This window comes from Oryza sativa, chromosome 3 (genome assembly GCF_034140825.1).
Source record: "Oryza sativa Japonica Group chromosome 3, ASM3414082v1".
Lineage (NCBI taxonomy): Eukaryota > Viridiplantae > Streptophyta > Magnoliopsida > Poales > Poaceae > Oryza > Oryza sativa.
Window position 1 is genome coordinate 6,203,233 of NC_089037.1, and position 69,417 is coordinate 6,272,649.

Genomic DNA, 69,417 nt, shown 5'->3' on the forward strand with positions numbered 1-69,417 from the left:
GCATTTCTTGCTTATAAAGGGCTGCTCCTAGTATTAAGATTTCAGTTTTCTAGTAGATACAAGTACCGATAGGTGCTAGTTGAACACATGCATTTCTTGCTTATAAAGTACGCCTACATCTTCCAACACTAGGGCTTACGGTGCGCGACCACTTGCTAAGTTAGGATATGATCCCCCTTATCCCAACGCAATCCGCTCTTGGTTTGTCGTACGTGGCACCCGTCGTCGCGTCCCAAAACGACTCTCGATCGAGCGTCGTAGCACTAGCAGCACTTCAAATTCGGTTGGTCTGGAGTAGTGTGTCGCTGTGCGTGCGTATACGTGCTGCGCCTGTGTGTCGCAGGACGTACAATTAGCCGGGACCCCAGCTCGCCGCTGTCATATCCTCGTCCTCCCACTGCCGATTCAAAACCAAACCTGCGCTTCCTGCCCGCAGTGCAGTGCAGCCTGCGTCGTGCTGCTGCTGCTGCTTCTGCTGCTCCACATGCGTCCAACTCCAAGAGGCCAACCGACCCCGTTACACCGCTCGCTCGGGTGCGCCCCCACATGTCACAGACCGCGCGGACGCACGCACGCAGCGACCGTTTTGAACTTGGCCTTGGGGTTGCCGCGGCCCGAGCCCGCGCACCGAGATGGCACGGACCTGTGTCGAAGCGGTATACTCCCTCCGTCCTAAAAAAAAGGCAAACCCTGAATTTTCGTGTCCAACTTTAACTGTCCGTCTTATATGAAATTTTTTTATAATTTATATTTTTATTATGGTTAGATGATCAAACATGATTAATATTTTATGCGTGACTTGTCTTTTTAATTTTTACCATAATTTTTTAAAATAAGACGGACGGTCAAACGTTAGACACGGAAACCAGGTTTCTCTTTTTTTGACTTAGGGAGTAGCGGGCACAGCGACCCGCTGACGCGCGCGGGCCCCGTGTGGCAGCCGCGGTGAATGAACGGGCGGCGGAGCCCGAGGCAGTATACGAGACACGGGACGAGGCGGGCGTGGAACGAGGCCAAGCAAAACGGCCGCGTCAACTACGGCCCGGACTCGAACCGATTTAAAATCGGCGCAGGGGGTCCCACGCCCGAGATAACGGCAGCCAGCCAGCCACCCACCCACCTCTGTTCTGCTTCTGCGTACCAGGCGCGCGGGTCGCGGCTGCCGCGCGCCCGCGCCTAACGACTCACGCGGCTCCAAGCGTCGCCGCCGGGAAGTTACTCTGCTGCGAGCGGCCTCGCTTGCTGCCCCCCTGCGTGCGGTGCGTGGCCGCGTGACACGCGGGCAGTTAGTGCTATGCCCGGGCGTCGCGCCGCGATGGCGCGGTCGCGTCGCGCACGGCCGGTAGCTCCTCTCCTAGTAGTAGACCACAATGCCTGACTTTGAGCTAGCTCTGTAGTACCGGCCTTGGTGTCGGAGGTTGGTCGCGCCGGCGCGTATTCTTGTTCCATTGCGCGCAGCTGTGGCTCGCACTGACCGCACGGGCTAACGTGTGGGTTTAAGTTCCAAGGTGTTGGCTGCTTATCAGCTTATGTGGTTGTTGGGGACTTCCTCTGTCCCATAAAAAACCAGCTTAAACAAATCTAGATATATCTCTATCTAGGTTTATTGTACTAGAATATGTCACGTTAGTACTAGGTTCGTTTTTTCGGGACGGAGAGAGTAGGTGTTTAGATTCAAAAAATTTTCGTCAAACTTCCAACTTTTCCGTCACATCAAATGTTTAGACACATGTATGAAGCATTAAATGTGGACGAAAAAAACCAATTGCACAGTTTGTATGTAAATTGTGAGACGAATCTTTTAAGCCTAATTACGCCATGATTTAACAATGTGATGCTATAGTAAATATTTGCTAATGACGGATTAATTAGGCTTAATAAATTCGTCTAGCAGTTTACATGCGGAATCTATAATTTATTTTATTATTAGTCTATATTTAATACTTTAAACGTGTGTACGTATGCTTTAAAATTTTTTTGGGCATACTATAAACTAAACACAGCCGGTTGCATGACATGAGTCCGGCGAATTAGTGTCGGCCTTCGTTGTCGTTGCTCTGAACTTCGTTCCTAGTACCAGTAAATGGCACCGTACTATTTGGGCAGATGAATTGTTATGCCAACGTACAATGACTTCATTGCTATGACTGTCGAGTGCCAAACAAACATTGGTAGTACTAAGTTGCATGAAAAAGGTGATCTAAGGGAGCGTTCGGCAGGAGGAGTTTATGAGTTAGTTTGTTTCATTTTTCGCGCGCACGCTTCCCGAACTACTAACGATGTGTTTTTTTTAAAAATTTTCTATATTAAAGTTGCTTTAAAAAATCATATTAATCTATTTTTGAAGTTTAAAATAGTTTATACTCAATTAATCATGTACTAATAGCTCACCTCGTTTTGTGTATCTTCCCAATCTTCTCTTTTCCCCTCCTCTCAAACTCACCCTTAGTCCTTAAACACATGTAAGTTAATTACAGTACTCTTGTGTTTACTAGCATCTGTATCAGATCACATGCATATCCAGATGCACTGCACGGCTATAGCATCTGTAATGTGCGACATCACGCCAAAAGAGCAGTAGTAATAGTTGTCTAAAAGCAAACTTAGCAAAGTGCTGTTTTTGAATCAAATGATTGCATTTGGCGCTACTACAGAAAAAAAAATCGCGCTTTGAACAGTACGGCAGATTACAGATTTACAGGTGCTGAATGAGCGCAGAGCACAGTAACTAATGGAGGAAAGAACGCATGGTCATGACATTTTTTAGGTGCCTGACTTCACCTTTATTTGCACACTATTTCTTGTGAACTGCGACACAGCCTGCTCTTTTTTTTAGTGTGTCTGTGCGGACTGTGCATATGTTGCAGATAAATACTACTCCTACAGTACTGTACACAGTCATCGACTGGAGTAGGAGTGCTCCGTGCTCGTGTATTGGACAGGCTCGTTTCAAATTGCAAGATGTTAGTACACGTACGGCTGGCTGCTTTCTATTGGCCACTTGGCAGTTTCCCATCCCTATAGTAGGAGTAGCCCGGAAACGCCGAAACTAGCAGCAGTTTTTGCACACGTCCATCAGTCGATCGATCATCCATCACCGGGGTAGTGATTGCGCAATCGTTGGTGGCATCGGCGGCCGTCAGTCCGGAGTCCGGACGGGGGAGGGGGGGCAGTCCGGTCATTTCGGCGCAAAGATCCTTTCAAACCGTGGCCTTTCCACGGAAAACGAGAAACACCGCCTCCCTTTCTTTCTTTCCCTTGTCGCGGCCCGAGCATTTTTGCCCGCATCGCCATCCACCCACCCTCTCCGACCAACACCTTCCTCACATCAAAAGCACCCGACCGTTGCCACCTAAGCCCGAGGAGAAAAGAGTGCGAGCGCCCACCTCGCCACGCCCACCTCCGCGGCCGCACGGTTTCTCTTCTCTTCTCCGGCGTCGCCGATGTCCGCGCGGCGGGCGGCGGCCAAGTGCCAGCACGAGCCGGCCACGCCGCCGGCGCCGCGGATCCTCAACATGCCGAGGAGGCCGGCGGGTGGCGGGAGGCCGACCCGGAGCGCCGGGCGCGCGCAGCAGCAGCAGCGGATGGCGGCGCCGGGGGCGGTCAACCTCGGCGCGCTGTTCGAGATGGAGCGGCGGGTGCGTGGGCTGGAGTCCGCGCCGGCGTCGCCGCCGCCCTACTCACGGGCCGCGCGGTCGCAGGAGGACGCCGGGGAGCAGGAGGAGAAGTGGCGGTTCCAGGCCGAGATCCTCCGCGCCGAGTGCAACTTCCTCCGGATGGAGCGCGAGGTCGCGCTGCGCAAGCTCGACCGCCACCGGGGACAGATGGAGGCCGCGCTCAAATCCGCCGTCGAAACGCTCGTCTCGGTATGACACGGACTGCTCCTCCTCCTCGTCCTCTTAAACCTATTGAGATCGCTCCTCTTCGTCTCGGTGTTTCTCGTTCGTGGCAAACTGTTTGCAGCTTGGTAATACTCGATCGTCCGGATGAAACAGGGGAGGAAGAAGATCGATGGGAGGGGCGACGTCGGCGTGGCGGCGGCGTTGGACGAGGGGATCGAGGACCTGGAGGAGATGATGGAGGATCTACGCGTGGAGAAGGAGAGCGGCAGGAGGGCAGTGAGCAGCAGGCGGGAGCTGCAGAGGAGCAACGGCAGGAACTTCGACCGCCAGGCGTCGTCGCTCCGCCGGCGCCTCGAGAAGATGCCACCGGCCGACGCCGAGCCCTGCGTCAAGGACATCCGCGAGATCGCGCTGCCCGTCGCACCGCAGTCGCCGCCGCCACCCGCCGAGCACAGCGACGTCGACGACGACCATTCCAACAGCCCCAACCTCTCTGACGTAAGCCCGATGCTCCCGATGAACACCTACACCGCGCGCGGCGATGCTGCTTCAAATGGCGTTTCTGTGTTGATCAATCAATAGACGTGTAACGTTGCGCCATGTACACGTTTTTCCAGGTGGAGATGCTGAGGATGAAGATGGAGGGCATGTCGAAGGGGATGCGGGAGAGGATGGCGGAGTACAGCCGCCGGCTGGAAGCCGTCGCCGGCGGCGACAACAACAACGCCGCCGACGATTGCCAGTCCAGGAAATGCGGCAGCCGTCACAGCCGAAAGCCGAGCGCGAGCAGCCAGAGGAGCTGGAGCGGCGGCAGCACCAATGCCGGCGCGTCCCGCGACACCGCCGCCTCGCACGGTCGCAGCCGCCACACCGTGGCGCCGGAGAAGCATCATCACCATCACCAGCAGCACAAGGTAAACATGAAAAAAAATAAATTCAAATTCGCTTTGCTTACTGTTCCATAACAGTGTTACGTTTAGTACGCTTACTTCTCAAGCTTTCTTAATTGCACAGCAATGCAAAAAAACTGTTGTTAATTTTGTCCTTGCTTTAGTACCAAGTGATGCCGATGCATGCATGGTTTAGCATTGGGCTCACCCGAATGTCGTTGACTTGAGGTGAGCACAACTGGTCAGCGGCTCAATCTTAACAACATTATTAATCCACGATTAGGTCGGTTTTGTCTCATACGGGAGAGATACTACTCCTAGGCAAGTTTTGAAATCGCCTAACAACGCAGTTGTGCTGTGGTGTGGGGATCACTTGCAGTTGCAGATGAGTAAATTGATCTGATCAACCAGGGGGTCCACAGATCTTTAGATTGGCTCGGTGCACTCGACACCTACGTTAATTCGGCTATGTTATTATACCTGCCTTTTTGGATTGATACCACTATGCTAGCGCTGTTAAACACTGTTGCTTTGGTGTGTGGATGGGACCAGCTCGTAAGAAGCATGGCCTTTGAGCCTTTCTAGTTTTTGCCTTCACCTCACTACTAGTCCTAGCTGTTTCAAAAAATGGCTTTACCATATGTTCCCCTGATTTGAAACCCCGTCAATGATTGCGAGTGGGCCCGGGGTGTCAGTGCCGGCGGCCGGCTGCGTCCATTGGCCGTGCTGGCAGGTGGTCCTGCCTGCGGGAGGACTAGCTCCTGGGGTGAGAGTTTATAGTTCTTTTTGTATTGCTCGTGCGACTTGTGACACGTGGGCCAATGAGAAGCTTTTAAATCCTTTGTTTTCAAACGGTCTGGGCCTGCAAATTGCGTATTTAAAGATCGTTGCTGTACTACTTATCTGCATTTTTATTCAAGAAGTGGATACCAGTCACTTGGGGCTGAAGCATGCATGACAAATTCCATGCTTGATTGTTCTGAATGACGCGAACGATACGGCCATGTTTGAATGCATGCAAGGCATCTTCTATTGGAAGTGCAAGTTTGAAAAGTGGTAAGGAGCTGAACTTAAATTGAAGGCAGCAAAGCACATGCTGGTGCAGGAATAGAAGTTAGTAAGCACTTTAGGCAAAGGGATACTCGTATGAAAAAAGCCTAGCCACAAGCAGGCACATGTGATGCATCTGGGCCAAAGTACGACCATTGAATAAGGAGACGATGCCCCCACAACAAGAAAGCTAAGCCTTTTCCTGGCTAACGTGAAAAGTCTGGGCCAGGCCCAGGGACCAGGGCATGTGCTCATGGCGAGTAGCTTTCGCAATGAGTTATATGGCATCAGCAGCGTTTGCCTTCTGAATGTTTACAGCTGAAGTAGCCTTTGCCTTTGTAGAGTGGAAGTTGGTTGAGGTAGCTGTGAGCCTGTGAATAGTTATACCGTATAGTACATTGGTATGAAATCCTTGTTGTTGAGGAATGAAGAGGAACTACTGCATTCACATATTGAGCCGTTTGTAATTATGAGAAAGCTATGATACTCAGTATCTAGGCTTCAGTGTGGACAAGGAACAATGCCGTCGAATTGGGTCGACCCATACTGGGCAAATGTTAATGGCGTTCTCTCACCAATCCATTCTGCCTTGCATAAATGCTTGGTGTTTCTTGCATAGATTTTGTACTCTGGATAGTTTGTCCTGTTAGGCTAAAATGATGTCACATATGCTGAATTCTATTCAATGCAGCTCAACTTTTTTTTTTATGTTTTGTAACTGCTCTTTGTTTCCCTACAGATTATGTCTGAAGAGTGCAAAATGGTGGGTTCAGGAAGCTGCTGTGACTGCAGGGAAATCGTGGGGAAGATAATGGAGCAAGTAAGAACAGAATCAGAGCAATGGACTGAGATGCAAGACATGTTGGAGCAGGTCAGGTTAGAGATGCAAGAGCTGCAGTCTTCCAGAGATACATGGCAGCGTCGTGCTATTGCCTCTGACATCAGTCTACGCTCCCTAAATTCTCAAGTAAGTATAGCTTAAAAATGATATTGTTGCACTTATCGCATTTTAAGTGCATATTCTTGTATGTGATGGCTTCAGTGCACCAGACTGCTGCACTGAAATTATTTCACTTGCATGAACACAAATTTTGGTATGTTCAGACTGCAACCTTGTTCAGAGATTGTCAAGGCTGTTGTGCTGGCAGCCCTTTCATACTGCCTTTTTTTTTGAAAGATCACTTCAGTAGAATTGTGGGAGTATTTATCATGCCTCTATCTCTGGAACTAGGGTTAAGAAATGTTGGTTTAAACAGAGTATCCTTTCAAGTGAAGTATTTCTCTGTACTAGAAAATTTACTATTGACAATGGTCTCTTACCCTAGATTCAGAAGTAAATCAGTGCAGATATAGAATTCAATGCTGAACTTGTCTTTAAGCTCTAAACTGTACGTGCACTGCTTTGAGAATTTATGAGAAGCTGGCCCTACTCTGGTTCTTTAACTGTCTAGTTTGAACTGATGAATAAATGTTAACCTGGATTCAAGATCTAATTTACTCACTAGTTCCAGATCGAGTTAAACAAACCAGCATTTCTCAAGATGCATCACTAAGCATTGCACATATTCAGGATTCAGCTTTTCAGTCACCATATCCATTTTAGTCCTACTTCTCTGCCCAGTGAGAAGAGTCCAGCCTCTAAACTGTAAGCTTAACATTTGATAGGTGCTGGAGTGGAAACATCGCGCGCAGGTTTCCGAACAGCACGTGGAAGATCTGCAGAAGAAGATCTCGGAGCTGGAGAGCAAGCTGCACACATTCAAGGCCCATTTCCCCAGCCCAGGTCAGCCTAACCAAGAGTGGTCCGAAGCATGCAAGATGGAGAAGCCGATCAGAAGCAACAAGGCTCAGCACCCGCCCCGGCCGTCGCACGAGCCCGGCGGCGGCAGGGAGAAAGAGAAGCACGTCCTCATCTGCCGCGTGAAGCACTCGCCCAGCGTGGCCGCGAAGCGCCAGCCGTTCCAGGAGATCGGCAACATCAGCTTGCCACGGCACGCGCCGATGAAGCGCTGAGAGGAGGAGGAGGAGAGAGCTCGTTCGCTGGCCGCAGCCAAGGTTCCAGGCAGGAGTCTGAAGAGAGAATTCTGTCAGCTAATCTCGCATCTTCCAAGCTGCTTCGATCAATCAATATCTATATATCTACTAAATAAATAAATTATAACCCACTGATGTGCAATGACGGCTGACTTCTCGTCAGATCTGTAGTGAGTAGCAAGTAGAAGTAGCTGAGGTTTGAGACGGAGTTAAGATCCAGGTACAGTGTTGAGGAATAGGTATGATACGTATGTAGGCGGATGCTTCTTTTTTGCTGATATATGCAGTTTTGTTCCTGCTTCTTCCAATACCTGATCTGATGATGCTGCGTTAACTGCTCTCTTACATGACAAATCAACCACAACAAAATTGCAATACTCGAATTCTGAATCATGTTTAACACCAAACAAGCGTCAGTTTTATTGCCACTACAGAAACTTACAGTATATATGTTCATATATAGGAGTATATGCAACTACTGGAAAGATATACTGTGTCTAGCTAGTGATTGATCATGGAGATCCAGGCGCAATATGTGCACACGATCTTCTGAGAGATGTAGACGTAGACGGCGAAGGAGAAGCTCATGAGCGTGACGTCCTTCCAGTCCCCCTTCTGCTTGGGGCTCAGGCTCTCCCGCACCGCCCTCCCGGCCTTCGCCGCGTCGCCGAACACCCTCTCGGCCATGGCGGCGGCCCACCACGCGCTCTTCTTCCCTCCTCCTCCTCCTCCTCCTCCGCCGCCGCCGCCGCCGCCGCCACCGGCCGGCGATCCCGGCGGCTCGCTCGGCGAACTGCTTTGGCAGAGGAAGGACGATGATCTCGGCGGCCTAGACACGGCGTCGGCTCGTCGTCCTCGCGGGTGGCGGCTACCACGCATGAAAGGTACAGCAGCGGCGCCGATGGCGAGGAGGCGCAGGGGAGAAGCAGCCATGCATGGATGATCGGATCTCCAGAGGTGGGTGAGGCGTGTGGGGAAGCTGTGGATATTTTTTTCCAACAAGATGGAGAATTGGAGGGGATAAGTAGCTCCTGACTATGAGAGGAGGAGAAGGGCAAGACACTGAGACAGTGAGATGTATAATATAAGACGTACACAAATTTCAAGATTTAATTTTAAAAATATTTGACCACCAATTATTATAATATAAGTTAAACTTTATCTGCTAAAATTAATATTATTGGATTGATATTTAAATTTATTTTAAGATGGTTATAATTTTGTTGTAATAAACTTTATAGTACATGAGAAATTATAAGTCAAAGATTAGTTTCGAAGATTGTGCTAAGTTTGACCATGCCTTATATTATAGGAGGGAGGGTGTATGTCACTAAGTAGCTCCTAGCTAGAAGAAAATTACCTAGAACGAGAAAAAGGACAATATGCCACTCTATACATATGGTTTCAACAAAATGCTACTCATCAGGATGTATAGGATAAAATATCACTCTATATGTTGCCAACAGGATAGATTGCTACTTTTGAGAGTTTTGCTATTTTATTTTCTTTTCTCCTCATTTTCTTTCATGAAGTGACCAAAATACCCCCTGGGCTCACAATATAGAAAACATATCAAATCGAGCCGCTTCTCACATCGCCGCCTTGCGGTCGCCATCCTCCAGTGCAGCCCTCGCTGCGCGCGGCTAGTTCTGCTCCTCTTCCCAACACCGCTCGCCGCTCCTCCAGCTCAACTCCCCTCGCGCGCGAGTCTCCCTCCCCCACTCTAGTACAACAGAATATGCATATGGATCTGATATATTTTAGGGATGCACTTTTGTACAGAGAAAGTACAGAATATGCATGTGTGTACAGAATATGCATGTTTGTACAGAGAAAATAAAATAGCTAAAACTCTCAAAAGTGGCAATATATCCTGAAAGCAACATATAAAGTGGCATTTTATCCTATACATCCTAATGAGTGGCGTTTTTGTTGAAACCACATGTATAGGGTGGCATATTATCCTTTTTCTTAGAATGAGTTTCCACCATTGCAGACCCACAGTCACTGTTTTGGGTGGTTGTTAGGGCGTTCACAACGCGGCGTGTTGGCGTTCGGCTCAATCGTTCCCCAAGGAATATTCGCTACCACGTTCGCAACTCAATGGGGAAGGGACCCTTTGAATCGCAGGAATGAGAAAACGTAGGAATAGGAAAAATATAGGATTTTGATAGGAATGTAAATGTAAAATAGAGGATTGCAAAACACAGGAAAAACATAAGAATAGTTGTTTGATTGGAACGTAGGAATTAGATGAGAGATAAATAATCAAAAGAAAGTTTCCATGAGGTTCTACCTCATGTTAGAAATCCTCCAAAACTTACATGGCATTAGGCATTTCATAGGAATTTCATAGGATTCCATAGAATTCCTGTGAATTTTCTTTGTATCAAAAGGGGCCTAAGTGGGGGAGACTACAATAGTAGAGCTTGAGGGAGGTGAGCTCGAGGAAGGAGAAGAGGCAGGAGTTGAGCTTGTGGTGCATAAACTCGTACCGAAGGGTTAGCTGCAGGTACTGCAGGCCGCCGTGGAAGGCGGTATCGGACCAAGAGCGGTCATGCGTGGCGAGGCGAAAGGAGCGGATGACCGCGGTGTGGCGGAGGAGCAGCGTGTCCACGTCCAAGGCGCTGATGCCGGGGTTGTTGAGGAGATCGACGGTAGGGAGCGACTCCCGGCGGCGGTGCGATGCTCGGGACAACGCCGAGGTGTGGATCACCTCGTAGATATGGAGGCGGGATATGATGTTGTCAAGGACATCGAGGGGGAGCGACCCTAGCGTGTCTGGCGCCGATCTGCCACTACCTGCTCGGTGGCGGCGGTGACTGCACGTCGGCCATTTCCTTGCCCAAAATCCGTTCCCCGCCCGCGCACTTGGAAACCTAACCGTCCTCGGTGTAGTTGGTGTCGTGCTTTTGTTGCTTCCGACTTGTGGTGGCTCATAGGCGGTAGGTTTCCAAGCCGCTGACCACCGCCACCAATTCCGCTTCGTCCCAGTGCGAGCTCGGCAACTCGCTGCTAGCCACGCTGTTGCTGCCACTATTGCGGAGAAGGGGAACGAAAGGGGAGAGAGAAAAGGGAAGAGAAGAGGAGAGAGAGAGGATGATATATGGTCTCACACGCCGACTCAACGGTTACACTAGGTTAACAGATCACATGAGCAAAAGTCGCTCTTAAAACTATTAAAGGTGTTATTTTGTATCGGTTTTAATAGTTGAGAGTTCAAATATATCAGGTATTGTAATTGAGGGTTACAAATTAGATTGGACATATATTTGAGGTGGCCAAAGTAGACTTGTTCCAAAAATTTATAGGCTCATAATTTACGCCTGTTTTGGGCCAAATCCAGGCCTTACAAAGCAGGCCCGTAGTCCTACGTTTAGGGTTCGGTCCTGCTAACCGGTGTGTTAGGTTTCCTCCTTGTCTACCTCCAGCTCCTTCCTATCCGTCTCCTTTGGTTAGTGCCATTGGTAGCCCCGCTCGGCGACGCCGACGCGATTTCCTCTCCTCGCGCCTTACTGAATTCGAAACGAAATTGTAGATCATATAGCAGAGAGAGAGAGAGAGAGAGAGAGAGAGAGGAAGCAGACGCGGACCCCTTGATTTCTCGGCTAGATCTGAGATATCATCGCATCATGGGACTGCTGGGGTTGAATCGGCTCATGTCCATACAGCGGGAGCAGCGCTGTCGCCAAATCGAAGCCAGTAAGCCGCATGTTGGATCTGTGCTACTGCTATCTGCATCTTGTGTTTCCCCCCCTTTTTTTTTTTATGTGTTATATAACTTCTCCAATACAATTAAAGCTGGTTGCTACGCTTTATATCTTACAGAAAGACAGGACTCAGCCGCCACCAGTCTGTTCTTCCTTACAAAAATCCTCTTCTTGATGTGCTTGCTGTTTTTTCATGGTTTTTGTGAGCTTCAAAGCTAACCTTGTTACAAGCTTGTTCCTTTTTTTCACGATAGATGTTGTCATAGTTAGAGGAGCTGGGATTATCCACCCAAACACAAAATTTGGCATACTGTATTTTAATAGTGTGCGACTATATGAGGAGGTTGGACACTTGGACATGGAACTCACGGGGGGAGGAGAGCAGTGGTGGCTGAGAAAATAGGAATTCCACTTGCTGTCGGCTGATGAGCTCCACGGTATTAGAGAAAAAGTCACACCGTTTTGCAAAAGAATACCTCTGCTCAATTGGCGGAGTTTTTTTCCCATTAATATACTGTAGTAACAAGTTGCAGCTTAAAACAGTTACTAAGTAGGATAATGGATCATTGAATCTGTGTGTATTTCAGTGCTTTGATGCCTTCATCTGTTTGTTTTCTTCCAATTATATACACAATGTCATAACCATTGTGTGTTGCAGATCGTCTTCTTGCATCCACTGATAAAAGAAAGGGGTCTCCCTGCAAACAAGATAATTCCCGATGCAGCAAAAGAGAGAGATATTCTCAGCCAGACCTTCCGGAGGTACACCATAAAAACCAAACTGTCACAAAACGTGTCGTTTTGGACATACCTTTTCTCAAGCATTCAAAACTTTGAAAATAAATATCTTTATGATTTTTTGCTTGCATACATGGACTTGAATGTCTAAAAAAGTAATATCATAATCTTATCGTGTAGTCGTGTACTACAAATCTATTATAATGTAACTTAGTAGTCAATATTGTGTTTGAGAGACCATGTTGGTGTCCAAAACGGCATGCTTTTGTGAGCGGATGGAGTAAACTATACTAAAGTGTCACCATTGCTGCTCTAGCCACAACCACAAAGTGTTGGGTCAGTTCTAATAAAATAGAAATTCCTGAATGGATCTTGTAGTGCTGCAATCTTGTACTATCGTACTTTTTTATCGGCATAACAAATTCTTTATAAGCTATCGTGTACTTTAACTCCTGCAGATAACTGTTTGTTATGAGTCTTAGATTTCTAGTATCTTGATACGCAGTAGACTTCCCGAGCTATTTCACTTATTAACTAGCCATTTGGTCGTGCGTTGCACGACTTTAGATACCTGTAGAAAAGTTCTATATTTATGGGTCATAATATATCATATTATGAAATTGTCCCTTCCCTCAATCAGGGGTATCCAATTTTTCCTGTATTTTCATGTCTCGCATCTTTAGAAGCCTGCTCCAAGTTCGCATAAAAAGATGGCCCTGAAATTGACTTCAACAGGTGTTTTGAGAATTTTACTTCAGGCTCCATCTTGTTCCATGCTTGCCACAGCGCTATTGTTAAATCTGTATCTCATAACCGGATAAGAGTACAATCTGATCCATGCATCTCAAAATTAATGGGACACCTTCTGGTTTCTATGAAATCACAACCTGGAACATGGCAGGTGCAAAGGGCTAGGCATTCATCACAACCGCAACATAGGAGCAAACCTTTTGGTTCCTTTCGCCGTTTCTATAGGCGAGCTGGCTGGGTAAAGGAAGCCCAGTATACATATAAGCCCTGTAAACGTAGACCATAATATGATAATAGGATTAACTCTAAATTTATTTTTCTTAAAAAAACATACGACTTGGTAAATAGTTAGTTAGAACTAACCTATATTTGCAAGTAAGGTTCAAGTACCATGTTGAAGATCTTTTGGTTTCCAAAGTTCAGTCATCTCATCCAGTGGCTAGTACATGCTTATTCCACAATATTTTCTCATAAAATACACAATAATTTAATTTATGACATTGAAAGGGACCGGACAAACAATTAGTTAAATTCTGAATCTACGTGAAATCAACCATTAGTTTCTCGTGAAACTTATAATGGCACCATTAGACCATTGGGCCAACAAAATATTAAATCTAAAGTAGGTGCTTTCTAAAGTTGACTAATAATAATAATTATCATGCTTGCACAAGACGCAACCTAAATGTAGGTAGAATTTCACTTCCAGGTTGTTACATAGTATGCACTGTACTAAGCATTATAAGTTTGAAGTTGATAAGCAATCCACATGGTTGAACACATATTAGAAAGTTAGAATCGGCGTCTCTGAAGTTCTGAGATTATTTGTACATTTTAGTACCGAGAAAAATATTACCTGGTTTGGATGGTGCCAGCTTCCTTGTTGGTAGGATCTGCAAGTTCCAAAACTCTCAAATTTTAACAGAGGAGATACTTTTATGGTTTTACCTTTGGGGAGATAATTGCACCTGTTGCGTCTGTACCATCATTTGGGGGTGTTTCTATCATAGGATTCAAAGTATATATTTGGGGGAGGAAGTGAAGCCAAAACGTTCAGTATGAAATGGTTAGTATCTAACCTGTGAAAAAGATGATCCCAATACCATTTATTTTGGGACGTATGTTCAGATGTCATCTGCTAAACCAGTGGAATCATAGCTAAAAAACAAAAGGTTGAGTAGATACATTCCAATTTGGTTAAATGGGTATATACAACATTCCAATTTGATTAAATGGGTATATACACAAAAGTTTGGGTGGTTTCTAGAAATTTCGAAAATTATCTTTGGAGGCACAATTGAAATGCTTTCTTAATAGAATTTGTGCGAAGAAAATAAAAAGGACTTGATTTGATGACACATTCAACAACAATAAATTTCTTGTTCTATCAAACAATAGCATTCCTCAACAACTCCTATCCAGTTTTTACCATTCAAGAAGTACTAATGTTCATGATTCATACCCTAGATGCATGGTAGCAAGTTGAATAAAAAATGAAACCACAAATTTTGAAAGGACATTTATTTCATAACTATCACTTCGGGTAAAGACAAATAACGCAAATCAATATTACAGACATTTCAATTCCTGCTTTAAAACTCGTAACATCAAGAAAAAGAAATACCTGATAATACAATATTTGATTGCTTTATTATTTGCTTCATAAGTCATCAGAATTCATTCTTAATCAGTGAATACACTTCACAGCAAACTGGAAACTAAATGGGTACTTAGAGTCAAATACATTTGATCTTTAGTAGTCAAATTTCATTTAAGCTTAAGCAAATCACCTTGTAGTTGTAGAATTATCTTTTATAGGTTTCCACTCCCCTGCTTGCTGCAGCTTTGCTCGTTAGACACACATATATAGATACACAAATATAGCAATACACCAGTCATTTATATAATGTTAGGAGCAACCTTTTTTTTTTTTCTAAACACATGAATAGCTAGTAGTGTTGGGGATGGGGATGAGGAGGAATAGGGCAGGGGGAGGTGGAAGCGGAGAAAGGGGAGGTATGGATTCCTTTGCTTCCCACCGCAGGCGTCTTTGACCGGCCAGTCCCCGTACATCTATCCTCATCCTTCTCGATGCCGGTGGCTCTTCTTCTTACCTCTCCCCATTGATGTGGTGGAGATTGGGAGGAGACATGGCGGCTTTGGAGATGGGGGGAGGACGATGCACATCAGCGGGGAGGATGGGAGTGGAGGAAGCGGTGATGGGATTGGGGAGGAGGAGGCGAGCCGAGTGGCAGCAGCGGAAGCGCGGAGCACACGATCCGGCGCCTCCGCCTCCCGGGAGTGGGGCGGCGCAGCGACTAGGGAAAGGGGAGGCGGCCTCCCGAGATGGTGTAGTAGGGGTGAAAATGAATGGTAAGACTAGGGAGGTGGAAGGATCTTATTGCGAAAGAATTTTTACGAAGGATCTAGAATAGATTTTTCCAATCAATGAATCCAACAGCTCACATCATCTGTAGGGGCAATCGGGCGGCTTATGTTTTTTTGATGACGTGGCGCAATCTGGTGGTAAAAAACTTTACTTTTTTCACTACTTTAGATAGGGTTTTGAGCTTCTTTTGTTGTGACTTCTGTGACCGAGATCCAAAATCCTGCTGTAAGGCGTATCAAAACCTTCTACAGCTTGTCCTCGGCTTCCCACAACTATATGTGTGGTTTATGGGATATTCTCATCCAGCTCATAACCAACTTTGGCAAAGGAGGTCCGGCACACCAATCTTTGAAGAACACTTCCTTGATGATTTTCAGATCAATAAATATTCCATTCTCACGTGGCAAGTGGCAACTCTTAATACTGTCCATAATTTGGGTGTTTGAATTGACCGATTATATGCCTGTTGATGCTTTCCATACTGCTTCCACTACATAAGTAGTATGGTATACATTGCGATCCTAGGTAAACTGCCAGCATATGATCTCATTTTCTGGGCTATCCATTTTCTCAAACTCAAGAAGATATGCCATTGTGAGTTCACTAGAATATGCAGACAAAACAGTTGTAATATCTGGCAATCACAATCTTTCTTGATTACAAGCAGCCACATGGTGCTTGCTCTTGCAACTGTTTCTAGAATTTTTTCAGTGTTTGGCAAATTACCTTTCTTTCAATCTAGGTTCAGATGATAATGGTAATGATAATGTTCTGAAAATAAGGAACAATTTGGAGACACTGGACAGTTGGATAACATCTATTGTCTAACCATAGCTTGATTATCAAACAAACTTTGATGCTCATGAATTTACCTTTCTAGTACAACTTAAAATGAAAGCACATCATGGTACAATAAACGCATACTGACCTATGGACTGCTCTTCTCTACGGAACAATTTTGCTTCCAATTCAATATGTACCTCTGCAATGCAGAGCATTTTACACAACCATGTGCCACCTTGCTACAATGCTACGACATATATTGTTTTGCTTTCTCTAATTGAGTTGATTGTTTGCTTCTAAAATTCCAATGTTATACTTTACTCAAATGCTTGTGCATGCAGGACATTTGGCGCCATATACATTCCTTACTGTCACTTCAAGATGCTGCCCGTGCTGCTTGCGTGTCTCGGGCTTTTCTATGTTTATGGAGGTGCCGTCCCCACCTCACCTTCAGTTTGCAAACTCTGGGCTTGAGTGAAATGGCATGTAAAAAGGGTGGAATAGCTAGAGATTACAATAAAAAAGTTGACCGCATACTGAAAAAACACTCAGGCACAGGAATGAAGAAATTTGAGATCGAATTCTATGGTCCTTCAAATGCAAACACCTATTATCATCTCAATAATTGGCTTGAGATTGCTATTACATCTGGAATTGAAGAACTCACCCTTAGGTTGACTCCAGATGTGACAAAGTACAACTTCCCTTGCTCACTTTTATCTGATGGAAGAGGGGACTTGATTCAGTCTCTTCACCTTTCCCACTGTTCCTTCCGTCCAACAGTTGAGGTTGTTAGCTTGAGAAGCCTGACAAGTTTAGATCTATGTTTGGTGCGTATTACGGATAGAGAGTTAGGAATTCTCCTTTCCAATTCTTTAGTTTTGGAGAAGTTGGGAATCAAATACTGCGACAAGATTAATTGCCTGAAGATACCTTGTGTTCTAGAGAGGCTCAGTTCACTGGAAGTGTTTGAATGTTACAGCCTACAAATGGTAGAGAGCAAAGCTCCAAATTTATGCAGTTTTTGCTTTGGAGGTGAACAGGTACAGTTCTCAATTGGAGAACCGCTGCAAATGAAGAACCTGCAAGTGATCTTCCCCAACAGTATCAGTTTTGGCCGTGCTGAACTTCCATTTAGTATGCCTAATCTTGAAACTCTTAATATCAGTTCACGTTGTGAGGTATGCTCTACACTTATGCTTACAGCAGTCGCCACGCTCTGATATATAATTGTTCTGAGTCATCTTTATGCAGATGTCCCATACACCAACTGCACCTGGCAAATTCCTTCACCTCAGATACTTGAGTATTACTTTTGCGGGATGGAGATTTTCACGTGCCTACGATTATTTTTCTCTTGTTTCTTTTCTTGATGCTTCTCCTTTGTTGGAGACTTTCATCCTATGTGTGAGTTACTATTCATTCTGCAAGGCATATTTAGTAACTGTGCCATTTATAATTTATTGACATATCATCATTGGTTTTCACCTTCAGATTTTACAGAAAGGAAAGCATGACTTAACTTTAAGGGATCCTATATATCCAAGGCAAATGTCTGAACGCCAGCATGACAGCCTAAAGAATGTGAAGATCAATGGTTTCAGTTCCACAAAAAGCTTGGTTGAGCTAACATGCCATATTCTTCAGAACACAACTTCGCTTGAGTGCCTTACATTGGACACTACTCGCATTGAGTTTCGGTGTTCTGATAGTAGTGTTGATGTATGTCTCCCATCGGACAGGGATGCTATCAAGGGAGCGCATAAAGCGCTCTTGGCTATCAGAACATATATTGAGGGTATAGTTCCCGCTACAGTCAAGTTCAGTGTTCTAGAGCCTTGCCGCCGTTGCTACGCTTGGTAACTATGCCAAATCATTGTAATTAAACAGTATTTAATTGTGTAACTTCAGATGCGTTGTGCTTTCTGTTTTAAAATCAGTGGTGTACTGGTGTCCATAAAAATGCTGAGGTATGTGCTTTGGTTTATTATTAATCTCTTTCTGTAACTTAAGATGTGTCGTGATTTTGTTCCAAGTTATTGGTGGTCTGTTATATTCAGGACTGTGCTTTGGTTAATTTGATACTAATACCAACCAGACCATCTGATATTAATCCATGTGCTTGTACGGTTGTTCTGCTCTGCAATGTCAGTTTGGTACTCATGTTACTGGAAGTTGTTTAAAGATTTGCTAAAAAAAGGCTACTTATTAAAGCGGTACTTCTAATAATCCAATGCTTCATTTCTCATTAACGCTTGAGTGTCTGACACGATAGTCGCAGTTATCTATCACCACTGCAAATTCAGCAGCGTCCATCCATATCCCAGCCTGCCAAGTGGCATTCTACCTTTATCTCAAATTAGTTGTTGTTTTATGTTGTTTAATATAGATTAAAGTTTTTTTTTTCCAAAATATAGGATACGGTAAAATCTTATAGTAGTCCCATAATATAAAGAATTTTGATATACTACTTATCACATCCATCAACTCTAATTCAAATTTACCAAAATCAATAGGGGTATTGTAGTTTTTTCTTTTCATCATTAATCTTTCCCAAAAGAGAATAATCTCTTATATACTCCCTCTACGAATCTATACATACACTAGTAGGGTGCCCGTGCGTTGCTACGGGAAATTTTGTTGATCACGGAAAAAAAATCAGGCCCATATGGCCCATAGCTTGTTTCCTTTCTCAATTAATAATTCCACAAGTGCGCAGAAGCAAGCAAAATATTAGGTAGTGTTTGGTTTGAAGACGAAGTGGGATGGGTCAGACCTATCCTACTATTGTGGGATGGGATGGCTCCAGTTGACTGTTTGGTTTATGGTATGAGATGGTTATATTTTTTTGTTTGGTAGAAGGGATTGAGATGGGATGGGATGGACGGATTTGTACTCATCGTTAGTGCCGTCTAGGGGCGGAGGTGCTCGGCGGCGCCCGGATCTGAGAGGACCGGCGACGGCGCTTGCGGACGAGCGGCGGCGGTCGCGGACGAGCGGCGGCGGCGGTCGTAGACGAGGCAGAGGTGGCGGAGGTTGCAGAGATGGCGGTTGCGGTGCTCGTGGAGGTGGCGGCAGTCACGGAGGAAGCGGAGGCGGCGCCGGCCGCGGAGGTGAGGCAGCGGTTGGATCTGAGTGGAGCGGCGGCGGTGCTAGCGGAGGTGGCGGTCGCGGATGAGCGGCGGCGCTCGTGGAGGCGGCGGCGGCGGCCGTGGAGGCGAGGCGGCGCTCGTGGACGCGTGGAGGTGGCGGCGGTGCTCGCGGACGAGCGGCGGCGGCGGCCGTGGAGGCGAGGCGGCGCCCGTGGACAAGGCAGAGGCGGCGGCGCTCGTGGACGCGCGAAGGTGGTGATGGGTGTGGACGAGGCGGCGACGCTCGTGGACGCCCGGCGGAGCTCACGGAGGTGGTGGGTGGCGCGGTGACACCGTTCGCTCGTCCCAGGTGGGACGAGTTTGTCCGCCAGTTTTTGGCGGATCGGTTGGTCCCGGATCTGAGAGTAATATTCCTCTCCAGGGACCAACCCATCCACCCACCCCTAAACCAAACACCCCTAAAAGTGGGTTCGCCCCATCCCATCCTTACAACCAAACACTACCTTAGTGATGAATAATTGTGCATTGCCACGGGCAAAAATTATACACCAATTTAAAATCATACGGTAAAATGATGTGAAATAATTAACATACGTAAATTTTTTATGTTGAAAACATTAGCATAGCACGAATTATAATTACATCGCATCTTTATAGCTGTCACACTTGGTAATACAAACGAAAATTGATAAATAGAATAGACCGTGTGTTGCAATCTGGAATACAAATATTTTGAAGCTAAATCCTAGAGCCCAGAAGTAGACACCATGGTGTATTTAGATCGCCATCCCAAGAAGTTAACTTGCTGCATTCTCTACCAAGCACCCGCATGAAGCCTCCATCCCTTAGTCAAGGACGCATAGCTGTCAACCCATAAGGCGAATGAACACAGAAAAATTAATTGTAAAATTGCAAAGTAGGACATGATGCAATCGAAGCATTTATCAAACATGCATCCTGCTTATAAGAAATCAACCTCCAACCGGCATATAGGATAATTAATTGCAAAGTCCCAAGCAAACACTTGTAGAGCCTGTGCTAAACGCTAGAGCATATAGCATCTCTGTTAAACTAAAGAACAACTATACAGAAATATATTCCGAGTGATTTGATTAGTCAAAAAAAAAAACAGCTCTGAAGCATCTGTGGCTGGGAAAAGACAACAAAAATCTATCACCATGATCGTTGTTTCTGTGAGACTCCCAGTACCTCCTCCGGTTTTAAAATGCCATCAGCATCTCATATTTTCATTTGTAGAATTGAATTGCAGAGGAGAGGGATACAATGTCCCATGGTTAGCATGAATCTCATGGCAGTTGACCTCAAATAGAAAATTTTATAATTTACTTAGAAAGTTAGAAACTAAAAGTTGTTGCAAGAAGAAGCAAACTAATGCCTTAATCAGCAATGTGTCTGCAACATTTACCAACCACACGGTCAGCAGGTTTAAAACCAATTATTTATCAAGGCCCATAAGAAAGGTCGACAGAGAAATTTTAATCTTCCTTAGTGCAAACCGTCTGAATGACATGCTTCATTGTAAACCAACAGATAAATTTTAATCTTCCTTGCTACTCAAAACTAATTGGTTATCTTTTATAGGTCTAACAGCTCATGTTCATATTTATTCCTTGGACCAATTCCAATTGTGATTTAAAGTCATACAACTTTACAAGTCAATGAGAATATACCAAGATTATTACTCTGTTTGAGACAATCGCAATATACTCCATGGAAAGATCTGTTTGCTGAGAAAACCAGTAAGCTAACATCCTCAAGCATCCATATCAGCTCAGATCCTGGCGCATGATTTTCTAGTAGCAGTAAGTAAGGTAGAGCTGTAAAATCTCTATAGAAGCACATCACAAATAATCAATACGTGCATTGCTAAAGCATGGTTTGCTTAGTGCAGGTCACATTTTATGAGCAAAATGATCACATTTAAAATAAAAGAAAAAGAATCGTGCATTTGTTAATAGTAAATCGTTAAATTTCTCAAAAAAATTATATATTTCCAAGAGGGCAGAAGAAAGGAAGACATGGGCGAAATTAGCATGAAAAGAGTTCATCATTCGAGTCAATAACATGCACATAGCTAACCTGGTTTTGTACATGATGGTGTGGAGCCCCCAACAATATTATCCATTTCTGAAAAAAATGATATGATAGATCAAAAATTATGAATTTGTGAAACAACCAACATAAATATGCAGTGCACTCGTTTCATTGCTGACGAGGCTAGCATCTTATTATGCATCTGTTTATTTGATAGATCAAAAATAGATAGAAATAGTGAACAAAAATGAATATTAAACTACTCCCCATTCTTCCTCACGTGACAAAATAGTTCAAACGATTGCATGACATCTCACTGTTCTAATTGCTCCTCTATTTAAGATCTGTATCTAAAAAACAAGACGCAATGGAGTGAGACACTCAACTTTCAAGTCCCGATAGTACTTTCACTTAATTCTGTTATCGTCTACTGGAATCAACATTGCTATTTCTAGAATTTAATAATTAAAAATATGAAATGACAGGCTTCAAGTGTGAACTCAAAATACACTTTTGATTTGCAATTGATGTAGGGGCAAACATGAATAATGTGAGCAAGGTTGATACTTTCATTTTACCTCTCTCTTTGCATATAAGATCACAAAAGCTTCAATCATGCAGAAGTGGCTTTTTTAAATCACAACACAGGAGTTAATTGATATGACATCTACCATGTTAATTCACACACACCGCATACCTTGTTTCATCCCAAGGGGATTAATTCACACACACCACGTACCTTGTTTCATCCCAAGGGGATATGCTGCTAGCCAGGTACAAAACCCCCTTCCAAATTGGAATTACATTTGACAAGTTGCAGTTTGTTCAGTCTATGATCACATCTTTATATGCATAAATTTTTGTATGACCAGTAACATTGGGCAAGTGGAGTGTATTTTGGATGAACCGAACGTGTATTGTTATATCCAAGTATTTTAATGAAAGCTAGGCTTGAATATATGCTTTTGGCATGATATGAATTTATGTTCATACTTCTCATTAAGTAAGCCTTTTCCTGCTGCATTGTGCCCCGTACTGTTCAGTTTTTAGATATATCCATTAATTGTATATGAGAGACAACTAATCTCTATCAAAGAACAGTGAGACTCTACCATCTCCACAGTAGAGAACCAGCATACCTCCATAAGAAAAATTCAGAAGAAAACAATCAGGGAAAGTTCAGAGAACCGAGTGAAACTGACATGCAGCTAGAGACAAAAACATCAAGGAAAAAATCCACACCAATCTCCATATTAAAACAAAACAAAAAAAATCCAAACCTCTCTTCAAAAATCGCATCTCATTCTCAACTGGAAAAAGATGAGAAACACACACAATGCTTCAAGATCAAGGGCCTGTTTACTGTTGTTAGAAACCATAGATATATAGAAAATAGTACTGATTCATAAAGCATAACTTCAGCACCATAGGTTATATCACGGAATAAATCAATTGGTAGAGTAAAAACCTTTGTTTTTTAAGGAATAAAAATATTGGTAAACTGCTTTTACCTTCAATTGAGGTCATGAACCGAGGACATGGACTGGAAACAGCTGGACATGCGCACAGGAGGTTTCCAATCAGCGGGGTCACGGCTCACGCACAACGGTCTGCTGAACTTCTGAAAAATAACGAAACTTGTGAGAATTGAAAAGAATCTGCTAAGACATCTATTTTCAGTTTTTTTACTCAGAGGGTAGAGATGTCTGCTATTGCGATTAACCTTGCACCAATTAAATCATATCCTACTTAGATAGCTCACAAATTCTACTCGCTTAGCCACTGCATATCAAAACTAACATATAGCATTGCAAGAAAATAGGAGCACGTCCAGCTATTTAGTTGTGAGAGAATGAACATTAACAATCATCAATGAACAAATATGGCAATAACTGGTCACATCATTCACAGAAGAAAAAAGGCAAAAAAAAAAAAAGAAGAAGAAGAAGCTACCTTTTACCTTCAAGAGGTTAGGCTCTGCAACGGCGTGGCGATGGGGTTGCCGGTGGTGGAGGCGCGGTGAAGAGGAGGCAGGCGCGCCGAAGAGGAGGACGGCACGGCGATGGGGGCGCCGGCCGCGCGGCGAAGAGGAGGGAGGTGCGGAGAGGAGGACGGCGCGGCGATGGGGGCGCCGGCGGTGGAGGAGCGGCGAAGAGGAGGGAAGCACGGCGATGGGGTGCCGGCAGTGGAGGCGCGGCAGAGGAAGAGGTGTGGGAGGCGCGGCGGAGGAAGAGGTTGGAGGCGTCGGAGGATGGAAGCCAAGCGCGAGCGATTCGGGGAAGGGAAGCGAATCGCGGGGGACGAAAGCGCGGATCGCATGCAAAGCGATATCTGAGGACCGTCCGATGTCTGGATCCAACGGTTGATAGGACGCGTGTCTGCCAGGTTTGGCTTCACCACCACCACTACAGAATTTTTAAGTAGTAGAGATATATTTATCTATTAGTTTATTATATCAATAAGGTGAACATGCAATATAAACTATACACAGTTAAGCTCGGTAGAAGCTCGAGCTCGGTAAAGCTCGCGAGCTTTTGCTCAGGCTCGGGTTCAGCTCGTTTGAAGCTCGAGCCAAGCTCGAATCAAGCCTAGGACGAGCCAAGCTCGAGCTGCTCACGAGCCTCGAGCTTTTTTTGACAGCCTTAGTCGCGGGAGGCGGTAGAATGGACATGTATTGCGCACCATTTTGCTGCCCATCGCCAATAACTGATCAATAGGCTTTGGTTAAAACTTCGCAAAGCAATTGAGTGATAGGATTGTCATCAATGCTTTTTTCAAGAGCATGGTTGTAGTCATTTAGACCTAAACTTGTTACAACAATGTGGTAAACCATAAAATACAGAAAAAATAATAATAACTCATGTTGCTTTCTGAATTTCTTTCAGAAAAATTCCAAGGTCTCTAAATCTGCATATTTCATCTGCATATTCACATGTTAGTCTCATCCGTATAGTAGTTTTTTTTTGGAACTCATTAAAAGAGCTAGAGCAGCACCACATTACTGCTTTCGATGCATCATTGTGCCACCAAGGAGAACTGCACCGGGTAAATCACAATGGAACAGCCAAACTCCATCGATAGATCCCGAGTTCCAGACTCGAACCTGCGTCACAATGTTTATTAGAAAAACAGAAATCCTGTGGACTCCAGTTTATTAAGATAGACCCAAAACACGTCAGTCAATTTCTTTACAACAAGGTCAGCAAAAGTATCAGGTGAGCGATCCACCAGATGCATACTTTGTAACTTCAGAGTGGTGGAGCACCAGGAGGTCCTCAGTATCCTGATATTGGATTTGGAATTGCATAGGACTTCGCCATGGACTGCCCGCCGGTGAATGGAGGATGAATTGGAGATGGGGCATATGGTGATGGTGTGGAAGATAGCAACTTCCGTAGTTCCTTGATCCCGATAAACAAGCAAAAGTTAGGAAATTATAATGGTAAGGATGAGACTCTGCATAGAAAGATTGACGGCTGGATCTGTCACTACTACAAAATATAATTAAAAAATTCATACCACCATATTGTGTGCACATGGTTCCTATATTGCAAGAGCATCTCGTTATTTTGGCTGAGTACACATCATTCATGCTTAAACATGAGCTGCTAGTCCACCACTGAGCTGCAATTTAGCACAAGGTGGCTGGTGTGAAGAAGCACATATGTCATAATTAACAGAACAATTGCAGAGAGAAAAAAAGGAAAAATAGAAGATGTATGGCCACAACAATTTTTATTATTCTTCCACTTTAATTATATGGGTCCTTTTTTATGGCAACAATGGAACATGCATGACATAAATAAATATACCAGTGGTGCAGGCATTAACTCTCTTAATACTCCAGGTTAATATCACTGCTTCTAAAGCGATCTACCAGTGGTGCATACATTAATTTTCTTAATTCACAAGGTTAATATCACTGGTTCTTGCTTACCACTGAGGCATCGACAATGCCATTAGTCCATCACATTCTGAAGATGATGAACTACAACACAAAATAGACAATTCTGCAATTTAAAAGTACCGAACAAAATCTCATTAAGAAATACTTGAACCAAAACATTTAGACTGAAGCATCTCATGTATTTTCCCAGGATAATAATGTCAGGGTTTAACTAACTAAACATAAACCAGAATGGAGATCGTAAAATATTGGCCTTTTCTAAGTAGCGACATAATGATGTCTTAGGTTTCTTCTCACTGAAAACCTTTTCAGCATATGATATGTACAACAAGATTAGATTAATTTTTCAGATTACCTGCGAACCACTAAATGGTATCTACCACCATTGTCCATTGCTCTGTTATATCATGGTCCAATCAAAGAGGATTTCAAGAACAACAGGAAACCGATCATGGTTCATGCCATGCATCCCATAGAATCGTCCCTACCAAGAGCAGTAGGAGCATTCAACTCTTTTTGGCAGAAAGAAGCAGCATCCACATAGGAATGGGCAAAGGCTAAAGCCTGAAACAAATTATGAAAAATCAGACCGAGAATCACGAAATGGCAAATCAAGCACTTACAACAATCGTTGCCGGATGGCAGCCGCTGAAGTCAGACCCGCCCTGCTAGCCGTCGCCGCTGCCATCTCTCCCTGCTTGACCGCTGGAACTGGAAGCCACCCCTACCCCCATGGGTTGTGGCCACCCCCCATTCTCTGCATCTGCAGGGTAGATGTAGAGATGAACAGAAGACACCGCCTTCGCTGTAACAGATCTAGGTTCTTGTAATTAACTACAACTTACTTCTATAAAAGAATCTTCAGTGTGGGTTACAGACTGACCTTAACAGGAGGAGCGGGAAGCCTCGCCGGCCGCCGTCCTGACAACCTTCTGCGGCGGCAGGGTGATCGGCTGCTGCTCGTCCCGTGGCCGCGCCGCAGCCGTCGGCAGGGGGAGGGGGATGCGGGGCGGTGGGGGCGGGGGGCGCGGGCGGAGTCCCGCCGATCCGGCGGTGGGGGTGCCGCGGGAGGAGCAGCGACGTCGACCCGCGACGGCGGCGGCGTGGATTCGGGCGAGCAGGAGCGGCGGTCGGCGAAGGCGTGGTGGGGGCGCCGGCGGTGGAGGCGGAGTGGATGACGGGAGCGCGACGGCGGAAACGTGGTGGGGGCGCGGCGATGGGAGCGCCGGCGGTGGAGGCGTGGTAGGGGCGCGGCGAAGGATGAGGGGAGCGGCGTCGGCGGTTGGATCGCGAGCGCGATCTGCCTGTGGGGAGAAAAGCGATTCGCGGAGGAGGAGCGCGCCCAGAGCGGCCTAGATCGGGGATGCGGCGGAGGCGGCGTGGAGCGTCGGCGATGGTGTGGAGGAGGCGGGATGCGACGACGGCTGGGCGGCGGTCGTGGGCGGCGCGGGTCGAGGGGAAGGCGCGACGAGGGAGGAGGGAGCTCGGAGGAGTCGGCGGCGGCGGGTGAGTGGTGACGGATTGGGGGTGGCGCCAGTTTTTTTCCGTTGCGGAGGAATCACGTGCGCCGTTTTTTCGTTGAGGAGGAGGAGTGCGTCCCTCCGAACGTGTCAACGTACGTTTTGTAGGTTGGATCGCACGTCTATATTGGTTTCACCATCACTACTACGAATTTTTTAATTAGTAGAGATATGTCCAGATTCATAGTACTTATGTTACATCCGATACTAGATTCGTTTTTTATGGGACAGAGGGAGTAGGCCGCTAGATAGGAAGGCGTGGCATGCCCAGGACCAAGATGTGAACGGTAACGGAAAATATGGCATATAATATGTTATGATAAAAAAACCCACAATGTAAAGCAGTGAAGCATCTAATCTTTCTCAAGACGGTAATTCGTCATGTTATTAAAATAATATGGACCATACGATTTCTCCTTCGGATGTTTTAGACCATTAGATCTGCTAATTGATGAAATCTCTTTTTGGCCCTTTAGAAAACTTATATAAGCTTCTGTACTTCCACATCCTTGAATTTTCTTTTCATCTTTTACATTTTTCCCCCTTTCTCCCTGTTTGTTGCGTCGCCTTCCCTCGCGAGACACCGCTTCGCGCCTCCGCCGCCGTCATCCGCCTCCTCCTCTACCCATCTCCGCCGCTACCGCTGCCGCCTTGCAATCTCTACTCGCCTAGCCGTGGCCCTCCCAGATATAGTCAACACAGCAACGAGAACATATGCATGGGTTTTTGCCGTCCATGGTAAAGAAAGGTTGTGTTTAGATCCAAAGTTTGGATCCAAACTTCATTCATTTTCCATCACATCAACCTGTCATACACACCCAACTTTTCAGTCACATCATATTCAATTTCAACCAAAATTCAAACTTTGCGCTGAACTAAACACAGCCTTTGTCTGCAATGTGCAGCAGAGGAATACTCAGTGCATGGCTCCTCTTTTTCTGTTTATTTCGTCGCCGCTTCCCCCTCATCTAGACTGACCCCGATCCGTCCACCAGTACGCATAGGAGAGATGACTCTAGGAGCCGGAAGAAATTTTGTCAATAACACTTGTCATGATTTTCCAAAAGGATACCAGTTCAGCTTCACCCTTGATGTCATACCGAACCTTCCCAAGTGCTCCTACTGTCAGGTAAGGATGACTCGTCGGCAACGTGGCGTGCTGTTAATGCTATGTTTTGCAGCCAATTAATTTTCTATGAACCAGATGTGTCACATTTATCTTATCATCATCTTGTCTCCGGTTGTTTATCAGGTAGAGAAAAATGTCATTGCTGAACATCTGGGTTGGATGGGAAAACTCGGTGCGTAAGTACTATGCTGTGTTTGCAAGTCCTCTATGATGTTGATTGTCCTTTCAGAAAATTTTAAGCCACTGATAAATTTTATATAGTTGAATCACATGTTGGTATATTATACTACATTCGTCCCAAAATATAAAAGGAACATATTCTATGCACACCAACTTTCCGTGCACACCAATTAGCAAATGTCATGAAAAATTCTATAAAAAAAATGAACATTTACTCCTAATAGCATTTACAAAGTCTCATATTCAAATTCATTATATTTTAGCCGTAAAAAAATTAAAAAATCTGACAGTTTTAAGGGTAAAAATCTGTCAGAATTTTGTTTTTTTTTACGGCTAAAATATAATGAATTTGAAGATAAAATTTCACATGTAGGTATTACTATTGGAAATATGTGTCCAACTCTTTTTAGAATTTTCCGTGATATTTGCTAGTTGATGTGCACTAAGTATGCACGGGAAGCTTGTATGCATAGTTTTAATATCAGACAATGGCATTAAAAATATATACACATAAGATACTCTTGCTTGTTTGGTCTCACATGGACAAAGCCTTAATAGCGATGTACGATTCATCTCAAAAAATTTTTTTGAGACATTTGCAACCAAAAGCAAGCTATTATACGGGTATCTAAAGTTGCACAATGCACAACTAAAATGGCTAGTAATCATTAAACCAGTAAAATAATGCTTTTAATAAGAACATATTAACAATGTGCAAAATAAAAAGAATAAACACAAATAATCAATAAATTATCAATGTATATGCAACGACATTTTTTTTACTAATCATGCACTATAACAGTCGTCATCTTCAAGGCTTAAGAAAAGAGGCAATGGAATTGTCTTCCAACGTGGTAACATCAGTATCACATCTTGTACTTGAACTTTCAAGTTTGAAGTGAAGATTACGAGTGCTCACTGCTCAGTCTTGTAACCTCATCCTATCAGTGATGTCTGTGTGAAGCAACTCCACTTCAAGAAGCAGCCACATGGATAGAGAGAAATTTGCTTCAGTGCATTTTATCACGTATATATCTCCAACATATTAACCAGGCAGTCAACAATATAAGATGTAATAGGTATGAATATTTAAATCTGAAAGTAGCGCTGTGGTGCACTGGTTCCTGAATATAAATTGACAATATAGTATATAATTCTTCATAAAAGGAGAGGAAACAAATTGCATTTGCTGATCTATCCTGCTAAAATGGGAAGTAGTAACAGTGTAAAATCATTGGAACTCTGAAATCACCTGTTAGGTTGGTGAAGCAGCAAGCAACATCCACAGAATTTGGATTGAACTCATTTCAATAACAGAGCAGGACAATGAATTTAACTCAAGGTAAAGGTTGCGATGTTGAAAAGACCCGTCACACCAAGAAAAGCCACTGCACCGCAGCAAGTCAATCAAATAAACAGTTGTAGGACCTGCCCATTGATAGGCCCTGAAGCAGATGGTTGCATAAACACATATGATTCATCAATAGTCAGTCAGTCACGGAGGTAGCTATTTCTTCGAATACTCCTATTTTAGCAATGGTAACAATCTTTCTCCTAATTAAATTAAATTCATAAAATTAGAACATGATGATATCTATATTGACGTATGTTGCTGAGATCAGAGCACATGGTAGTTTCGAACCTTAGAAGTTTGCTCATTGCCGTACCATCAACTTGACAGCATATTTTTTAACATACAAATGCGGTGGCTCTCTAAAGCACTGTGAACTGGAATTGCCCTCGTTGATATTGTCCTACTAAACAATACATCATATAACATAGCGAATAAAATGGAAAGAAAGTTAGCAACCCTAAAAGGTGGTAAATGCAATCTCAAATGCAAAACAAAGCAGGATGGTAGGGTCTGATGGCTGCTTATCTGCTAGTACCATGAAAGGGGAAAAAAAGTGAACTTAAGGAATGGTTATCATAAAATCTAAAACACATATAGTGCAACCGTCTATGTTGTTTGGTATAAGCATCGTCTTGAAAGCAAGGTGAAAAACAATGAATCGATAATACTATGAGATGACAAGTGAGATGGCACCAAATATCAAGTGCAAAAATGAAATATAAGCTGGCTGATTAGTACTCCTAGATCAATGAAAAAGAGAAGAGGTACATTTCCTTCCTTAAAATAAACCAGCCTTGTCTGCATATATGTATTCGTTGAATCAAATGTACAAACATTATATAGATTAGATAACATGTTGATTCATTTTATTTAATATCATACACTTACCTCATGGATGATATGAAGGGCACAACTCATTTACTTGGCAAAATGGCAGGAATATGTATATAGCAAAGGATATAGCAATTTTTTAGGAGATACCAAAGGATTTAACATACCAGCATGTATGTTGTAAGATTAGTAGTTTACCCATAAAGATTAGTACTCCCTCCGTTTCACAATGTAAGTCATTCTAGCATTTCCCACATTCATATTGATGTTAATGAATCTAGACATGTATATTTATCTAGATTCAATAACATCAATATGAATGTGGGAAATGCTAGAATGACTAACATTGTGAAACGGAGGAAGTATATAGTTTACACTTAAAGATTAGTACCTATGTAATTTACCCAAAAAAGGTTAAATTAGTATGCACAGAAAGATCCAGGACATGAATCTGAATCAGCATACCACAAAAACATATGGCATTAAAGTTGCCAAATGTTGCTGGAATACATGATCCGGTACAAATATAACAATAAGTTAGGTAGTGGAGCTATGTGTCACTTGACTAACAATTGTGCAATGCATTTTTAGCTCTAAAGGGAATGAGATAGATGGTATTAGTAGACAAACAGTCATTCGAGGTTTATAGTATGAAGATATCAATAGTTTAGCAATAAAAAATGATCAGGATATGTGCTAGAAGAGACCATGAATATGCAGTATGCTGTTCTTACTGAATTCATGTGTTTCACCTTCGATGGAGTGGCACAGACCGAGGCAGTTTGATCACAGGTGAAATTAATTATTTAAGATGCACAAGGTATGTAGAATAAACCTTCAACTTTAAAACTGGACCACAGAAGCAGTGACAATTAATCCATATATGAATACTCCTATACAGAGAGGTGGGAAACAAGGGAAATTTGAAGTATAAATGTATGCCTACGAAGGAGTGGACAATAACGAAGAAAGATGCACCTATTGAACGGGACACTTGTAGAATTTATATTAGCTTCAGAGAAATCTTGATTGTTTGGTGAGACAGCGACCGGCGGCAAGCAGCGGCAGCGCGGGAAGCGGTGGAGGGAGGTGGGGAGAGGGAGTGGAGGCTCACCGAGCGTGCGGGCCAGTGAGGCGGAGAGGGGGGGTGGCCAATGGCGGGGATGAGGCGGTGGCGCTCCTCGGGGAGGCGGCGCGGATGGCGGTCCGACGGCTTCCGGCGAAGGTGGAGGGGCGGCCGAGGAGCAGCGCGACCTGAGAAAGATGATGGGGAAGTTAGGGAGAGAGGAGGATGCGCGGCGAGGAACGCCGGCCGGAGGGAGGGGGAAATGGAGAAGCTCAGCGGCGGGCGAGGGAGATGGGGCTCCGGCGGTGTTCTGGCGACGTGGAGCGGCGGCAGGGCTGCGGTGGGGCGGCGACGCTGTTGGAGGCGGCAGCACGGCCGGGCGAGGCTTCTCTCATCGGCGGGGAGCGGCTGGAGGCGGCGGCTCGGGTTACGTGGCGAAGGCGGCGTTTAGGTGGCGATAGAGGGAAATGGAGTAAGGGCCGGGATAGAGCTCGGCGCGGCGATGCTGACGGTGCAAGCGGAGCGGCTCGGCGGCGGTTAGGGCGGCGGCGGCGCGTGGCCGGAGTGCGGCGGAGAAAGAGAGCACGGTGGGGAGGTGGTTTCTATGCGCGGGAGGTCGGGAGGAGGGGAAAAACGGTGAAGGGAGCATATGGGTAGTATTTTTTTTGGGCCGGGAGGCCGAGATCGAGGCGAGGCGGCGGGCGCGAAGCTCCGGTCTTCGCGGAGGTCGTGGGGGTGGTGCGCCGCCGGATTCCGCGGGTAGAGTGGGGAACGACGTGGAGGAGGTGGAGAGCGCAGATTTGGCCGCGACGTGGGGCGGTGGCCGGCGGTTGAAGACTGAAGAGGGAGCGGACAGCCGGTCCCACCTGTCGGCCAGAGTAAGAGAGAGGAAGAATTTTTTTTATTTTTAATTTTTTTTATTAAAAGTTTTACAAAAATAATTTTCCATTTTGAAAATTGACGGAAGTAGTCGCCTACCGCCCTCTGGGAAGGCGATTTTTAAAAATCGCCCTCCCAGAGGGCGGCGAAAATGACGTGGCAGACGGCCGTTCGCTCTCGGGCGACGGCCGTCAACGAAATTTGCAGGCGGTCCCCTTGCCGCCCTCCGCGAGGGCGATTTTGTACTGTGCGGGGGGCCGCCTGCAAATGGGCGGCGAGGGGGGGCATGGAATTTTGCAGGCGGCCCCCTTGCCGCCCTCCGCGAGGGCGATTTTGTACTGTGCGGGGGGCCGCCTGCAAATGGGCGGCGAGGGGGCATGGAATTTTGCAGGCGGCCCCCTTGCCGCCCTCCGCAAGGGCGATTTTGTACTGTGCTCTATATTTTTGTATAAATATCAATAGTTATCAAATCTTTTTATATTGAAAACTATACAAGATTAAAATCTCCAAGACTGGTAAAATACAATTTTATTATTTTTTAGGGCATATTTGGATTGTTACCGTACAAATATTTTGTTACCGTACAAATATTTTATTAATTTTTAGGGCATATTTGGATTGTTAGTGCCAAATTTTTCTTCACGACCAAATATTTGGTAAGGTAAAATTGCATTTGATCATATTTGGTTTGCTGCCAAAATGTAAAATTGTAGTGAAGAATGTTCTACATAATCTCAAATCTAGATTACGTATTACCAATGAATAGGCTTCCATTTTCGTGTGTTGTGTGCTAGTGGGAAAGAAGATATGAAGAGGTTGCCTTCAGATTGTCAATTATATAGCGTCGTTTTCACTGCAATATATGTGAACTCAATGAGATACATTATTCATTAGATGTGACAAGACGATCACGCGTGGGCGTGATTCACTTTATGTAAACAGGCAGCGCCGAAAGTTGATAGTGATAACTCGAGCTGCCGCTTTTCATGTGTGCTGTTGTGGACTGTGCGCGCTACTGGATCTGACACTACCGTGCAGCGCCGAAAGTGTGTTGTCGTGAGCATAAGTTGTTCTAGCACCATATGAATGAAAAGAACTATGTAGACGAGACAAACACAAGTAGTACTGCAGTAGTAATAGCAAAAGTAGTACTGCTTTACAAGTTTGTAAGCCAAAAGAAACGGTCACATAAGGACTGAAGAGGTAGAACACTACTGACGAGGCCTCTTACCCCTGTCCCTCCTACCCTGCGCCCTAATGTGCCCGTGGGAGTACGTGAGTCGGTCCGGGGGTACGGCACGGCCAACCCGTCCTGCCTGTACAGGTGTGACCTCTGGCTGCTCCTGAGTGTGCGCCTCTGGAGCTCCTCCAAGCTGAGAGGAGCCTAGTATGTCGTGGTGGTCTGCACCGTGCAAGTCGTCGTCGTAGAACTGGCTAGTAGGACCAGTCCTACCGGCGTGAGACGAAGAGGCCCCAGTACCGAAGATCCCGGCTGCAAATCCTGCTGGACAAGGACCATCAGTTTCGTACAGGTATTTAACAGTATTAATAAAAAGTAAAGTACCGTGTGGGCGAGGGATCGACGCTCCGTGAGAGGAAGAGGTGGCGAACGCGCCCGAAGAGGTGGCGAACGCCCCTGCGGAGCTCGTGGAAGCGCCGGTCGTGCCTGCGAACGCGCTCGAAGGCAGACGAGGTCCTGCGATGAGGAAACGTGCAGTTAAAACATGGTGACATAATCGTGCAAAAACTGAAACAAAAATGAACTAATATCTGGGCTGAACTGTACCGTGCGAAACCGGTGCTGTAGGTCGCACTGATCCGAAGCTAGGGGCGCTCGAAGGCAAACGAGGTCCTGCGAGGATGGATCATCAAGTTACGACGGGGTGATGTTTTCGTACAAAAACAGAAACAAAACTTAAGAAACCTCTGGGCTGAGCAGTACCGTGCGAAATAGGTGCCGTAGGTCGAGGTCCTGCTCCGACGGTAGGCGCGCGAGGCCGTGGTTGTACCGGACCAGCTGGAGGTACGACGTCCACGGCGCTGCGACAGGAGAAGACGCGCATGACCGCACGCATCTTCTCCTGCATCCGGTCGAAGGTCACCCTCTGCTCAACGTCAGTCAAGTGCAAACCTCTGTTCAACCTCACTTGGACTGCGGTGATATCGGCACTGATATCCCGTGCGGCATCAGCCTATGCAAGATGGAAATAACAAATTCAGTAGTTGTCCTATATTATGCAAGATAAATGAAATAATTGTAAGAAGTAATACAAATTGGATGTACCGCCACGAAGTAGTCTCGGTCACGGTGCGTGGGATACGCGTCCGTGACAGCGGCAACGTGCGGCTCTGGGGCGTCTGGAGTGAAGGTCACACGCGCACGAGTGCGAGGAAGGTACCAACGAAGGTAGTCACGGTAGTTCTCCTCCGTGTGTGGGAAGAGCTCGTTGATCACCTCCTCTGTAGCTAACACCCAGTCGTCAACGTACTGCTGTACACGTGGAGCCCAAAGTGCGCCTGCTAGCTGTCCCCGTCGAGTCAACCTGTGAAGAGAGGTAAATTATATGGCTCGATGAAGTAATTATCATAAAAATTTAGAAATGAACAATCCGAACTCACGAGTGGTCGGCAGGGAGGACGGTCGGCTGCACGTTGCCCGGAAACACCTGCCTAAGTCCGAACTGTCTCATCACACGCTGCGGGCAGTGAGGCTCAACGAAAATGTCGAACACCATCGGCAGGATGGTGAGCCAGTAAGCCTGGTCGCGTGTGCACAAGGACGAAAGTCCTAGCGGTGCTCTCGCAGCGACGGCCTCTTCTGTGTACGGCTCCCAGATGACGTCGCTCGGCTGGAGACGGTCAAACTCGAACACGAAGTCCGGGTAACCACGTCTCACCTGGACGTGAGCGTAACGACGCTGCAATAAACATGATCGGAATTAGACATGTTATGTGAAGAAAAAAAAAAGACGACTGATAAACTTATAACGCAGCGAAGTTGCACTAACCCCACGTCGACACCAGTAAGTCCCCATCGTGGGACCGTCCTCTGGCCACTGCACGCTGCGACCAACCCCGTAGGGTGCGCTGTCCACCACTGGTCGACCTATGGCAAACCTCTCGGCTGCCCAAAGCTGAAGCAACATAGGGCAGCCAGCGATGATCGCTCCCGCGTCAGTCTTCGTGCACGCCTCACAGAGGGCACGGTACGTGGCTGCTAGCACGGCAGAACCCCAGCTCCACTGCGGCACGTCCTGTGGCTGAGCATCCGCGATGGACCGTGCGTAGTGGACCAGCCGGAAGTCCACAGCGTGCCCGTGGGTGCTAGTGAACATCACCCACCCGAACAACCACAACAGGTACGCCTCAAGGGAGCGTCGGACCGAGTAATCATCAGCGTCAGGGTGCAGAAGGTCCGCCTACAATTAAGAATGAAATGTTAGTACAAAACACTCATTCGGTCGCAAATAAGCACGTATGATAATAACAACTTATTTACTTACAGTGAACTGGAGCAACCAAGCCTTGCTAGGCCCGACTGTAGAGTACGGAGGAAGGGTGGTGGTCGGTCCTAGGTGTGGAAGGCGCATCACCTGCTCGAAGCGTGCAGTGATATCCTCCTTCCACCCAAAAACACCGTCCACGGGACCAACTGCTGCTCCCGCCAGCGGTAGCCCGAGCAGGTACGACACGTCCTGCAGTGTCGGAGCCATCTCCCCACAGGGAAGGTGGAACGTGTGCGTCTCAGGTCTCCAGCGGTCTACAAGAGCGGCAAGGAGTGACCGATCTGCATCCCACCGCTTCGCTGGGTCACGGTCGTCCGCCGCCGCCTCAACAAGCCTACAAAGTGGTAGAAGGCCTGCCGCACGCAACCTGTATAGAGCAAACTTCAAACATAAGTACAACACAAAGCAAAGTTGAGTTGAAATGTGAACATACGCGTACCAAGGAACGTGACGGGGGTCGACACGCAACCACTCGCGCGACGTGCGTGGACGGAAGGTGCCGAGCTGTGCACCCTCGACTGCTGACAGGAACGAGCGGTGGTTCCTGTCAATCCCACGGTTCAACAGCGCCGGTGTGTCGTACGCCATACCTGCATCAAATAGGTTGATCAGAAACATATAAATAATTAGTTCAACATAAGTAATAAATGTTGAACTAAGCGAATTACTGACACATATTAAACAAGAGTACAAACAAACAAAAGTGTTTAGTCCGAACACTCATCACGATAACATTATGATACAACACCGAATAATTCGCAATACTACTAGTACAACAATAGTCGGAGGTACTCATTACAACAACATTGAATTGAAATTACACGATAGAAGTATTTAGTCCGAACACTCATTACATCACAACAACATTTTATTTCCTAAATCGAAAGCATTGTTACACCATGGAATCGCCTGCTGCGCGACGACGCCTTGGCCTTGCGCGCCTGCTTGTTGTGAAAAAGGCTCTTTGCAGCACACTCTTTATTCGATCATCAACCGATGTAAATGTATGTAGGTCATAGTACGTATTATTATTCCTCTGGGCAATGGTGGCTAACAAACGAGGCAAATTATCATAAGAAGCTTCAAATGTGCCATACCTCATCTCAATGATCTTTTGTTTGGCTCTCCAGGCCTTTGCATAGCTTATGGTGTACTTGAATTTGTTCTCGATGTGCCTAATAATTGATTTTGGTTCAAAGCCAATGTTACCAACAACACTGCTGTACATCTCACTTGCCACAAAAGCTGAAGTGATGTTTCGGTGATACTTCTCCACCCCTTGTAAGTAGCACTTGTGCTCGGTCACAATGCTAACTTTCCAATAATCATTCCATTTACCCTTATATGCATGGACACGCCACGGACAATCTTCCTTCATGCACCTCACTTCATACACATAATTTGTTGACTTGACCACCCTAAACTCTCTCTGCAAGGAAACTGCCCAATGCTTCACCGCCTCCTTCATCTCATCCTTATGAGCATATCTTGCACCCTCAATTACCTCGTTCTCCTTATACTCCCAGGGTACATGATCACCCTCTGATATAACAAGTCCAGAGAAGTCCTCATTTGCCCAATCAGTGGCCATTACATCACCTTCCTCATCGGATGATGCGTCGTCGTCCACTTCCTCATTATCCGAATCTTCCCTCTCCATTTCATCAACAATTATACCGACTCTCTCCCCCTCATCCGCCATGCCCATAGCCTGCTCCTCCCTTGGTTGATTTTCCTCATTTTGCATCGATGGTCCAACAACATCCCCTGCATTGATAGGACCCTCTACATCTTCGGTTTGCATTGAAACATTTATATCTTTCTCTTGTACCGACACAAATATAACGAGGGGCCATGACCGTTCAAAAGCCATTTCCACATACCGTCTCCAAGCATCAGTGCTGTCCATCGGCATTAGTTCCCAAAAATAACCTTCTGTTGCACGACTCACTACAACTGACACTGACATTGTGTAGACTTCTTGGTCTATTCTAAATCCTCTCAACAACCAACTATAAATTGACTGAAATGTTCTCTCCGCAGGCCTATCGATGCCCTTAGATGTCATTACAAAATCTGACAGATCAACACCATCTGGACCAAATCTAATATTTCCTTCACCGTGAACTATCTGAAATGTGACCTTACTTGACATTGTGCCTGATGAAAACAATAACTGCGTTAACCTCGCATTTCTGTACTACGCCCTAAGTTACATTCTCTACAATATTGTTCTCTAAATTTCTAAAATTACGTTACATTCTCCAGATCAAACTAAACTACATCTTACAATTAACACTACTGTCTATGTCTCAATTCATACTATTATATTCTATGCTCTGGATCTACACATATGTGCTGTGTGCTACAGATGTGCTAAAATATATGGAACTAAAACTAAAACGCAACATATATACTCAAACATAACATATTAGTACAAATGCAAAAGATGTATGGGAGCATACCTGTGATGAATTGAGCGAACCAGCAGGGCTTCGCCGCTCCCCTTCTGCTGCCCTCCCCTCTCTCTCTTTTGTTTTTTTTGGATTTTTAGTGAATATAATGAAATTTCACAGAGGAGGGACTGGGCTTTATAGGGGGAGAGGCAAAAATCGCCCTCCCCCAGGGCGGCAAGGGGGCCGCCTGCAAAATTCCATGCCTCCTCGCCGCCCATTTGCAGGCGGCCCCCCCCACAGTACAAAATCGCCCTAGCGAAGGGCGGCAAGGGGCCCGCCTGCAAAATTCCATGCCCCCCTCGCCGCCAATTTGCAGGCGGCCCCCCGCACAGTATAAAATCGCCCTAGCGGAGGGCGGCAAGGGGGCCGCCTGCAAATTTCGTTGACGGCCGTCGCCCGAGAGCGAACGGCCGTCTGCCACGTCATTTTCGCCGCCCTCTGAGAGGGCGATTTTTAAAAATCGCCCTCCCAGAGGGCGGTAGGCGACTCCTTCCGTCAATTTTCAAAATGGAAAATTATTTTTGTAAAACTTTTAATAAAAAAAATTATAAATAAAAAAAATTCGAGAGAGGAAGCCGGCACGGGGAAGTGAAACAGACCTCGCGGTCGAGCGGCCGGTACGGAGAGGAGCCTAGGGGCCGGCCCGAGAGGGAGGGGAAGGAGGGAAGGCCGAGCGGCCGCGGGGAGCGGAAACGACCTTCGGGCTGGAAGCGGTCCATAGTGAAGGAGGGGATTTTAATTTAAAAAGGGAGTACCTATACATCTTTTGAAAGATTTTTATTATTGTATCACACAGATTTTTAATCTTTAGATTAAAATCTGATAGACACAGTAAAAGTCAAAAAGCAACTAAGAAACACCATAATGGACACTAAATTACCATATCTTCAAGAAAAAAACCAAATCCAATATAAATTTTAAAACTTACATGCGAAGATTCAAAAGTTACAATGTAAGTTTCATAAATTACACTATAACTTACAAGAAAATGCATTGTAAATTTAAGTGAGAAAATCGAGTGAGAGATAAGAAAAAATCTTTCGAGTGAGATATAGCAAAATCGTTAAATAAATTGAATAGATAAACTTTGTGTTTTTAAAATTACTTCTTGAGCTTTGCAAATTTATGGTAATTTTTGAAAATTATTTTAGGGCATTGAGAATATTAAAAAAATATTTCCATCCATGACTTTTGTCGGTGATATGGACCCGGGGTAGCATGCTTAAAGGGGAGAGGTCGCCCCTAACGTCCACGTGGCGTTTCCCCCGAGGGGGTCGGGCCCGTGGATGGGTGACAGCCGCCCCTCTCTAGCCCGAGGGCTCGGGCTGCCCTGACCCCTTGGGACGGTCACCACGTGGCCGTCATGCAAGTGAGGTTGGGTGGACGCCAACCAGCGCCCACTTGACCGCATTTAATGAGGCTAGAGCAGGCGCGCCACGCCGCGGCGTGCTAAACGCCTGACTAGCTCATGACCGGTGCGTGACCGGTCGAATGACAGATGGGACGGCGGAAAGGCAGGCATGCTCTGGCCAGGTGTTAGGCGGCGTGCGCCATGTATGCCCTGCGCCCATCGCGATGATGAGAGGCGCTGCGCCTCTCAACCGTCTGGAGTCAGCTTGACCGCTCTAGACATGCCCCAGATCATGTTCCCGGCGCATGCGCGCCCCCAAGTCCGCCTCTATTAAATGATGGATGACGGGGATCCTCCCCGTGTCGGCCTATGTCAGTCGGCATGATTTGATAGGCCCCGCACAACAATCGATGTACAAACGACTTTCGGGTTGGGGCACCAGGCATACATTTAATGGAGAGTATTTTTCCCTCTTCACTAGTAGCACTCCTAACGCATGTGGAAACCTCTTGTAGTATAAAAGGAGGTCCAGGCCTAGTGAGAAGGGGATCGATCAATCGATAAGTGGAACGCTTAGCCCTAACTTGTGCACCAGAGATTCAGAGACTTTGTAGGCTTAGAAAAATCATCATACACAGGAATAGGGTATTACACTTCTTAGCGGCCCGAACCTGGATAACCCCCAAGCATCTCATCTCCATCGGGGGCCCAACCCCCTCTCTCCCTCTTAATCCTTACAGATCCTCGATTTTCACTTGTTGCCTCTCGCCAAACTAAAAAAAGGAGGGCCTCACAGTCCCCCACTCGAGAAGATCATCCTCCGACAACTTTTAAAGGAAAATTTTAATTCCCTCATTAATTCACTTGATTAAATTGCTTTAACTTTTAATATAAATTCTAGAAAAATGATTTATTTAATTATTTTTAATCCCGAACAACAATCAGAGCGTGACAATTCCCATCCCAATCCCCATCCCACCTAAACTCTCACGTCTCATAACAAAACAGAACAGTTAATAGCCTCATCGCTCTAAACTCCCGATATATGTAATAGTATAAGGTGACAATTGTTTTAAAATCAAATTTAAATTTATATAAATATAGCTCTTTTTTGGACGGATGTAGTATCATATACTCCATGTCTTAGGTGTATTTCCCTTATCCTAAGGTCTCATTTAGAAGTCAACCATTGGAGTGTTATGCAGACATACCGTTGCCCAGATAAGATGTTATATTTTAGGGAGGTGGAAACAAGTTTGTGCTCTTTCTTTCAGCTTCAAACAACAAATTCCTCCTGTTTTTTTTTTAAAAAACACGCTTCTCGATCTATTAAATGTGCATTTTGTGTGAAAATTTTTTATATAAAAGTTTATTAAAGATCAAATAAATTCATTTATCAAATTTATAGTTCATACATACATACATAGTTAATCAATTATTAATGACTTGTTTTCAAACGTTTTGGTTTTCAGATAAGTAGAACGGGCCCTAAGTAATAGGGAAGTGGTGATAAGCATTGTATACCATTCAAAGATACGGGAAAAGTAAGTGGATATTTTTATTAAAAAACAGCTGTTTGAAATCTAGAAAGTCCTTATCCTTTTATAACAACATAATATTTAAAGTACATTTTACCTCTCGATTACTGTATTTTCAATAATACACCCGTTAATCTATTACATGGAACACCCCTCAACTATATTACCGTTCACTATTAGACAAACAAAATAGTTAAGAGTTTAAACTTACTGCTAAAAAATTATAATGGTCAAAAAATAGAAATTGATAATGGAAACTCATAAATGATGAAGGAAAAAAAATTTAAGGGAGCAAGGGACTTTTACTATTTCCGAATTAAAATAAACATGTGATATACAACGAATGTGAATGCCACATCTAATCATGCGACAAACAAGTACTTTCCTCCGTCTCATAAAAAAAATCAACCACATTATAATATAACTAGTTAGCGTGCACGTGCCTTGCACGTCAACATACATTGAATGGAGTAAAAGAAATACATCATTCGCTTAAATCAGTTGAGTTAAAAGTTCTTGTACATCATGCCCAAAGAAGCTACACCATTACATTCTCTTCTAACAATCTTCTTTATTCGAAACGCCGAGACAATAGCCAACATCAACTTTGCATCATGGAATATATGACACAGCCGAGATTTGTCTCCCTGTAGCATCCAATCCTAATGCTATGGAATACATTTCATCATGGAATACATTATTAAAGCTCACGCTCACATGTACCGATGAAAATGGAAGTTCTATAAGTACGTACTACCTTTAATAAGATTACTGTGACCTTGGCTCCTCCACCAGTTTGGTTGAATAATAAAAGCATCAACAGATAGCCAATCAATGGTAAATAAAATAATAGAATTTCTTCGACCACCTTATAGCGCTTGTTCAAAACCGAAGGCAACCTAACAGATGATCTATTGCTCTTCATTCCGTTTATTTACAGCTTGTAAGCTTGTACACTTCCTGACGGTTTTTTAGCATGCCTATATGGCAACCTGCAAACATAAGACGAAAAAGAACTGTTAGTGGCACAAAATTAGATATACTTTTGATTCATAAAGTTTGCAACTTTTTGTGTTTTTTACGTAGTGTACTTTTATACATGTAAGCTTTGGGATAGTGGCTCAAGAGCAAGAAATGTGCAAATCTAGAACATGCAAACTGGATTCCCCAATATGTGCTCAGCAAATTTGGAAATAACGTAGGCTAAGCAGTATTCAGTTCAGATAGATTGTTAAATTGCGAATCCATGCAATTAATATTTAGACTAAAGAATTCCGATGTGTATAGACTAATCTGATGTGTATGGACAACTGCAATACATGATGACGATGCATATTTTAAGACCATTCCAACATTAACTTCATAAACATTACGTTTGACAATTTTCAAACTGTACTTTTAGTCAAAAGCATGTCATAGCTCATATTTGATAAACAAAATGGTAAATCACTTGTAAGCAACAAATCAAATCATGCTCGAACCATCTACATATTATGCTAAAAACTCAAAGTTACTTTGTATAATGCAATAAATTATCGATGTGCTGCAATAATTTATCAAACACATGGTCAATTAAGAATCTTTCATTGATGAATTTTAACATCTGGTGGGCAGCCATTTATAGGAATCATCGAATCAAATTCCTTTTGCATGGAGGCTGTAGGCATATCTATAACCTATTATATACTGCCAAAAGATATTGGTGGCATAATTTTGTAACACACAATACATGATAGTTCCAGCAACAAACAAAATGACTGTTTGATATAAACATGCTTGCTCAATAACCATCTAATAGGATAGCCTATTTGATCTACATCTGAAATAGGAGATGGAAAAAGGATAAAGGATTACTATCCTGATGCATAAGCAGAAAAATCAAAAGCTTTATAATATGCAGACTGACATATCTATCCATTCAATTCAAGCTTCTATTATATATAGAAACAACAATTTGACTAATATGATTTGCCAAAATCAGCAATCAAAGATAACGATGTAGACACATGGAGACAAAACGATAGGACTTTTCCCTCTTATGCCTCTGTCCTGCTATGCTTCGAGTAACTCTGTTCACAACCTACCAAGCAACATACTTGAATAGTTGCTATATAGGTTACTTTGAATAAATGCACATTTGTATGGAAACAAAATGGCAGCTTTTGATCAGGTGGCAAATGAAAATCCATAAGAAAGAGCTCTCATCACCTCCTGATATTGCCGTGTACTATGAGAGTCAGCAACATCGGCAGCATATGTTTACACATAAATGACAAAGGAAAAGAAATAAGTGCCACATGATAGTAACTGACAGCTATGCAACTAATGTAAAACTTGCTGATGGATCAACAGAGGTTTGCTGGTGGCCCCGACGGTGCGTATTAGGAAGCAGTGTACCATTAGACATAGACATCAACTAAGCAGGACAATGATAGCAAGAAAAAGAAGTTATAGAAAAATCAAATTTGATCAGCTTGGATTTTTTTTCGTTTTTTCCATTCTACCTAGATAATGCAGGTGTAGGGCTGGAAAACATGGTTTTTCAACAGTGAAATCATGATCTGGGCAATGGGGAAAGCAAGCCTTACAAATCCTAAAAAGCAGAGTAGCAGAGGGTTACGTAACCTGTATGTATATTCAAAGGTTAAAAAATATTCAGAAATATAATTGTTGTTGACAAACACAGGTTAGCATTAACGGTACCTATTCTTGATTAAATTCTCAAAGTTACCCAAAGTTGTTGTATTCATGAAATTGGGATTTGTAGTATGTAATGTATGAGTTTCTTCATTGCTACTTTGGGGTTACCGGCATGCAACATACTATTATGCCCTGAAAATTTCAGGTTTTCAGTTAGCCCTATAGTTGTCATGCTCAACATAGTTTTATCCAGTTAAGACTGAGTTATTACCATTGGCTGAATTCGTCAAGAAATATATGGATAGCTATACTTATCGGGCTTTCTCATAGCATGTGCAGTAAACCAGAATATGAAAAACCTCCTTCAAAGACAAAATCCCTGTGGTGCTGAACTATTTATAACAGCAACATTATGAGAAAAAAACAGTGATCGACAAATCGACACATACATTTCTTAAGGGTTGAACACAAATGAGGTGTTACATTTCCTAATTGCTGACATATATACTTGATCCTAACATGTTTGACAATTCTTAAGGGTTGAACACAAATTCAGTTACTACAACAGAAATTCAGAACTCATGTGAATCCTCCTGAACTTGGATGCATTTTGATTTTTGAAATGTATTATCAAATTTCATAATAGCATTAGCATGGGGAGAGAACTCATGTGAGTACTCCTGAACTTGAGGTAAAAGGAAATGCAGGAGTCATATATTACAAATTAATGTCCTCTCTTGAGGTGCTAAACTGTCAGATATTTTTCCAGAACACAGCAATATATAAATTTGAATTCCTCAGATTACCTCATAGCAGCCTAGCATGTAGCCTTAGATTTAATAAATCTCCAATTGCTTCAGCTGGAACCACAAGTTGAAACTACAATGCAGAAAACAAACAAGTCATAATAGTTGCTTGAAGTGCTTGAAGATCATACTATTTATTCACAAGGAACATGATGTTCTGAAATTAATGTGAATATCAACTTTCCTAAGCTGTTCTCAGAGTTAATCTCAGAATCTTATTTTTAACTCTCATTAGTGAAGTGATTAACAGGAATGTGAAGTGATTAACATGAAGAAAATTTGATTCAGAAATAAATCAAGAAACGGTTGCTGATTGAAAAACATAAGAGGAAATTTGATTCAGAAATAAATCAAATGGTTGTTGATTGAAAAACAAAAGAGGAAGATGGTAGCAGAAGCAATGCCGCCTACCTGTGGTGAGGTAGGGATTAGACACGGAGTCGGCGTGGGAAGAAGGTGGCGTAGACCTGCTGCGGCGACCGTTCAGCGGGGAAATCCCTCTGCAGTGCAACGCCGACCTGCGGGGCGACGGCGATTGACGGCGACCTGCCGGGACGGCGGTTAGCTCGCCGGTGGGTTCCGCTGCGGGGTTGCTGCGTGAGGCGCGCAGCGGGGGCGGCGGATGGGGAAGCGACGTGGCGAGGAAGGGATGGGGACGCCGGGGAGGCAAGCAGGCGGGGCGGCAGATGGGGAAGTGGCGCGGCGAGGAGGGGATGGGGACGTGGGGGAGGGAGGCAGCACAGCGAAGAGAGGGGCGTGACGGCGGCGTCGTAGATGAGAGCGAGCAAGAGCGGCGGTCGGCGGCGTTGCAGAGCTCAGGGGTATCGCAATGGGGGCGCCGACGGTGGAGGCGTTGTGGGGGCGCGGCGATGGGGGCGGCGCGATGTGGGAGGCGTGGTGGGGGAGGCAGAGTAGGGAACCGCCCCTGGCGGTGGCGGCGGCGAGGGAGGCACACAGGGGAACCGACGATGACGAGGAGTTGAGGAGGCAGGGGAGGCGCGGACGCGGGGCGTGGTGGGGGCGCAACGAAGAGAGTGGGGCCCCGGAGGTGGAGCACGTGGTGGGGACGCAGAGAAGAGGAGGAGGAGCGGTTTTTTTCTCGCTGAGGAAGAGGGAAGGATCGCGCGTGGGAGGATCGTGAAAGGAATATCGTTCGTAGGATCCCGCAGATCAATGGCGGATCCGAAGGATTGCAGGATTGCGGGATGAACTCGTACTTTTTTATATTAGTATAGATGAATCTGGATATATACATGCTTAGATTCATGGTATTAGGTTGCGTCAATATCAAATAGTAGGTTCAGTTTTTTTTTAACGGATGGAGTATGGCATAATTACTGCAGTGAATTAAATTTGGGTCATGGAGGTTGAGAGGCTAAATCCTTACGGAGCTATCGTTTCTCTTATTCGCAAAACGACATATTTACAAACGAAAAATAACTTGTGAATAAAACTTTTATATACGTGCTCTTAGCGATCTAAAAGTAAATGCTGAAAAATAAACTTCAATGAAAAAAAACCTCAAAATCAACTCCAAATTTAAGATTGAATATTCAAAATTTGGTTGATAAGCATAAGCATAAGCATAAGTGAAAAAACGAGGCCTTTACTTCATGCAATTCTTAATCGATCCCGGCGAGCAGGTGTTGAGGAAGGGTGAGGCACGATGGTCGTTGTCGGGCCAAAGGCGGTCATCGTAGCTGCTGGGGAGGCTGGGCTCATTGTACTCCGGCTAGAGCGGCTCAGACGAAGACGGCGGCGGGGATGACTCCGACGACCCTCCTGGCCGCCTCTAGCCATCGATCCCGGTGAGCAGGCATCGGGGAAGGGCGGCGGGGCACGGGGGTCGTCGTCAGGCCAAAGGCAGTTGTCGTTGTCACAACTACGGGGGAGGCTGGGCTCGTGGTACTCCGGCAGGAGTGGCTCGGACGAAGACGACGACGGCGATGGTAGGGATGACTCTGACGATTCTCCTGGCCTCCCGCCCCCCTCGCTAGCCACCTCCCTCTTCTACTCGCTTACTGGCCTCCTGGCCGCCAGTTGGCTTCAACTCACCGACCGCCGCCCTTTCTCTGTCCCCAGCTCTCCGCACGCGCTCGTCCGTGGACTCGTGGAGCCGGTGATGACGTGCCCAAGCTAGAGACAGAGAGGAGGGTGGGACCCACTGACATGTGGGCCCCCCATTTTGTTTTATTGTTTTGTTTTTATATTTTGTTTTTAGTGTCACATCATCGCCACGTAGGATTACGTGATGATGACCAAGTCAAACCAACCACGTAAACATCACGCCAGCCAAAACCGTCATCCAAATCGTTGTGGGACCTCATCTGCACAGTTTTGAGACTTGAGGGACCAGTTGTATCTGGTATTGTCGTTCAGGGACGAAAATCAAACTCGTTGTCAAGTTAAGGGACCTTATATAAACTTATCGCTTTTCTTTCCGAATCGAAAGTCAGTCCATTCCCGTGCCTACCGATGACGCAGTCCTCCCTCCTTTCTTTTCGGTCCACGCGGCCCGCTTCTCTAGTCCAGCTCGCGCGTGGCTGGCACACGCAGCAACGCGTGTCGTTTTGTGAGTGGCAAATACGGGAGGGCCACGGATCGCTACACGGATCGGCAATATTAGCCGTCCGATGGATTCCGATCGAACGGGTAGAACCGTAGGAGTTCTCTCCCGTTCATCACGCGGGCGGCATCGACACGTGTAGTTTTGCGAATGGTCAGCGCGGAAGCGCCACGGATCGCCACGCGGATCGGCAGTATATGCCGTCGGATCGCTTCTGATCGAACGGATAGGAGCGCAAATGTGTTTTCCCTTTTCCTCGCCGGGATCCAGCGGCGCCTCGCCGGCAAATATAAATGTGAGCTCCGACGGCGACATCTGCCGTACCTCCTCTTCGTTAGGTTTAGCCAGTGAAACACGATGCCCTACGTCACGTCGGAGGCGCAGGCCCGCGCCCTCCTGCAGGTCGGCGGGTGGCCCGTCGGAACTCTGGTCCATGTCGTCATCGTCGACGCCGCCTGCCGTGCCCGCCGTCTCGACCACACGCTGCGGGCGATGGTGGCGCGCAGGGGGTGGGTCGTGGTCAACCGCCACGCCGTGCTTCGAGTCATCCGCGTCAGCGACCTGGTCCACAACATCCTCGACATCACCCTCCCCCGCCTCCTCGACGACGCCTACGACGCCACGCAGCTCACTCACTTCCGGAGGCAGGCGGCGGCTCTTCGTACGATGGCGGGTGTGATCGGAGGGAACTTCCGCAACCGCGCCTACGTCGTCGTCCGCAAGATTCGCTTCGTCGCCAGCAGCGCCCGCAACCACTCCATGGCGGCGGCGAGGCTCCAGCAGCGTCTGCTCGACATCAGGCGTCGCCTCAGTGGTCTCGTCGAAGCACCTGTTCACCTTTGAGCGTTTTTAGGGTGAATGTTTTGTCCGGTAGCAGTGTGGTTTCACCTTCGACTCATGTGCAGTAGTTTTGTTTGATGATAGGCCTGAGTTTCATCTAATGGTTGCATAGGCGGAGCACATTCTCACCTTAGGAGGAGTATATAGGTACTATATGAAATACAGATAGAATCCTGCATATATTAGGAGTAAACATAGAGGAGATTCGAATTTCGAAATGCTATATGAATTGTGGAATGGTATATCGGAAAGGATCCCGTAATGTTCAATTGTAATTGCCTTAACAATCATGTAAGGAATGGATATGATTTGAACAGAAATCGAGTTAATATGACACGATGCATTTATTTCTCGTTTGTTTTTGGTCTCTGTTCAGATTTTTGCTGAATGCTGTTTGTACTTTAGGATTTGAACCTATTATCATCCTGTTTTACGATTTCCCTGCTTACTATCCTCCCTGCAATATCCATGTTGAAATTGAGGATCAATGGAAATGAGGATGATGCATAGTGGCACTGTTAGTTGAGAGGAAGATAGAGAAGACAGAAAAACAGGGTTAAGGCCTTAAGAGACAAAATTGGAGTAAGAAGCCAGGTCGTGGATAAAAGATCATTGCATTCTGATAACTAGAAGTGGTCGCTCTGTTTTCAGGATATGAACTTACAAAGGCTTTGTGCAGACTGCTCCTATCTAATAAATCAGGTGACTGCAATACCCTGGAGTGAACTGTTTTTAGTTTTTCTTCTTGTTGCTATAATTATCTAATAATACCACTTTGCAGATTGCTGGTGAATTGTTGGCTCTTCTTGCTGATGCTGCTTTTGAAACAGTTAGTATCCCCTTTCGGTAAGATTAGAAGACCATTTTATTTTGCATGTTGTTCTTCATACATGTTACAGAGATAAGATAGCCAAAAGAAAGATTCTGAGATAACCTGCAATTGTTATAACTTCTATTGATATTCAGCTAGATGCTAGTATATGTCACCTAGTTCTATATTCTGCAACCTGTCTAGGAAGTAGGGTATATAAACCAGACTAATTCGAGGACTCATTTTACTGGTGCAAATCACGTGATAAGATCACTAAACCCTACTAGTTGGCCATATGTCCAAAGGCTATGCCGGTGTGGTCAGCATTTAGAACTGTCTAGGGAGACAACTAGAAATATAGTGAACGCTAAGTTAGTACAACAAGAAGACTATCCATGTTCCAATTAGGAAGTCCAGTGCGAGAGGACTATCTTAAGCCTTACTGGTGCTGTTTATTGTGGCTAACTGGTGATACGATGAAAAGGCACTGCATTGCTATGTTCGTTAAGCACTTTATTTATTTTCTTTGTCAACTATATCTACATTTGCATACAATGAGTTGAAATTATTTTACACTGGATATTTATTGCACTGTTGTTTGTCTGTCATACACCATGTCTATTTAGTTGAAAACATTTTTCATGGTTCTCACTGGTGCTACAAGAGGTATTGTAGAACTACAAGAAAGTAGTTCTGTAGCACACCCAAATTACTAGGGATCTGAAGTGACAAATGCATGTAGTTTTGCTGGATTCAGTCCCACATTGGATTTGCTCAAGTGTAGCCCCTAGGTTGTTGACTAATTTTCACCTAGGCCTAATTTTGTATACCATGGCGGTTTCTTCTTAATATTGTTTGTGAAGCCTTGAAAAAGTTGCAGAGTTATGTGGAATGCCTTCTCCACATGTACATGTGGCTACATGCACTAACATCACTGACAATTGTGCTTTAAGATTACTGTGACTTTTAATATGGAAACCAACCAAATATTCAAACTGACCAGATTCATCATAATCTCTTTGGCACAAATACATAAGCACTTCAGATGGGTACTTGGGTAGGATAATGCATGTACTTGTAAGGCCTGTATATAAATTTGGAGATGCATCTTGTATTTTTCCCTTCCTTTGTGTCTTGGTTTTGGCTGGTGGTTAGTTGGCTGATGTTGTACATTCTTCTGGTCTGGTTTAATTTTAATCTTCGTGGCAATGTTTATCCTGCAGTTTCTTGGCTGTTTGAAAGATGATTTGAATTCTGAGGTGCCTTGGGCACTGTAACAAATGTCACGGAGGCCTGTGTGGCTGTGCTGTTTCGCTATACATATTTATAAGGATGAAGACTAATCCTCTGGTGTATGGGATAGCTTGGGAAGAGGTATCCTTTTCTTCCCTTGTTCACATCTTCGACGACTTGCATAAGCTTATTCTGGAAGTACGTATTTTGTAGTGTGAGTTGACTACTGTGTTGTATGCTAACTTTTTATGCATTAGCAGTTGCGGTAGTGTGACATATTCTGTGTATTACTGATGATCATTTCTATCATGCGACAAGCAAGATAATTGTCTTTGTTATGGTACTTCATTGCACTATTGATACTCATGCTCTGGTTTTTGAATCTAAATTGAATCTTTTTGCAACTCCCAGTTTCATATTTGCCAAGGTTATTGGTGATTGTTCCTTGGTTGCCAAGCAAAGAGCGTTTATTATTCATGCTGCATGTGCGCTAGATAAAGCTATGATGGTGCGGTTATGTGAAAAGAGCGGCAACTTTTATTGCACAGAACTTGGTCGAATTGCAAACCACTTTTACCTTCAGTACTCCAGTGTGGAGACTTACAATGAGATGCTTTGGCATCACATGAATGAGAGTAAGGTGATAATATATATTTTTCTCTTTTTATTTATATGATGCTTGTAAATTTGCACTAACCTTTTGTTAGAATAATTGGGCTAGGCCCAATTTATTCTATTAAATCTCAAAGGCCCATAATAAATGTTAAGGATAATAATACCACCTCTGGATTTAAGCGAGAAATATCTCAACCTAAATAGGGAGTTATTAGAGGCTCCCTGTTGACCAGTTGAGGTGGGGGTCGGAATGCCACACGCGCGCGCGCGCCGGGCCGGGCCGGGGCGTGGGCGAGGGCGAGGCGAGGGCGTGGCTGGCTGGCGGCGTGCGTGCGTCACGTCGCTATCCTTTTGCAGCCACTAACCCACGTTCCACGATTCCCTCCGCAACAGCGCGTCCACGTTCTTTCTCCTGATAGATAAGGAGGCCGCGAGTCCGATCCGAGTTCCTCGCTTCTTTCCCGGTGTTAGTTTCTCCTTCTCCGCGCCTGAGTTGCTCTCGCTTCTCCGCTTCTGATCTCTTGCGCGCACGAGAGATTGGAAGAAGCAGTGCCTCCGAAACCACACCTTCGCCTGAGATGGGTGATCAGGTTTTTGGGGGAGTGCCTCCTGCACGACTGCTCATCGCCATGTCTGGAGTTGCTGCCGCCGCTATTGGCGGAGGTGGTGCGCCGCCGCCGACAGGAGCTGGTGCGCCAGGAGGAGGTGCCGTGAACGACTACAACAACGGAGGCAATTCTGCCTCACCATCCAGCGGAGGGCCATTCTCGGGGTATAATCTTCTCCTTCTACTGCTGTTAGCGTTACTCCTGTTCCCATTGTTAGCGCTATACTGTGTGCGCTATGTTCTTGTTCCTGTTCTACATGATGCCTTTAGCATGTTATCGCATTATTGGTATGTTCCTGATTCTGACATTCATGATGCGCTTAGTATGCTACTGGTTATGTTAAGATCACCCTACACTGCTTATGCCATGATCATAGTTTCAATTTCTTGGATTAAAATATGCCGAATAATGACTATATTTCCAACAATCCAAAAACCTGATAGGTCATTTTCGGTAGTTGGCTTTGCTGCTGCACTGAAACCACATGCTTTTGATGGTTCAAACTATAAGAGATGGAAAGCACGTGCACTATTGTGGTTGACAGCGATGCAGTGCTTCTATGTTTCACGGGGCAAACGAAGTGAACCACCTCTTTCTCCTGAGGAAGAGGCTAAGTTCGAGGCTTCGGATTGCCTGTTCCGTGGAGCATTGATCAGTGTACTCGCTGACAACATAGTGGACGTGTACATGCACATGCCTTCTGGGAAGGACATGTGGGATGCACTCGAGGCCAAGTTCGGAGTCTGACGCCGGCAGTGAGCTGTATGTCATGGAGCAGTTCTATGACTACAAGATGGTCGATGACCGTTCTGTAGTAGAACAAGCTCATGAGATTCAGATGCTGGCTAAGGAACTTGAGAACAACAACTGTGAGTTGCCGGACAAGTTTGTGGCGGGTGGCATTATTGCCAAACTACCACCTTCTTGGTCGGACTTTGCCACTTCTCTAAAGCACAAGAGACAAGAGTTCAGTGTTCCTGATCTCATTGGCTCTTTGGGTGTTGAGGAGAAGGCGAGGGCAAAGGACATCCGGGGCAAAAAGGTTGAGGGAGGTTCTAGTGCCAATATGGTACAGAAGAAGAACCCTCATGCATCCCACAACAACAAGAAAGTCAAGCCTGATGTCAAACCCAAGGCTGCAACCAATTTTAAGAAGAAAGGCAAGGGAAAGGCAAAAGGAGACTGCTTTGTGTGTGGCAAGTCTGGGCATTGGGCCAAGGACTGTCTTGAGCGCAAAGACAGGAAGTCTGCCAACATGATCATTAGCGAGGGCGGAGGAACATCGGGGTACGGTAAAAAATTACCTACAGTTCTCTCTGTTTTTCATTCACCTGATTGGTGGGTGGATACTGGTGCTAATATTCATGTATGTGCTGACATTTCTCTGTTTTCTTCTTATCAGGTCGGGAGAGGTTCCTCCTTGTTGATGGGAAACGGGTCGCTTGCGGTTGTTCATGGTGTTGGTACGGTCGATCTGAAGTTTACTTCGGGAAAGACCGTGCAGCTGAAGAACGTGCAGCATGTCCCTTCAATAAAGAAGAATCTAGTTAGCGGCTCTCTATTGTGTAGAGAAGGTTTTAGACTTGTGTTTGAGTCCAATAAATGTGTCGTATCTAAATATGGGACTTTTGTTGGAAAAGGTTATGACAGCGGAGGCTTGTTCCGCTTTTCTTTGAATGACATGTGTAATAATCATAATGCTGTGAACCATATTAGCGAGAATGATGAGTCTAATGTGTGGCATTCGCGACTCTGTCATGTGAATTTCGGTTGTATGACGCGCTTAGCTAACATGAGTTTAATTCCAAAATTCACTTTGGTCAAAGTTCCAAGTGCCATACTTGTGTTCAATCGAAACAACCTCGCAAGCCTCACAAGGCATCTGAGGCGAGGAATTTGGCACCTCTAGAACTTGTTCATTCCGATTTGTGCGAAATGAACGGCGTGTTGACTAAAGGGGGAAAGAAATATTTCATGACACTGATAGATGATTGCACTAGATTTTGCTATGTGTATCTATTGAAAACAAAGGATGAGGCATTGCATTACTTTAAAATCTATAAAGCTGAGGTAGAAAACCAACTTGAAAGGAAAATCAAACGGTTGAGGTCTGATAGAGGTGGGGAGTATTTTTCCAATGAGTTTGCATCTTTTTGCGAAGAGTTTGGAATTATTCATGAGATGACGCCTCCCTATTCACCCCAATCAAATGGGGTGGCCGAAAGAAAGAACCGTACTCTAACTGAGATGGTGAATGCCATGTTAGACACTGCGGGGCTTTCGAAGGAATGGTGGGGTGAGGCAGTTTTGACTGCGTGTCATGTCCTGAATAAAATTCCAATGAAGCATAAGGAAGTAACACCATTCGAGGAATGGGAAAGGAAGAAATTAAATCTCTCATACCTACGAACATGGGGCTGTTTGGCCAAGGTAAATGTACCTATAGTCAAAAAGCGGAAACTTGGACCAAAAACTGTTGATTGCGTGTTTCTTGGTTATGCTATCCATAGTGTGGGTTATAGATTCTTAATAGTAAACTCTGGAGTACCCGACATGCATGCTGGTACAATTTTTGAGTCCAGAGATGCTACATTCTTTGAGAATGAATTTTCTATGAAATATACACCTAGCACTTCTAGTAAAGAAACTGTCATGCCCCATGAGCACTTTGCACCGATAGAACACAATGATGAAACGCCTGAGGAAAATCCTGAGGAGGACAACATTGTAGATACTCGCAAGAGTAAGAGACAAAGGGTTGCAAAATCCTTTGGAGATGACTACATTGTATACCTCGTGGATGACACCCCAAGAACCATAGAAGAGGCGTATTCATCTCCTGACGCTGACTACTGGAAGGAAGCAGTACGCAGTGAAATGGACTCGATTATGTCTAATGGTACTTGGGAAGTCGTTGAGCGTCCATATGGGTGCAAGCCCGTAGGATGCAAATGGGTTTTCAAGAAAAAGCTTAGGCCTGATGGTACAATCGAAAAGTACAAGGCAAGGCTTGTGGCCAAGGGTTATACCCAAAAGGAAGGCGAGGATTTCTTCGACACATATTCACCAGTTGCTCGCTTGACTACGATTCGAGTACTACTTGCTCTGGCAGCCTCTCATGGTCTTCTCGTCCATCAGATGGACGTTAAGACAGCTTTCCTAAACGGAGAGCTGGAGGAGGAGATCTATATGGATCAACCAGACGGGTATGTACTAGAAGGTCAGGAGGAAATGGTGTGTAAACTATTGAAATCCTTGTATGGCCTCAAGCAAGCACCTAAGCAATGGCATGAGAAGTTTGACATCACGCTTACATCTGCAGGCTTTGTTGTGAACGAAGCTGACAAATGTGTATACTATCGCTATGGTGGGGGAGAAGGGGTGATCTTGTGCTTGTATGTCGATGACATACTGATCTTTGGGACCAGCCTTAATGTGATTGAGGAGGTCAAAGACTATCTGTCTAAGAATTTTGAAATGAAGGATTTGGGAGAGGCTGATGTTATTCTTAACATCAAACTACAAAGAGGAGATGAGGGTGGGATTACACTTGTGCAATCCCACTATGTGGACAAGGTTTTGAGTCGCTTTGGATATAGTGACTGTAAGCCAGCTCCTACTCCTTATGATCCCAGCGTGCTATTAAGGAAAAACCGAAGAATAGCAAGGGATCAACTGAGATACTCTCAAATCATTGGTTCATTGATGTACTTGGCTAGCGCAACGAGGCCTGACATCTCATTTGCTGTAAGCAAGCTGAGCCGGTTTGTCTCAAATCCGGGAGATGATCATTGGCAGGCTCTGGAAAGAGTAATGCGCTATCTAAAGGGCACTATGAGCTATGGAATTCACTATACCGGGTATCCAAAAGTACTAGAAGGATATAGTGACTCAAACTGGATATCTGATGCTGATGAGATAAAAGCCACAAGTGGATATGCGTTCACACTTGGAGGTGGCGCTGTTTCCTGGAAGTCTTGCAAGCAGACCATCTTAACGAGGTCAACAATGGAAGCAGAACTTACAGCACTAGATACTGCGACAGTTGAGGCTGAGTGGCTTCGTGAACTCCTGATGGATTTGCCGGTGGTTGAAAAACCAGTGCCAGCAATCCTAATGAACTGCGATAATCAAACAGTGATTATTAAAGTGAACAGTTCAAAGGACAACATGAAGTCATCTAGACACATCAAGAGAAGACTGAAATCTGTCAGAAAGCAGAAAAACTCCGGAGTGATAGCATTGGACTATGTCCAAACGGCTAGAAATCTGGCAGATCAGTTTACCAAGGGGCTACCACGTAATGTGATAGACAGTGCATCGAGGGAAATGGGCTTGATACCCACCTAAGGTTGCATAATAGTGGAAACCTGTCCATTGTGATCGGAGATCCCGTGAATTTGGATGGTGAAACAAACTATTGTGTGACTGAGAGAAGAGACCCTTGAAAGGGGCTCATTTTCATGATGTGCTTCTCTTCTTTCCTGTATGGTAGGATGGCTTATGTCTTAATGTGATCCGAGTGGCTTTTCCAAGCAGAGATGTTGACCTGCAGAACATCTCAGAAGGAACACACCTATATGAGTTCGACTGCTAGTCACAGTCTATGAGGTTTGGGCAATCTCTAGATACTCATGAAAGGCCTGGAGTTTGACTTATATGCTCCAAACAGAGGGGATGCGAACGGCAGCCCAGTACCAGTCAAGGTTCTGAGTGAAACCTGATCACACAAAACTTACAATTCAAGGCATAGTCCATTGTTAAGTTGTGGTCTGATGTAGCTCATTTCCTAGGTGGAAGTTCAACTTAACAGTCTCCACCAAAACCCTGGTATATCAAACAGGCACAACATTGAGAACATTTCTTATGAGCCTTGAAATTTGGTGGGGATTGTTAGAATAATTGGGCTAGGCCCAATTTATTCTATTAAATCTCAAAGGCCCATAATAAATGTTAAGGATAATAATACCACCTCTGGATTTAAGCGAGAAATATCTCAACCTAAATAGGGAGTTATTAGAGGCTCCCTGTTGACCAGTTGAGGTGGGGGTCGGAATGCCACACGCGCGCGCGCGCGCCGGGCCGGGCGTGGGCGTGGGCGTGGGCGTGGGCGAGGGCGAGGCGAGGCGTGGCTGGCTGGCGGCGTGCGTGCGTCACGTCGCTATCCTTTTGCAGCCACTAACCCACGTTCCACGATTCCCTCCGCAACAGCGCGTCCACGTTCTTTCTCCTGATAGATAAGGAGGCCGCGAGTCCGATCCGAGTTCCTCGCTTCTTTCCCGGTGTTAGTTTCTCCTTCTCCGCGCCTGAGTTGCTCTCGCTTCTCCGCTTCTGATCTCTTGCGCGCACGAGAGATTGGAAGAAGCAGTGCCTCCGAAACCACACCTTCGCCTGAGATCTGCACCGGGTAGGCGGGTGATCAGGTTTTTGGGGAGTGCCTCCTGCACGACTGCTCATCGCCATGTCTGGAGTTGCTGCCGCCGCTATTGGCGGAGGTGGTGCGCCGCCGCCGACAGGAGCTGGATCCGGAGCTGGTGCGCCAGGAGGAGGTGCCGTGAACGACTACAACAACGGAGGCAATTCTGCCTCACCATCCAGCGGAGGGCCATTCTCGGGGTATAATCTTCTCCTTCTACTGCTGTTAGCGCTACTCCTGTTCCCATTGTTAGCGCTATACTGTGTGCGCTATGTTCTTGTTCCTGTTCTACATGATGCCTCTAGCATGTTATCGCATTACTGGTATGTTCCTGTTTCTGACATTCATGATGCGCTTAGTATGCTACTGGTTATGTTAAGATCACCCTACACTGCTTATGCCATGATCATAGTTTCAATTTCTTGGATTAAAATATGCCGAATAATGACTATATTTCCAACACCTTTCTGGATACTGGGGGTCCCATTCCTCTGGATTCGAAAATAGTGTATTAAGAGAAGAAGAGCAGGATGAATTAGAATGCATGCCCACAAGATATTAAGGGGAAGTTTGGGAGGGGGGACCCACTGACAAACATAGGAAAATTTCAATTCTCATACAGGTATCTATTGGAGAAATGCTGTTTATCAATAATTCTTGAGTCTAACAACTTTCTTTAACTGAGCACTTGTATCAACTTTGCAGGTTTACATATCACGTGCTCTACTTGATAACTCCTCTTTGCACTCTAATGCTCAAAGCATTAGTCGAAGCTTGGATCATGTTATGAGGACATTATTTGAGATTTGTCTGCGTCAAAGGTGGTCTGAGATGACATCCTTATTATTAGAGTACTGCAAGGGTGTTGACCACAAAATATGGGCAGTTTGTAATGGACCTTCCTAATGAGGTTTTTCATCAGTTACCGCTTGCCATTTACATTTTTATGTGTTTGCTATTTTTTTATGTGTTCTCTGAATTAGATATGTAAAATAGTAGACTTGAGGATGAAAATATCTATCTGGATCGTCTTTATGGGATAGAAGAAAATGATATCGGAGCTCTGATTCACTCTTCTCATCCAGGAAAGGTATGCCCTGACTTAACAAGTGGTACCTGTAACTTTGCAAAGTTCATACGAATACTGCAATTACTGAAAAGTACTGGCTAATGTAATTTACAACAATCTTTTGCTGAAGGTCTTTCCATATGTCAACTTATCTTCTTGTGTGAGCCCAATCACCAGGACTGTTCTTAAAGTAAGGGCTTTTGGAAGCCATCTGCAGCCTTTTTTGCTGAGAAAGGTGAACTCCCAAAGAGATTTGGTTTAGATCAGCTACACTGGGAATCCTCCTGCAGGTGATAAACTGTACCAGTCTTCCTTTTTCTTCTCTAAACTGATATTTCTAAAGAAATGTTTCTTTCAAATAAATGTATGATGCATTAATCCAGAATGTCTTCTGTTGAAACCTCAGGATATTGCACAGCGGTTCCTCTCTTGGTCATACTCCCTGTGCTAGAGAGTTAAGGTACGCAGAAATTCAGCACTGCAGACCTGTATTATTAATTGCACCTAATTCAACATAAGGGCTTGTTAGTGCCTTTGGACATTATTATGCTTATTATTGCAATAACTTCACTTCAACGAGATTGTTTTATTTACAAATGAGGATAGTATCACAAAGGTAGATATGCTAAGCAATTAAGCACACTCATATAGAATCAGTAATAACTTGTTATAGTCTCTATGGTCTCCTACTTTCCTAACTACTACTTTCGCAACATATTACCTTAATATTGCTTCATAGTATTAGCTAAACGGAGAAACATGTGTAGGGTGTACTAAATGCTGCTTGTCCACTTGCCACTTGCATTCACAGATCCATCTTAGTGGCATTGATGTGCTTTGTCTTTCAGGCAGTTGCTCTTAGTGGCATTGATGTGCTTTGACTTGTACAAAACATCCTTGGATATTCTTTTAATCCATCTTGAGTTATCTGTCCATGTGTAGCTTTCTCATCTGAGAGCAGCATAATATTCTTAGAGATTTATTGAACAACTACCGTAATAGGCCCAACAGTGGGGCTAAATCTTCAAGAAAGTGTAATGATAGGACTGTAGCTTTCTCAAGGAGACTTTAGGTTTGTGGTGTTTACATTGGCAAACAATTCAGTGATTATCAATTTTCTCTCTCTTTTCTACTCGATCATATTCTTATTTCTATTTTATTAGCTACCATCGCTGGAATTTTTTTTTATCCCTGTAGGAAGTTTCTAGGCAGTGCGGTTTCAAAAAGGTTTTTAAGCAGAAAGTTTTTTGTATTGTTATAGAAAGTTTATGCATAGTAATGTTTATTTCTTGTATAAACTTTTTGACTAGAAGTTTCTGAGCACAAAGATTTGTGTTCTAGAAAATTTATGCGTAATAAGCTTCGTATTCCTGTAGAAAGTTTATGTATTCCTGAGCAGACAATTTTTTATCCTGTGGGAAGTTTCTGAGCACAAAGCTTCCTTTGTTTATCAATAGACTTGGCTATAACACATGCATACAAGTTTTAATGACAAGTCTCACGTACTATATGGCTGCACATTGCTATAATGAGAAGCACTACCCTGAAATCAAAGCTATCACAAAGAAATCTAACACTGAATCTGTATAAATATGTGAACCGCACTGTCGGCACATCGCCACCTCTACATTATGTAAATCTGTATTGACAGTTACATGGAAAACCAAACAAATTCTAACCGAGATGAGTGAACTTAAGTGAAAATCAAGCATAAAACACTGTATTTTTTCTATAAAATTTGGTTTTCAAATTAAATCATCACCATTTCACTGCTGTCTTGTATGACCTCTACATTTGACCTATATCAGAAAGAAACAGGTCATATTGTACTGCCAGTATCTTTCTGTTTTTCTCCTGCAGTTCTACCTAACTGAGACACTAACAGTATACAGGATCTGCGTGGGATGACTCAAGCACATATGCCAGGCTGTTGGTTTCTTGGTATGTACCTCAAACTTAAACATGTTTCTTGGTGTGTAGCTCAAACTTAAACAAGTGGATGTTTATTTATATGTAAACAACAAAATTGATGGAATGCTGACTGATTTTTAATTACACATGATCTTTCATAGACAAAATCTTGATGAAAATTGTGGCCATTCTTGGCCTCACGTCAGATAAATTCTTACATGGGTTTTCTGGTTGTATTTTGTGATGTGCTGCAGGTCATTTATAAAACATTCAGGATTTCATACATGGAAACGATAAATGATCTGCTCACAGTAAGTACCTATAAGCTAACTTCGCACCGTCTCGTGCGAGTCGTTCAAAAAAAATGAAATGCTTATACGTACTCAAGGCTAAACCAAACATTAGTGTAAATATTAGACTTTTACAGAGTAGTACACTGGGTGTAAAAGATGATAGGTTTAGTAATTATTGGCAAGTTGTTGGAATTAACAGTGTTCTTAATGCAGACCATTTCAAATTGTAGTGCTAGAACTGTGCAAGCTGTATGCACATTCAAAGGGAATAGCGCCCTAGCCCAACATAATATCTTCTCTGTTTTTAAAGAAAATAGTGCAGTTTGTGGGTATACATTATTAGTTACTTTTTCAATCTATTGCAAATCCTGATTTTTACTCAACAGCTAGACATTCTGACCAAATGGCTGTTCTTCTATATGATTGTTTGATTCTATTTTCATAGATTTTCATTTTTACAATAAGTGGTTACTGTTTTTAATCATATATCTTTCCTGCTTGCCTTGGTCATAGCACAGGCATATACATGATACATTTGTATGATCATACATTCAAATTTTGTCATGCATAGAGCACATAAGACGGGGAAAGCAACATGTACATTCTTTACAATCCTGCACCAGAGAAGTTTGACGATGAAGTTTTTCATTAACTAATCGACATGATATTTTGTAATTCAACATGAATCATCTGTGACTTTATACATGTGTGAAGTGTGCTACCAGTATTTCGACATGGAAGATCATAACCGAAGATTTTACGGGGGGCAGAGGGGACGAGGTGGTGGATGACGATGGCGAGCTCAGAGGCCACGGTGATGGCCAAGGATCGTTTTGCTGTCCGGGGAGTACTAGGCTTAGGAGATTGCAACTATGGTGTCCATGTGGAAGTGCCAGCAACGACGAGGCAGAGCTCGATGATGGCGTTGACGGTAGCGAACTCACCGTGCAGCCCGGCAGTCCACCACCACCGTTGGTTGCTGCTAGCGCTGTGTGTGTTTGTATGTATTCCTCTACGTCGCAATGAAGCCTATGGCGATGGGCGTTGTGGCATACAACGTGTACACAAGGTGTACGGTGCTATGAAGCTATGAAGGTGGCGATCTTGGGCAGGAGGCACAAAGGCAGGAGACGCCACCAGTAAACATGTGTGGACTTATTAGCTAGCGTACTTCCTCGGAATAAGTCCGCTTAACATTCGTCATCTTTACGTGGAATTTAGTTGAAATCCCTAAACCGCAAAACCAAATATCTTCACCTTCCATCGTAGCAAAACCGTCTTAGTCGGGTCCCATCATAGTATGGATGGTTGTTTTAACTTATGTGCATCCTAGCCAATAGAAAGAAAATAAAAAACATTTGAGATCCATATATGTTAGGAGATCTCTATTTCCTTTGATCGCCCTCTCTCATCTATTCCCATCTCTCCCACTTCTTCCTTCTTTCCCCATCCCTCTTTAGGGCGACGACCAGTGTTGACATGGGGAGTGGCGGTGGCGGGAGAGAGGAGACAAGACAATGGTGGGGGCTAGACACATGGAGGTCACACCAATGACCTCATCGTGGAGGTCACACCCTAGCATGACACATACAAAAAGGAAATGGAAAGCTAGAAGATTGCTTCGTCACCGTACAAGGGCGGAAGGGATAATCAAAATTGGTCCGTGCTGCCTGTTGTCAGTTGTCACACCATTTATGCCTCTGCGGATCATAACAACCATCTGCTACAACTGTTGTCCGTCATCATCTAAATCCCCTTATGCTGTCGCCCGTATTTTGAACGCTCCTAGTGCACCGCGAAGCCACTTTGCAGCGCTACCATTCAAACTCAATCCCCTTATGCTGTCGCCGTATTTTGAACGCTCCCAGTGCACCGCGAAGCCGCTTTGCAGCGCTACCATTGTCTTGCGCAGATCGTCAAACTCGTCGTCGCTCCTAGAGTGTTGCTGCAACTGCCTTTATTGCCATGAGATCGTTGGAGATGCTCCACTGTCATCCACACCTCTTAGCAATCAGATTTGGTGTCGACGCTCGCTTGGCAAGTGATGCCTCTAGGACACTGCCACCAGCCTCATCTGCATTAGGCGAGCTGACAACAATCACACCGTCAGCCGACCCTGTCACCAATGACCACCGTCCCCTGTTCTCGCCTGGCGCCGATGAAGGGGCGGAGCCAGCCAGTGTACCTTGCTCCAATCCTCCAAATCTTAACCAAGCCAGTGGGAGACAGGTAAAATACCACCTGTTTTCAGCTTTCCTACAGTTTCATCAATGAACGTAGGATGGTCTGGTACTGGCACTCTGGTGATGAATTAACCAAGCACATGGCTGAATAGACCACTGATGACTTGGATAAAAGCACGACACACCTCAAGTTACACAAGTCTGTTATTAATAACTCCAAATAAATTAATGGAGGCACAGACCTAAATAATGGACACCACACCACTAATAACTCAAAACGTAAAGCACGACACATCTCAAGTTACACAAGTCTGTTATTAATAAATTAACCAAGGCACATACCTAAACAATGGACACAACAAATAACTTAAAACATAAAGGACAACACACCTTAAGTTACAAAATTAAATACTGGGTAATAATGATCCGACATCCAAGTTACCAACCATGGCAACGGCTGCAAGGCTCCCGGACATTGAACTTGACTGTAGAGGGAATTTTCCCCTCGATGTATGTTCGGATAGCCAAGAGCGAATTATGCACTCCCTTGATAACATCCTGATCCAATGGGAGGCAGACATCGATGTTGCCGTCAGAACACCGAAGTTGAGTGCAAAGAGTGTCCAATGTAAGGCACTCAAGGGACGTTGTATTTTCCATAATATGACATATTAGCTCAGCCAAGCTTCTTGTGGCACTGAAACCAGTGATCTTCACATTCTTAAGCTTGTCGTGCCGGTGTTCGGGGATTTGCCTTAGACATATGGGATCCTTAAATGTCAAGTCATGCTTCTCTTTCTGTGAAATCTGAAGATGAAAAATCAATGATACTTCAATAAATTATAAATGGTCCACCATAGTTATTAGATAAGCATTGCATAATGAACGGCAACTTACACATAGGATGAAAGTCTCCAAGGAAGGAGAAGCATCAAGAAAAGATGCAAGAGAAAAATAATCATAAGCCCAGGAAAATCTCCATGTTGCAAAAGTAATCCTCAAGTATCTAAGGTGGAGGAATTTGCCAGGGCCAGTTGGTGTATCCACCATCTGCAAAAAGAAGGCTCAGACCAATTATATTTCAGAGCATGGTACTACATTACACGCCAACAATGTATCACCTAAAGTGCGGTGCATACCTCACAAGACAAAATGACATTAAGAGTTTCAATATCTGGCATACTAAACGGAAGCTCAACACGAGCATAACAGACACTGTTGGGGAAAACCACTTCCAGATTCTTCAATCGCACAGGTTCCTCTAGTGAGAATTGCGCTTGTTTACCTTCAAAGTGAAAACTGCATAGATTTGGAGCTTTGCTTTCTAGCATTTGTAGCCCGAAACATCCAAATACCCCCAGGAAGCTAAGCCGCTGTAGCAGACAAGGTATTGTCAGGCGATTAATCTCGCCACAACGCTTGATTTCCAACCTCTCCAAAGCTAAAGCATTGGAAAGAAGATATTCTATGTCGGTATCAATAATACGCACACAAGATATGTAGCGCCCGTTCCGTCGTGGCGCCTAGCGGGAAAATGTAATTCCTAAAAACCCTAATTGCGAAAATTGTTTCTTTGCTTGCAGTCAGTCTCCGTGCCATTCCGGATCTCAAATCCCCGATCTATCGTCAAGTTCAATCCCGAATCCAAATCCTTCCCAAATCAAATCCCCCCGCAAAAGTCTATTTTGCCTCCCTCAGGTTCGATGGGCCGAATTCCTCTCGGCCCATCTCTCCCTCCCTCCCCATCTCTCCCTCCCTCCCCATCTCTCTCTCTCTCCCCCGCTCTGCCCGTGTGCCGCGCGCGCGTGCGTGTGGGCCGCGCCGAACCGAGCGCCCTCCGCCCTCGCTGCCGCTTCCCGCCAACGCCGCCAAATCGTCGCCGCACGCCGTTCCTTCCCGCGCGCGCGCGCCATGGTGGCCGACCGGCCAGTCGCCGCCGCCGTCAGCCTCTGCCGCGCTTGTCTGCGCCTGTCGCCCGTGTCGCCGCTCCGCTCCACACCGCCCCCGTCGTCATCGCCGTCGTCACAACCCGACCCCGCCACTCCGCGTGCTAGCCTCCAAGGGACGGAGGCAGAGCTCCTCCTCCCTCTGCCGCGTCGCCCTCTCTCCCTCCTCCTTTTCCCCAAAGTGGCAAGGGGCAAGCCCCCTTTCCCTTCTCCTTTTTCCCTTTTCTCTCCCGCCGGCGTCATCCCCCCCCCCTTATCGCCGTTTTGGCCGTGACCGCCGAGCGCTAGCCCTCTCCCTTGACCGCCCTAGGTCGGTTCCCAAACCGACATTGCCTCCCATTTAACCAAGGCGCCCTCCCATCATTCCTCCTCCCGTTTCGCTCGCCGCCACCGCGCCATTGCCGCCCCTCTGTCTCGCCTCCGCCATTCATCGCCAAGCACCGGGAGAGCCGGAGCGTGCGAAGGACGCGGAAGGGGACTCTGGGCGCTCGTCTTCCTCCGCTTCCCCGGCCCGAGGCCGGAGAGATCACTCCCGTGCCGTCGGCCTCTCGTCACAGCGCCCCGCCTCGTCTCGGTAGTGCATCTCCCCGTTCTCCCTCCTCGATCCATCTCCTCCCCTTAGACTCGGTTAGTAGCATGTGTAGCACCCCAGTAGCTAGCTGGCGCCGCCCCGACTGCTGCCGTCGCTCGCCGCGTGCCCGCCGCCGTCGCCGGCCTCCCTCGGTGCGTTTCCTCCTAATCCGGCGCAAGGGACGGATTCCCGGAGTCGCGTAGATGCTCTAGCTCGCCCGAATCGATCTCCCGTCGCGCCGTCGCCGTTTCCCCCTTCCCTCGCCGCCGGTTGCCGCCGCCGCAATCCGCTGCCGTCGAGCTCCCTCCGGCGAATCCAAGCCGTTGGCTCGCTCCCTCTCGTTCTCCCTCGTCATTCCGGTGTACACCCCGTCGCCCCTCGTCGTCGCACGGCGTCCCGGAGAAACCGCCGCCGCCCGCCGTCCATTCGCGGCCGGCGCCTTCGTCTTCCTCCAGCCGGCCCGCGTGGCAGCCACGTAGGCGCCACGTCGGTGCCACCTCAGCCGCGACCGGGTCGAGCCGACCTCGGTCGGCCGCTCCCTTCGGCCCTGCTCGCGCGCGCGGTCCACCGCGAGCCGTGAGGCTGCGCGTGGGCCCGCCGCACCGTGTCCTCCGCAAACCGCGCGCATGCACCGCGCCTCCCCTCCCCAAACCCTAGCACGCCCCGCGTGCACCTCGCTCACGGTGAGCCGAGCCGCCGACAAGCGGGTCCCACCCGGGACCATGCAAGGTGAACCCGGCCCACCCGCTCCCTCTCTCCTCTCCTCCCCGCGAGCCCCTTGGGCCGTCCCTCAGGCCGGCCGGCCCAATGGCAAGGCCGGGCCGCGCCAACCCCTCTCGGGCCGCGCTCAAGCCGCCAGCGAAATCTAATTCCCGTCCCTCTTTCTTTTCTTTTCTTTTCTTTTTCAAAAAGGATTTAAATAAATCCTTTTCCTTTAGACCAAAAATCCAATAATCTTAGAAACTCAATATCTTCCCAACCGTAAGTCCGTTTGACTCCGTTCAACTTCCAAAATTCCTCAAATCTCGAGATCTATCTAATGGCATGCCTAGAGGTCAATAATAGGGCTTTATTTTCGCCGTTTGTTGAGCTGTCCCGTTTCGCGTGTAGTTTCAGAGCCCGAAGACCCGCAGTGCGAGGATTTCGAGGATCAAGCTCAAGATCTCGAGCAAGGCAAGTCACCTTTGAACATCTTGCACCTATAATGTAAATCTAAGTATTTCTTTTTCGCAAATATTGCATGAATAGGATTTACACAAGTAATTCGGCCGCGGCTTGTGAGATAGCCTGCCGGCCCCCCAATCCTAATTGCTGCAATTACCCTCCTTGAATTATTGAACACTTAAACCTCCTTTGTCAACTGTTGTGCTTCGATGCACGGGCCCTCAGGTACGTGTACCGGAACACCCTTCCCCCCCCCTCAAAATATAAAATATCCAACGATGGGTAAAACTTGGGTTTTACAAAAGACTTGGAAAACCCGACACCTGGGTCGGTGCTTGCGAACTAAATAAATTTCCAAAATCGCGGACCGGGGAACGTACCGGGTGCACGGTTTCCCGCTCTCGCACTTAAGAACCGTTTCCTTGGAATTTCATCCGAACATAAGACAAGTGCGACCACATGGGTGGAATGGGACACCCCGATTGAGTAACTAGCTAATCGGGGGAGCCTTGATGCCGAGAGACATGTGGATTCAACGGGGTGGTGTCGGGGAGAACCCCCGGGCTTCCTGGCACAGTATGGTCTGGGACCTAACCTGTTGTTGGTCTGGGACCCCTCTCGTCGGCATATGGCAACCCTGTGTCTGCTCTCGAAATGCCTTGTCATGAAAACCTTTAGGTCACCAGACGTGGCCGTTCTGCACGGGCTGGGTGATTCGGGTTAGTAATGTCGTGTGGGTAAAGTGTACCCCCTCTGCAGAGGTTATCAAACTGTTCGAACAGCTGTGCCCACGGTCATGGGCGGATGTGAGGTGATTCATAGCGTAGTTTTGTTTGACTACTGCTTTGTGAAATTGCTGTTGGGGATTGGGTTCGACGTTTGGAAAATCTGCGGCGGCTGATGGGATCAGCCAGGCCCGGGTGGCCGTTTGAAAGTTGTTGGCCGGGTGCCAACCTTGAAACCAATTCAAAGACTGATACATTGCACATACTCCGACCGGACGAGACGCACTGCCTCATCCGTGCCGTTTGAGAAGCACTCACTTAGATGTTTCAAAAAGGAGTTTGAATAAAATCATTTGCAAAAACAACAGCCTTCCCGTTGAAGCCTGCATTAAACACTTATTTCCCATGGCTTGCTGAGTACTCCTGTACTCACCCTTGCTCTATATAAATAATCTCCCCCCCCCCAGTTGCTGAAGAAGATGATGTGGATCCCGCTGACGAGGAGTTCTTCTAGGAGCAAGTCGGTTACGACGAGTTTTAGGGTTTCGGCCTAGTTCCCAAGTCGCGCCTGTGATGATTGGTCCAAGTCTCGGCTTCCGCTTTCCCTTTTGTAATGCAGTTGTGAGCTCGGGATCTGTCCGCAGCCCAACATGACTGTACTCCTACTCTGTAATAAAGAGACCACTGTTGCTGTGATATTCTGTCTTCCCGTGATACCAGCACTGTTTCCTGGGACTGGTATCGATTAACAGGTTAATTTGGAGCGTCACGGGCTAGTTCCGTTCGGGGCTAGTTCGGGACGTGACAAGATAGATGCAATCTTGTCAGGCTTCTCAAGCTAACAAGGCCAACTGTTGGACAGAAGGAACAATGAACAAGTCGAAGAGACTGAATAGAGTCGCCACTCTCATTAGATAAAAGTGAGCATGGGAAATTGTACTTTTCCTCATTTGAAGTCAACACGAGAGTGAGTTCTTTAATCCCAGATGTAATAGCAATCTCAAGCCAACTATTGAGATGATAATAGGTGTTGGCATTGGAAAAAGGATGTAATTCAAGGCTAAATGTCTTTATACCTCCTGAGTGATTTTTCATTATGCGGTCAACTTTGTTGTTGTAATCTCTAACTATCCCACCCTTTTTATGTGGCACTTTATTCAAACCCATCGTTTTCCAACTGAAAATGAGGTTGGGATGACACCTCCAGAAACGTAGAAAAGCCTGAGACACGCAAGCAGCACGGGCAGCATCTTGCAGTGGCAACAAGGAATGTATATGGTGCCATATGTCCTGCATCCACAAGCATTTAGAAAAATCTCAATATTGGAATTCAAGAGTAAATAATTAACACAATTAGAGAAAGCAAAAAAAAAAAAGATACATATATAGTGGCATTCTATAATGTTGCTCTACACATGGTTGTATAAAATGCATATGGCATTCGAATGGAGTCTGAGCTCATTTTTCAGTTTGTGTTTGTGTATTGTGCACGATGTGATTATTTTTTAAGTTGTAGTAGAACCAGTTTGTTTGACAAACCAAATTTTGGTGCAACCACCCTCACTAGGGAATGGTCCGTTGCCATCCCTATGTAGGACCGTACAAGATTGCAGTATTGCAGGATTTGTTCACAACTCAATATTTTGCTAACGATCAACCCAACGGTTTGTGGTTAGAGCAATAACGGTGACATTAGCTCCCTCTGCTTACAAAAAGTCTTTTGGACATTGACACGGTCTCCAAAACAGAACATTGACTAATAATTTACATTATAATCTATTGTTAGCCTGATAAGATTATGATAATATGAAATTACTTTCTGAGACATCCAAATATATGATTCTGGCATTTACGGCGTACCTCTGGAAGGTCCGGACCTGAATATCTCATTCTCTTCACACATTGAGAATTATCTTGTTGGCAGGGAGATTCCTTTCTTTTAGCACATTGAGCAAGAAATTGATCTGCAACATGTTATGCTCATGATATTACATACAAGAAGAAAACAACAAGACCAAGGTTGATACCAGTCACAATGAAACACGCAGAGAACAAAATTGGATCCATTAGTTACAGACAAGAATTTCAGTAGAGGGAACTTGTTACAGTATATAAAAAAAAACGTCAATTGAGCATTTGAGGTATTATTGAAAAATGATGCAACCGTCCCAAAAGACCATCAGACAATGAGTTGGAATCTCCAACCTCGTAGTTATAACATCTAACCCTGCTCACTGTTGTGTTTGGCTGAATAATTCTTGCTCCTCTTAACCATGATAGCCTCCACCATGGAAAGGAAGAAGCGTGCTATATATCCAACTAGGTATGTTTTGAAGGTCACATAAAAAATGGACAAACAGCAAAACACATTAAAAAGAGGATTTTTCTTCAACGTTCTGTAACGTATATAAGCTTAGGAATCGGCTTTAACAGTTTAGAAGTGGTATAGCACAGCACGTCATGAATCGAATAAGAAAAAGCATGTCATGCGGATAGCACAATATAGGACTAGATGAATTATATGGACCTAGGAGCCAAATAGGTGGCTTACAGGTTTCGATTTGGAGACGGCGCTGCTCCCGCCTTAGGGACATTAACCGATTCAGCTCATGTAGTCCCCTGGCGCGATGATATCTCGGATCTAGTCGAGAAATCGGAGGCATCGGGTCGGGGGCACCTCAGACTTGCCTTCTCTCCCGCTTCCTCTACTGATCTAATGTCTTTCTCCTCTCGATTCTCTGATTATTTGAACCCAATGCTGCGCTCGCTTACAATTTCTTTCTGAATCAAACGAGACGCGAGGGGAGGAAATCGAGTCGGCGCCGCCGGGCCGGGCGACCTACCAAGCCTACTCATACTAGTATACTACTACACTGGATGAGGAGGACGACGACGCCGGATGCACACGATAGCAAAGCTGGGCCCTAAAGATGAGACTGGACAGAAACCGTGCAAATTAAGCGCACACAC

General features: G+C 45.3%; 6 protein-coding genes, 3 long non-coding RNA genes and 1 other non-coding gene across 17 annotated transcripts; 3 read left to right on the forward strand and 7 right to left on the reverse strand.

Moving 5' to 3' along the window:
* The first annotated feature begins 3,331 nt into the window (after window positions 1-3,331).
* LOC4332071 (uncharacterized) lies at window positions 3,332-8,124 on the forward strand. The gene is made up of 5 exons (XM_015776665.3): window positions 3,332-3,866; window positions 3,996-4,340; window positions 4,460-4,756; window positions 6,522-6,749; window positions 7,448-8,124. The coding sequence occupies exons 1-5, from the start codon at window positions 3,444-3,446 to the stop codon at window positions 7,793-7,795; spliced, it is 1,641 nt and encodes a 546-aa protein (XP_015632151.1). The 5' UTR covers window positions 3,332-3,443; the 3' UTR covers window positions 7,796-8,124.
* Window positions 8,125-8,211: 87 nt separating this feature from the next.
* LOC9266402 (uncharacterized) lies at window positions 8,212-8,813 on the reverse strand. Its single transcript, XM_015776668.3, has one exon. The coding sequence runs from the start codon at window positions 8,747-8,749 to the stop codon at window positions 8,318-8,320; it is 432 nt and encodes a 143-aa protein (XP_015632154.1). The 5' UTR covers window positions 8,750-8,813; the 3' UTR covers window positions 8,212-8,317.
* A 2,443-nt stretch (window positions 8,814-11,256) lies between these two features.
* On the forward strand, window positions 11,257-18,299 carry LOC4332073 (F-box/FBD/LRR-repeat protein At1g13570). 2 transcript variants are annotated; one of them, XM_015776666.3, is made up of 5 exons: window positions 11,257-11,518; window positions 12,185-12,288; window positions 16,528-17,367; window positions 17,441-17,593; window positions 17,681-18,299. In XM_015776666.3, exons 1-5 carry the CDS (start codon window positions 11,449-11,451, stop codon window positions 18,047-18,049), a joined length of 1,536 nt encoding a protein of 511 aa, XP_015632152.1. In that variant the 5' UTR covers window positions 11,257-11,448; the 3' UTR covers window positions 18,050-18,299. The 2 variants fall into 2 exon arrangements, with proteins under 2 accessions (XP_015632152.1, XP_015632153.1); XM_015776667.3 differs by having other exon boundaries at window positions 16,528-16,616.
* Window positions 18,300-19,840: 1,541 nt separating this feature from the next.
* LOC136355893 (uncharacterized) lies at window positions 19,841-23,738 on the reverse strand. Its single transcript, XR_010740449.1, has 5 exons — window positions 23,287-23,738; window positions 22,845-22,954; window positions 21,379-21,426; window positions 20,970-21,092; window positions 19,841-20,141 (listed from the first exon to the last, which is right to left on the reverse strand). It is a non-coding gene; the product is annotated as an uncharacterized lncRNA (long non-coding RNA).
* Window positions 23,739-24,052: 314 nt separating this feature from the next.
* Window positions 24,053-26,748, reverse strand: LOC4332074 (uncharacterized). Of its 6 annotated transcripts, none has more exons than XR_010740447.1 (7): window positions 26,124-26,748; window positions 25,864-26,003; window positions 25,596-25,724; window positions 25,271-25,321; window positions 24,853-24,957; window positions 24,573-24,734; window positions 24,053-24,436 (listed from the first exon to the last, which is right to left on the reverse strand). It is a non-coding gene; the product is annotated as an uncharacterized protein (transcript). The 6 variants fall into 6 exon arrangements; XR_010740444.1 differs by having other exon boundaries at window positions 25,271-25,343; window positions 25,596-25,804; XR_010740446.1 differs by lacking the exon at window positions 25,271-25,321.
* Window positions 26,749-28,711: 1,963 nt separating this feature from the next.
* Window positions 28,712-32,128, reverse strand: LOC107280217 (uncharacterized). 2 transcript variants are annotated; one of them, XR_001544108.3, is made up of 4 exons: window positions 31,369-32,128; window positions 29,712-29,823; window positions 29,322-29,623; window positions 28,712-29,041 (listed from the first exon to the last, which is right to left on the reverse strand). It is a non-coding gene; the product is annotated as an uncharacterized lncRNA (long non-coding RNA). The 2 variants fall into 2 exon arrangements; XR_001544107.3 differs by having other exon boundaries at window positions 29,712-29,826.
* A 1,178-nt stretch (window positions 32,129-33,306) lies between these two features.
* LOC136355590 (uncharacterized) lies at window positions 33,307-35,112 on the reverse strand. Its single transcript, XM_066308331.1, has 6 exons — window positions 34,819-35,112; window positions 34,484-34,742; window positions 34,142-34,391; window positions 33,986-34,051; window positions 33,764-33,895; window positions 33,307-33,700 (listed from the first exon to the last, which is right to left on the reverse strand). The coding sequence occupies exons 1-6, from the start codon at window positions 34,932-34,934 to the stop codon at window positions 33,411-33,413; spliced, it is 1,113 nt and encodes a 370-aa protein (XP_066164428.1). The 5' UTR covers window positions 34,935-35,112; the 3' UTR covers window positions 33,307-33,410.
* Window positions 35,113-41,445: 6,333 nt separating this feature from the next.
* On the reverse strand, window positions 41,446-45,564 carry LOC9267487 (uncharacterized). Its single transcript, XR_010740330.1, has 4 exons — window positions 44,908-45,564; window positions 44,497-44,569; window positions 41,808-42,042; window positions 41,446-41,718 (listed from the first exon to the last, which is right to left on the reverse strand). It is a non-coding gene; the product is annotated as an uncharacterized lncRNA (long non-coding RNA).
* A 1,818-nt stretch (window positions 45,565-47,382) lies between these two features.
* Window positions 47,383-48,258, forward strand: LOC4332076 (uncharacterized). Its single transcript, XM_015773611.3, has one exon. The coding sequence runs from the start codon at window positions 47,420-47,422 to the stop codon at window positions 47,903-47,905; it is 486 nt and encodes a 161-aa protein (XP_015629097.1). The 5' UTR covers window positions 47,383-47,419; the 3' UTR covers window positions 47,906-48,258.
* A 13,974-nt stretch (window positions 48,259-62,232) lies between these two features.
* Window positions 62,233-69,326, reverse strand: LOC9271769 (uncharacterized). Its single transcript, XM_015773416.3, has 5 exons — window positions 68,999-69,326; window positions 68,308-68,411; window positions 67,649-67,737; window positions 62,939-63,091; window positions 62,233-62,848 (listed from the first exon to the last, which is right to left on the reverse strand). Exons 2-5 carry the CDS (start codon window positions 68,348-68,350, stop codon window positions 62,480-62,482), a joined length of 654 nt encoding a protein of 217 aa, XP_015628902.1. The 5' UTR covers window positions 68,351-68,411; window positions 68,999-69,326; the 3' UTR covers window positions 62,233-62,479.
* Between the last annotated feature and the right edge of the window lie 91 nt (window positions 69,327-69,417).

Bases quoted from the DNA above. Each gene is read 5' to 3' on its own strand.
- LOC4332071 (XM_015776665.3), top strand. From the start codon at position 3,444: ATGTCCGCGCGGCGGGCGGCGGCCAAGTGCCAGCACGAGCCGGCCACG. The intron at 3,867-3,995 runs GTATGACACGGA...CGGATGAAACAG, and splicing joins CCGTCGAAACGCTCGTCTCG to GGGAGGAAGAAGATCGATGG. The intron at 6,750-7,447 runs GTAAGTATAGCT...AACATTTGATAG, and splicing joins TACGCTCCCTAAATTCTCAA to GTGCTGGAGTGGAAACATCG.
- LOC9266402 (XM_015776668.3), bottom strand. From the start codon at position 8,749: ATGGCTGCTTCTCCCCTGCGCCTCCTCGCCATCGGCGCCGCTGCTGTA.
- LOC4332073 (XM_015776666.3), top strand. From the start codon at position 11,449: ATGGGACTGCTGGGGTTGAATCGGCTCATGTCCATACAGCGGGAGCAG. The intron at 12,289-16,527 runs GTACACCATAAA...TTGTGCATGCAG, and splicing joins CTCAGCCAGACCTTCCGGAG to GACATTTGGCGCCATATACA. The intron at 17,594-17,680 runs GTGAGTTACTAT...TTTCACCTTCAG, and splicing joins TGGAGACTTTCATCCTATGT to ATTTTACAGAAAGGAAAGCA.
- LOC136355590 (XM_066308331.1), bottom strand. From the start codon at position 34,934: ATGGTGTTCGACATTTTCGTTGAGCCTCACTGCCCGCAGCGTGTGATG. The intron at 33,896-33,985 runs GTACAGTTCAGC...TCCTCATCGCAG, and splicing joins TACAGCACCGGTTTCGCACG to GACCTCGTCTGCCTTCGAGC. The intron at 33,701-33,763 runs GTACTTTACTTT...CTTGTCCAGCAG, and splicing joins GTCGATCCCTCGCCCACACG to GATTTGCAGCCGGGATCTTC.
- LOC4332076 (XM_015773611.3), top strand. From the start codon at position 47,420: ATGCCCTACGTCACGTCGGAGGCGCAGGCCCGCGCCCTCCTGCAGGTC.
- LOC9271769 (XM_015773416.3), bottom strand. From the start codon at position 68,350: ATGTGTGAAGAGAATGAGATATTCAGGTCCGGACCTTCCAGAG. The intron at 63,092-67,648 runs GTGTCATCCCAA...TTCTTTTTGCAG, and splicing joins GCTTTTCTACGTTTCTGGAG to ATGGTGGATACACCAACTGG. The intron at 62,849-62,938 runs GTAAGTTGCCGT...TTTCATCTTCAG, and splicing joins TGGAGACTTTCATCCTATGT to ATTTCACAGAAAGAGAAGCA.